The sequence below is a fragment of the Calidris pugnax genome, unplaced genomic scaffold (assembly GCF_001431845.1).
Source record: "Calidris pugnax isolate Ruff unplaced genomic scaffold, ASM143184v1 scaffold31, whole genome shotgun sequence".
In the NCBI taxonomy this organism is placed as follows: Eukaryota; Metazoa; Chordata; class Aves; order Charadriiformes; family Scolopacidae; genus Calidris; species Calidris pugnax.
Window position 1 is genome coordinate 825,636 of NW_015090786.1, and position 72,089 is coordinate 897,724.

Genomic DNA, 72,089 nt, shown 5'->3' on the forward strand with positions numbered 1-72,089 from the left:
AGCTAATGCCTTACAACTACAAGTGTTTGCTTGTGCTCAGGCAGCAAAGTTAGACTGCCCAGACAAATCTCAGGATGACAAGTAACACTTTGTGATCTTTAAGTGGGTCAGGGATAAGGTGACTTCAAATGACTGTGTTTTCCAGATGGATTTTTTTTTTTTGTACTTATGAATCATAACTTCATCCAAATTTTATTTTAAGTGAAAGAAAGTGCCCTGAATATCACTTCTCATTTGTCTTAAGGTATGTCCTTGTGCTTTTCCATACACCTGGCTATTCACTTATTCACTTGGGTTTGTCTTCTCAGCTCTTGCATCACTGTAGTCTGGTTGCAAATAAATCAAGCCACAAAATTCTTATCTTAGCAATAACATGGACATTTTGGTGTTTTGCTCAGGACAACTTAATCTTAAATAAATTTAAGGTGCCATTTTATTCTTAATCATGTCATAGGAGAACAGTTCAACTTAAAATATTTTATTGAATGAAATCTTTGTATTTGCTTACTTCAGGGGCTATATTCTTTATTCTGAAAGAAATACTGGCAAGCTGTGGGATCTACCACAGGCGAAGAAATGAGTGTCTGATACTGATAACAAACGACAAATTCCTTTTTGTTTTTCAACACTGTTTAATTCTCCAAAATGCTCTCCACATGCAGACAAAAGATAAACAAAATGACTCCAGACAAAATGCTCTCCGCATGCAGACAAAAGATAAACAAAATGACTCCTACAGAAGGCTAAAATGGAAGGCTGCTAATCTCGGTGCCATATTGACTGACACACATGTTGGTTGCGCTGAGCAAGCCCATGGCATGGGGCTACTTTTGGCTGATGGCCAGACCACAGACCCCAGGGCACACTCAAACACCTGGGTTACAATTATGGGGCTGGCATGTGAGCAGAAGACTGTCTTAAACTGACAGTGGAAGAAAAAAAACCAAAGAAAACCAAAAACCGAAAACCAAAACAGAACCCCAGGGCTTGAACAGGTTCCCTCTTGCATTAAGAGAGAAGGATAACTGCATCATGATGGATCAGGGCTGATGACTCTTTTTCCTTTCCCCTAAGGGAAAGGAAACTGCACCCTTGGGTGCTCCTGTTTTAACTGCAGCCAAGCACTGTCAGTTGCTCATCCTCTCCCCAGGGTCCCCTTGGGAACCAGTTTGTGGCACACCACTCACTGTTCTTGAGCTATGTCTCCACTAACCCCAGCATCCTTGGCTTCTCTGGTCCAGTGGTTGCTGCAGCTGCCATGGAAACCGCAGTAAAGCCCTAAATTGGCATGCTCTGGCATGGAAACTGTTTGCATTTTGGAGTCCAGCTGTCCTTACTGAACTGTCTGCTGCCTGTCATCCTCTGATCCTATACTACCACTGTGTTTTTGATGTATGATGAGGGGAAAATGAGAGTTAATTGCCAACTACAGGCAGAAAGGGGGAGTTCACTTAGCCAGCTAATGGATAAAAGCAAACAGTGTTATGTACTGAACCTTGAATATTATATCTGAGTGGAAACTCTTTCTCTAAAAATAGTTTTATAGTCCTGTGCTGACTGTGAATAAAGTATGTATTTCATCCAGATGTCTTACTGCAAGATCTGTGCTTGATTCAACTCTCTTTTTCCCAAAGGGTAAGACATAAACCAGAGGCTTGAGGTGTCAGGAAGGGTCTATTTAAGAAATTGAGAAAGACGAAGAAGTTCTTCAGAGGGTACTCTTCAATCTCATCAATTAAACTGTAAAATTGTGGAAAGATTATGTAGAAAACTAGAAATTTTGAACCAGATCTTTCATTTATCTTTAGAAAAGGTAAAAGAACATGGCTTCAGCATATGGGATTTGTATGTGGAAATCTGATTTCAGATGTCTGTTCCTGCCTACTCGGTGCCATCTGTAACTTCCTAGTGGAGGAGGAAAGAGAAAGAAATGGTATCAGGGGTTCCTGGGTTAGAAGTGGGAAAATCCCAAGAGAGATTAATTACACACAGCCAGAAGGCTCTAAGAATTCTTGTCTCCTTTCTTAAAACCTGTTAACTCTCAAGTACATGTGGTGGCTCCTGTATCATGTGCATTTTTTTATTGCTCATACAGTAAGGAAGAGCTAGGAGGACAGCTAAATGCAATGAGAGTCATGCTGAAGAGAAAGACATCCTCAGTGAATATTCTGTAAAGCCTGATGATGCTCCATTGTCATCATACTTTGCTGTTCACCAATATAGTGACTCGCTCTCTCAGGTTTCAGTACACAGCAAATGAGGAGTGGGAGAATGAGGAGATGAATGGAGTCGGGGAAAAGCCAGAGGTGTCCACTTTTGATCCCACGGAGGAGACTGCAGGTAGATTATGGTGCAACAGCAGCAAACACAGGAATCATGGATATTTCCCCCTTTGTTACCCATATGTGTGTGTGATGTTGTAGTCTCCAGATTTATTAATTTTCCTGTTGGAAACTTGTAAACCTAATTAATACTATTTCTCCCTTCTTAGTGCAGTGCCAGAAGCATCACTAGAGTTAGTGGGCAAAAATGTGGATGGCAGTTGTTTGAATCATTTCCATAAAACAATTTGATTCCGGTTTCAGCAGTTCAGTGATTCCCAGACAGGTTTCCTGCAGTACATCTGCTTTCCTGGCAGGAAAGTGGCTTCTGCTCTTGCTGGTCCTTGCTTGGGGCCCTAATTCCAGAGCCATCTTCTGAGCAGGCAGCAGGCATGCTGTGGGCTTCAGGACTGTCACGCTACTGCTGGTAGCTCTGCTTGCTTTCATGCAAAGTTTGAAATTTGGGATTTTTTTTTCTGCTGAATTTAAATGGAATCAAATTTCTGTATGTTTTGAGCAGTGAGTGGAACTATCTTTCTCGTGTCGCTTTCAACTGCAATTATGCTCATTTTTTCTTTGTTTCCCTTACTCTTTTCCCCCCCCCTTTTTTTTTTAAAAATATATGTTTTCTTCTTTTTATAGCTCTATTGTTTCCCTTACTCTTTTTCCCCCCCTTTTTTTTTAAAATATATGTTTTCTTCTTTTTATAGCTCTAATGATTTAGGCCTTGTCCTCAGTGAGCATGTTCCAAAGGCTCTGAATTCTCCCCTCAGTAGGCAGTACTGGGAAGGATCCAATTAAGGTCTTTTTAAGTCCTCCCAGGAACACTCCTTGCCTTCAGTGATTATGATTGCCTCTGTAAATTTACCCATTTAATACAGTCCTAGTTTTGATGATATGATCTTTGTTCCCAAAGTTTTAAAAGATTTATCAGTCTTTCTTTTTGTAGTAACTAATGTGATTGTAAGAAATATTCCGGTGTCTTAGAAGTGCCTGTTAAGGTAATCTCTTCTTCCTTTGAAAGTGAAGCAGTTAATCCCACCAGTAAAAGAAGGTTAAAAAGAGTATTGAAGTCTATAAAGCAACATGGGGCCTGTGCACAATTTCTTATTTCTAATTTACAGTTCTTGTGCATGTAACTTTCTTTTCTGTTCACAATAGCCTTGCATATAGGTATCCTAGTGAAACATAGAACTTTCATGGAAACTACCTGGGAAATATAATGAATATTCTATGAGGAAATAGTTGATACAGAGTTTAGAACACTTAGAAATTATCATATTGAGTACCATTAGTACAAATGAATCATCCTGGCTCAGAAACATCCTTAGAAAATATTCTGTAATCTATCAGATTTAATTAAATACACAGGGAACAGAAACTGTGGATACAGCTGAATTTCTTGTTATTCAGGAGACAGAAATGATATTCTCAGCTTTCCCATAAAGAGCACCTCTAACAGGGTAGCAGTCTAAAAATTGCCAGGGCATCAAGGACCCCGAAAAGCAAGGTGTTCAGATAGTAAGGGCTGATTTAGGTGGTGATTACTGCTGGGTCTTATTTCTAATCAGGATGCTAAAGGAGTGGAGAGTTTCTTTGTTAGATGGAACTATTGTTGATGAAGGAGGTTCAATGGACAGCGACATAAAAGCTGCAGATGACTCGAGATGGGGGTATTAGCTGTCGTGCTCCAATCACTCGACTTCCACCAGTACAATGTCTTTGACAAGACTTGAGTTTTTATGATGGATGTGCCCATGCCAACAGGAGTTAGAAATGTGTGGTAAACCTTTTATTCTGCTATCTCCGTATTATGAATTTACATTTCTAATATTCAAGAAAAGTACATAGTGGGAGTAACTATGCAAATAAAATGTGGGTGTTCAACAGTGAACTGAATGCTGAAAGGTTACTATTGTAATATTATCTAATTCAAGTTTATGTGTGTTAAAATGCAATATAGAGATGTCTCACTTTTTGCAAACTTTAGAGTTTTTTTCCTGACAAAAATAACAATGCTTTTGACTTGCTAATTGGGCAGAGAATCTCATTCAAAAACCTATTACTTTAAGCACTGTAGTGTTGTCCTGTTCATATATTTACATATACTTTGGGTTTTCTTGATACCTTGTGCTTTAAATTTTGAATATTCCTTATGAGACTTGATTATTTTTTTAGCATAAGTGACTTATAAGTAGCTAGTCTATGAATCTACTTAACTCAAGAATTAGATTACATGTAGACTAAAGTAATAAAGTAATTTAGTTTTCTGGTTTTGATAATTTTCCTATTTTCATATGTTGATTGATTAGAAGACCAAGATGTAAATGAACTATGGCTCGCATACGAATAAAATCAGTGTTGTTTAGCCACTGATGTGGGGATTAAAGACCATGCTTAAAATTCATTGCGCCAGGGGAGCAAAGATGCAGCTGAGCCCAAAATAGACAGGAGGACTTATAAATAGGGGTCTGAGCTAGCAAAATAGAGGCAATAGACAAAAAAAAAAAAAAAAAAGAGGAATGAATGAGAGATATATAGGCTGCATCTTTAGACTTTGAGTATTTTCTGTATGGCATTTTGAATTAAAACTATCTTAAGATTTTTGGAAACCCTTGGTGCTGAGCGTGCAAATCCACAATACTGTATATATTGAGAAAACTGAATTCTATATACAAGTCAGGATTCAGTGCCCAAGTGGTGATGGTACGCTCCGTACTTGAATCATCAGTCTGAAGTCACAACTACAAGCACCAGTAATTGTTCCCAACGCTGCCTTTCAAACAAGGCTTTGTGGAGGCAGTATGTAAGATGACAGAATTTCAAGTAAAGGATGATACGTTTTCCATCCTCTTGTTCCTCCTTGAAAAGAAACGTTGAGGTAGTGCTTTGTTAGAAAGAACCTTCCCAGAGGAGGGCACATGAGACCAATGACTAGACGATCTCTTTTGCTGTGAGAATCTGAAATGTCATGGGCAGACATACAGATTGGTTTTGAGAATGGACTTGAAAATATACACTGTTCAATGATATAAGGTATTTACTGTAGCATTTTCTTTAAATTTCTGCATACTCAAAATGAGACGCTACTGTTGGTGGTGAGGTGCTTGCAGACAGCTGTGTCTTCCTCTGTCTCAGACTGGAGAAGTCCTCTATAAGGGTAAAAAGACATGGGAAGGGAGAAATAGTAAAGCAGTGACCTTCTGTAAGATAGCCACAAAACGAGGCCAGTGGTGGAAGCTGCTCTGTGCAGGTGCCTGTGATCTCTCACTCTTCTGGGGAAAAAGACAGCTTTGGCTGCTGACTAGTAGCAAATGGAGGACAGGACTGAAGAGGTGCTATCTAGTACAACAGTGCAAGGGGAAGTGTGTTAAAGCTGTTGAGGTGCAGAGGTAATACCCTCTCACTGTAAGAACATTGCTGTCTTTAAATCGCTTGGGAGGCTCAGCACAGACAGTTCAACACCACCTAACTTTTGTATCCATGCCACCAGCAACATGCTTCTACGAAACAGGATCTCCTCCTGTCCCTGTCCTGGCCCTGACCTGGAGTCTGTGTTTGTAAGAAACAACTTTCAAGGTGTGATGATGGTGGAGTTGAAATCTCATCTCTGTCACAGTAAGGATTTTCATTCAAGCTGCAAGAAGTATCTTGGTGTGTGAGTTTCTGTGGTGATCTTCATACTAACACCTACAGAATAATTTGGATAGAAATTTATTTCTTTTATAAAGAGCATAGAAAAAACTCTGTGGCTGAAGGTTATGAGAGATCATGTTTCTTAGGCATCTGGCTGGATCATGAGCCAGAGGTGGTGATAAACCCAGCACCTCTCTGGAACGTCACTTCACGGTGTTTGCAAAGTATAACTGGGATTCATGGACAGGGTAAAAAAAAGAGAGAAGGAAGAAAATTATTTCAAAAATTCAGTTCTATTTGCTCGAGAACCTGTACAACACAGAAAAACTGAGGCAAAGGCTGTAGCCTCTACATTTAGAATATATGTCTAGAATACTACTCTAAGGGTGTCTAAGGGAAAGGATAACCTTTCCCAGATATCTATGTGGGAGCATAATCCTGTTGCAGGGGACGTAAGGAGGATGACGATGACTTTTGTTCTGCAACCTTGTATAGGCCTAGATCTTGAACTCACCTGGAGACAATGTGTCAGTTGCTGTTTTGACCAGATCAACCCTGGTGTTGCAGTTCAGAAACCTGGGTTTAGGTTCAGTAAAAACGTTGTAGCTGAAACTTTTCATCTGTCCTTGAATGTGAGGTTCTTCCCCAACAAGCAGCAAAGAGCTGTCACCAGCTCTGGCCTAGCCAATTTCTCCTGTTCAGAAACTGAGTTGAAATGCCATAAAAGCTGTCACTGGGGTTTTCCCAGGCTCTGTTCCAGGTAAAAGCTTTTATGTCTTGTTCTATCAGTCCACATTATAGTAGGAAAATCAGGTTATATTCCTCTCTTGTGGAGAAGACAATGACAGTTCAGTTTTTCTGAATGCCAGCCAGATGGCTCAAGCAACACATAAAACATGAGAATATAAAAAGCTGTCCCTCTCCTAAGGTCAGTTTTAATATTAGAAAAGTAAGAAAACTTTTTACATTATTCACGTTGGGCTTTTTTTTTTTCCTGCAAACTATCTGTTGCAGACTATTTAGCACTATTTTCTTAAACTTGTCTCAGTAGAAATGGCAATAATTGTCCTACCTATCAGATTTAATGTATTACATCCATACTACACTGTAAATCCCACACATATGTTATACAGTAAGCAGATACCCATTGTGGATCCCTACTCATTGTATAGGGGGTATTTTGGACCTTTCAACCTGAGTATCTGCGGGTGATAGCTAAAGGAAACTTAAGGCTACTAGAAGTAAGTTCTATTCAACATTTACCTATTCTCCCCATCTTATATAGCTGCGAGAGAAAAAAAGAGTACAGGCACAAGAGCATGTTAAGTGAATATTACACTTCTAGATGGAAAGGTCCATGGTCAGGATTGCTCAATGATTTTAGATCCCAAAACAAGCTTGTTATGCAGTGGTATTTTCTGAGACTGAAGTGGAGCTTAGGCTGTTGTCCTATACATCCTGGTCTATTTTTCTCACTGAAAGAAACACAGACACAGTACTAATTCACTGCTGTTTAATCCTTGGAGATTCTGTGACACTTTCTTCATCAGAGTCAATTTATATAGCACTTTGCAGTTTTAGTTAAGTAACTGATGAATGACTGTGAATGTTTTTGATAAGGCAGAGTTACAGACTATTAGACCCAGAGCTTATCCTTTGCCTAGTTAAGAACAGACTAGGAAACAAGGAAAGAGTTGAATTACTGGCATGTGATAGAAACTACCTGAGGTGCATTTGGATGCTACTTTACTTAGAGCTTCTGAACTCTTTGTACCCCTTTCTGAAGGGAATGAAACAGCCTGAGAAGGGAATAAAAGGTGCATTTTACTTTTAAGTTGGACAGTTAGACTTTGTGCTTGGCTTGAGCACACGAACTTTTGCTGTATGGTATTATTGCAAGATGCTTTTTGCCATGATTCTGCTTTTAGAGTTCTCAGACTGTATTAGTCTGTGGTGAGCTAGGAAGAAATCAGGGGAAAAAAAATCACTTTCCTCCGTTTTCTTTCTTTTTGTGTTGTTTTACTTCTCCTGCCCACTAAAAGCCTCGACTGTCATTTGAAGTACAGATGATGACAGAAATTAAATTGTTCTTGGCCAGTTTGCTACACAGCAATTCCTGTTTCCAGCTCCAGATATGGTTGGTTTTTTTGAACTGAATTCTTCTAGAAAAAAAGCAATATTAAAATTAAGTGCTATACAAATAATATGTAATTACGTAATGCCTAGTCCTCAGCTGTGGGGATTTTCTACCACTTGCACATACCATGGGGGGAGAATAGTCCACAGAGTTGCATGTGGAAAATGAGAGATGGGGAGCAACATCCATGTAAGAAAGCAATGGTAAGGAAAATATTTAAGCTTGCTTGATTTAAAGCAGAAATTGGACTGTGCAACACAATTAAAAAAAAAAAAAATTAAAAAATGCAGATGGGGTCTTTGTCAAGTAAGGATTTGTGGAGGAGAGTAAAAAAGTTTTCTCTTTGCACCCTCTTATAACACAATAACATGGAAGCATTCATCGAAACTGACAAGCATTACATTTAAAAAGAACTAATTTAACCCAGTGCATAATTAAACCATAAAACTTACTGTAGTAACATCATTACAGATACATTTTTATGCAGCTGTGAATGTCGTTATCTATATAAAATATTTTTTAAAAAGTCTCTCTCTTTTTTCAATAGGAAGATAAGCCCTCATGCTTCAGGGCACAAGTCAAATCCTAACGAATGGGACTTAGAAGATCTGGTCCTCTACTAGTTATGTCAGATAACTTTACTCCTGGGTTTCTGCATTTACTGCTGTTTCTGATATGGTGATTCTAGTGCATTTTTGATGGGAACTCCACTAACTCTTCTAATGGCCACACTTCATTCTTACAATGCAAGAAATGTCTGGGCAGAGCAGAGTAAGTTAACCTGTGGAGTCTTAGCCAGTTCTGAATATTTGATGGGTTCAGGGATCAATATGCACTTGGAATCTTACACTGAAGGCCACAAAACTGTGTTGAATGGGAAAGAAGTACAATAATGGTGTAATGTCATTTATTATTTGCAATTTCCTAGCCTCTTTCTCTGGGCAGAAACAAACCAAAACCAAACCCTAATCAAAACCCAGTGCAGAGACCAGAAGCAATCACTCTTCCACTGTATTCAACAGACTAACTAAAAAAAAAAGTATCATGATTTCTGAAGTAGTGATGACCCACATCATTTGGTCCAGAGTGCACAGTGAAATGACATGGAGAAATAGCAGCTGTGATGTGAAAGAAAAAAACAAACGGTTGCTGTATGAGTACCAGTGCAATACAGTTATAACAGGGATGCTGCTACTGAATCTGCCTCATTCTTTTAGGGTTAACATACAGTGAACAAATTTGAGATGTCTTTTCAGCCATAGCCTAAGAAATAAAAGTGACATGCAGGGAGCACTGAAACCTCTATTGTCTAGTAGCTGCAGCTATTTCAGCTGTATGACTGTGGCTGAGACCAGGTAAAAAGCTTTTCATGCTCTTTTCATCTTTGTCACTTCATAAAGGGGATGGAAGTTTTATTCACAAACTGATTTAGAGATTTGGGATCAGGTAGGTCCCACACTAATCTGATCTAGTAATTGTAGTGTCTTTTAGCAGAGAATGGTCCCCAGAGCTTCACACACATTTTTGAAAATGAACAATAGATCTTATATTACCGTATCTCAGAGTAACTCTTCCAAGTCCCATTTCAGTGAGCAAGACAACAACCTGTGTTTCTTCACAGGACAAGTTTAAAGGCATTGAGAAGGTACTCAGGTAGTATGATGATATTTAAATAGATGAAGATAACATATTAGGGCCAGTAAATTGGCAATGGAGATTTAAGTATTCAGAATGTAATTATCAGAGCTGGAATTTAGCCAGCACATTAAATGAGTTAATGCTTTTCTTTCATGAAAGTACAGTGAGATTTCTGATGGTCTGAAACAGTTCATGTCTCTTATGATAAACGTTGCGTGTGGTATTGAGGAGTTTACTTGCAGGTCAATAGTTGTACTAGTTCTTTCTTAAAACCCGTATCCCCTTCTTATCTCCCTGATGTTAGAAGATGGTGTGGTGAAGACTTGGAGGGAAGCTATGTGGTGTCTAACCTAGTTCTCAATTTTATCAGTAAAGCACAGTCCTTCTTGAATTTCAGTAGGTGTTTAGGTTTGCCCTGGAGAGTTACTGAAGAAATGTGTTAATATAACTTGCGCAGGTGTTTGAAAAAAAGCTTCCAAAGAACAATCAGATGTTTTCATTTATCTGGGGACTCTCACTTTTTTAAAGATGATAAAACTGCATTAACTACAGTTAGGAAGTTTAGCATGTGTAAGTTTCCACTTACCCAGGGAGTTTTTCCAATTGTGAACAAAAGACAATGTGCAGTACATTAATATTGATAGACTCTCTAACTCTATTTGAACAGGCGTTGCTCCACTTTTTATTTCCTACTCCCTTCACCCACACTCATTTCACGCTCTTGCATCTGTTTCTGTTTCTCCTGTGCTCTCTACACATAGCGAAGAACAAAACTGTAACAACTCATAATGGGCTTGCACCCATAATGGAGCTTCTCTCCACCTTCTGTTTACTTTTTTGTGAGACATGTTGGTGGTGCCTTCAAGCATAGTGTGATTTCCTGTGATATGTAAACATCAGTATAGCTTAACTCAGAACTATTTTCTCTGATTTCTTGACAAAACACTTGGGAAAGGAAATGAATAAACGAATTAATATAGAGAATCTACAGTTCCACCTGTAGGTCTTAGCTTCATCAAGTCTCTTAAGGTTCATGCCCTGAGGTGCTTCACGCCCCCAGGAGCCAGATGCAACCAATTTGGTGTGATTGAATATGTCAGACACCTGGAGGTGAGTTGTGCTGCTCTTTGCAGCCTGTGTGTTTTGAAGAAACCTCATAATTCAGGGAGCATGCTGTAAGGATTTTGGTATGCAGTCATGCTTGCAGTCTTCTGATGGATCTCTTTCATGTGAAACAGCATGTAAGTACTGTGCTACCAGTTAAGTGATTTGGTCTATCTCTCGTTGGAATAGATGTAAGTGCAGAGGTTTGGCTTTGTTTTCATGTCTGTAGCTATAAAAACTAGTTCACCATTTCAATTTTTAAGGTTTTTTGTTCTTTTTTTTCTTATTATTACTTGTTTCCTTCCTCAACTTTTTTTTCTTGATCATATTCCTCTTCATAGTGAAGAACAATTCTTCTTACCTTCATCTGCACCTGCTACTTCTGCTTTCAGATACCTTTTCAAGCAGGCTTAAGTGTTTCCATCTTCAAAACACTCTGTTCTCTGAATGGCTGCGCTGCACTTTTGTTCTGCAGAACTCACTGTTCCAGAGGGTACAGTAATATCATGTAAATGTTAGAACAAAAAGTGTGTTTTATGAGTCTGGATTCCAATGACAATTGGAACTTGGGGGGGTACCCTTGTATTCAATGTAAAATGACATCAGCAGGCATTGGGCTATATTTGATTGGGGAAAAAAAAAAGAAAAAAACCCCAAGAAAACGAAAGAGCATACGATGTAGTTATTGATTTGAGGACATTTACCTCTAAAACTTATTATTATGTCTTAAATTAAAGAACTAGCCCTTCCTAAAAGGGGAAAAATCAGTGGATATATGTTGAAGTCTGTGAACTTTAGCATGTTTCACCACCTGTCCGTTGAGCTATTTATTTCAGATTGGATGGCAGTGGTAAAGGTCAAAATAACTTGATAACAAACTTCTATGATTTAAATCTTTGGTTTGATCTAGAGGAGTGAAGAAAAAAAAATCCTTTCTTATTCTTCTTTGCTCAAAGCAGAACTGCATCTTAAAAGTACAGATTGGTTTATGTGATTGTTCCCTATCTTATTCGCTACTCAGCTGGGTACAAAACCTTTTTCTTTGATGCAGTGAAATGTAGAAATAAGCCTGACAACTGGCACTGTACATCTACAGATTTAATGCTCATCTCCTGTTGAGCCACTTCCAATATTCTCCCCACAGCATCCTTCTCTTCTCTGTTATATGCCAGTAGCTTGTGGTCTTTCAACATTTCCTATTCTAAACCCTTTTTGGTCCTCAGCTGGAGGCTGGCCTTGTGAAATCTTCCACCTATGAGGAGAGGGGGTGGGATCTAGACGTAAACTGTCTGACTAATTCCAAATTACAGGTTGTAATGTATAATAATAAAAAAAAAATTATTAATTTTTTTCTTAAACTCTAACAACTAATCTAATCTGAAAAGGTAACTTCTTTTTAGATATTTTTCTTTCTAATGACAAATTATTTGTTTTTATATTTCTGCAGTAGTTTGTATGTGCCAGATGTATAGTATGCCACCTAATAATTGAAAGAGATATTGCTTAGTGTATCTATGGATTGTTTTCTGGCTTCAAAAAAGAACCGTCTACACCCTCTCACGCACACCCTCTTCCTGAAATGACCTCAGGCTTTGAAAGAACATGTAGAACTCACATTAAAGTGCTGTAGTGTAAAAATTTTGAGTGATGGAGCAAAAAGTGAAGATAAATGGTGACTACTATACAAAAACGAATGCTTAAATAGTGCCTCTGTGGTATAGCGTCCCTTTTCTCTTGGTTTCCTCTTGCCCGCAAAGTAGCGAGCAAACGATGAGTGATTGCTGGTGGTGATGTTGTTGTGCATCAGTTAATCTAATTTCTTGCCATTTTTCTGTTTTTAGAACTTAATAACCAGAAGTCCCACCAGGGAATTTGTGTTTCGAACTTGTGAGCTCCGATATGTGGATCATATTCCTTATATGGAATGGTGGGAGCTTGTTACCTCTTGTTTCCATGATTTCAACTCTGTATTTCGTAGTCATCCTCATTTACCATTTAAAAAAAAAAAAGTGGAGGGACATGAACTTACATTCACTGAGAAGTCACTCTTGTTAAATTTTCATGAATATCTACATATTTTCAAAAGACCCTGGCATTCAGTTCTAATCCTTTTCCAGGCTAAATTGGAGAGCTTAGTCTAGACTAGACTGTTCTGGAATGCTAGTTTATCACCATGTAGGCTTTCCAGGTTTACTAAAAGTATTTGAAACTCACAACTAATAAAAAGTTTTATTAAATGTCTGCTTGGAATTTCGCCAGACTGGCAACACAATACATTATAATGCAAATACAGCCACTAATTGTCTTCCACATTCCTGTTAGAATAGGTGATATAGAACCAGGTTTAATTGCTGAATGTAATTGACAGCTCTTTCCTGAAGTTAAAGAGAGAATTAATTGTCTGTCATTTGTTACTTCTTGCTGTTTTCTTGTATTTTCAGGATTGCAAACAGATAAAAGCAGCTGTTCTATTGTGCCTGAGCCACTTCCAACATTCTCCCCACAGCATCTTTCTCTTCTCTGTTATATGCCAGTAGCTTGTGGTCTTTCAACATTTCCTATTCTAAACCCTTTTTGGTCCTCAGCTGGAGGCTGGCCTTGTGAAATCTTCACCTATGAGGAGAGGGGGTGGGATCTAGACGTAAACTGTCTGACTAATTCCAAATTACAGGTTGTAATGTATAATAATAAAAAAAAAATTATTAATTTTTTTCTTAAACTCTAACAACTAATCTAATCTGAAAAGGTAACTTCTTTTTAGATATTTTTCTTTCTAATGAAAAATTATTTGTTTTTATATTTCTGCAGTAGTTTGTATGTGCCAGATGTATAGTATGCCACCTAATAATTGAAAGAGATATTGCTTAGTGTATCTATGGATTGTTTTCTGGCTTCAAAAAAGAACCGTCTACACCCTCTCACGCACACCCTCTTCCTGAAATGACCTCAGGCTTTGAAAGAACATGTAGAACTCACATTAAAATGCTGTAGTGTAAAAATTTTGAGTGATGGAGCAAAAAGTGAAGATAAATGGTGACTACTATACAAAAACGAATGCTTAAATAGTGCCTCTGTGGTATAGCGTCCCTTTTCTCTTGGTTTCCTCTTGCCCGCAAAGTAGGGAGCAAACGATGAGTGATTGCTGGTGGTGATGTTGTTGTGCATCAGTTAATCTAATTTCTTGCCATTTTTCTGTTTTTAGAACTTAATAACCAGAAGTCCCACCAGGGAATTTGTGTTTCGAACTTGTGAGCTCCGATATGTGGATCATATTCCTTGTATGGAATGGTGGGAGCTTGTTACCTCTTGTTTCCATGATTTCAACTCTGTATTTCGTAGTCATCCTCATTTACCATTTAAAAAAAAAAAAGTGGAGGGACATGAACTTACATTCACTGAGAAGTCACTCTTGTTAAATTTTCATGAATATCTACATATTTTCAAAAGACCGTGGCATTCAGTTCTAATCCTTTTCCAGGCTAAATTGGAGAGCTTAGTCTAGACTAGACTGTTCTGGAATGCTAGTTTATCACCATGTAGGCTTTCCAGGTTTACTAAAAGTATTTGAAACTCACAACTAATAAAAAGTTTTATTAAATGTCTGCTTGGAATTTTGCCAGACTGGCAACACAATACATTATAATGCAAATACAGCCACTAATTGTCTTCCACATTCCTGTTAGAATAGGTGATATAGAACCAGGTTTAATTGCTGAATGTAATTGACAGCTCTTTCCTGAAGTTAAAGAGAGAATTAATTGTCTGTCATTTGTTACTTCTTGCTGTTTTCTTGTATTTTCAGGATTGCAAACAGATAAAAGCAGCTGTTCTATTGTGCCTGTGCTTTTCTCTTCTGATTTAGTTCCTGTCTAACTTCTTGTTGCTACTTCTGGTCCCTGAGATACTGAACGTTCTTGCGATGATAAACACATTTCTCAACTCTGTATTTCTCTTGAGTGAGTGGGTCTTTTGCTGTACTGATGTAAAGTTTGTTAAGTATCTGTGGGGGAAAAGCAGCTCCATTTTTCTCTTGAAAGCAATTCATTGACTCGCCTCTAAGAAACAGGCCTGGAAGAATGCTGAGAAGGAGCACAAGTGCATCAAACAGTAGCTATTAGGTGTGAATATGGAGAAATACTTCTTTGGTATTTCCTCCCAGTAGAAGAGTTTTGAAATGGAAGTTTTATCTGCATCATTATGTTTAACGGGTTTGGGGGGATTTATTTATTTTTTTTTAAATTCAACACTTCATCAATTGACTCTTAATCACATTTAATATTTTCTACCTCAATAATATGTTATGTTTGCTATTTAATCTGTCTACAGTTGTACCTTTTACTAGAGAACTAACATGGCTATAGAAACAATAGTTATTAGTCTCAAAATCATTTAAGTATGCAAACACAGGCTGTTTAGTATTCCAAGACTTGATGATACCAGTGAACAGCATTCCTCAATATAAAGTTATTGCAATCTCATTGTTCCTTTTTGATCAGGGTGCTATATCAGGTTATGTTTAAGAATACCTTACCATTTGCAGCTAAATAGGCCAAGCTTCTTCTACATTCTCAGGATAGTGACCATCTAGTGCATACTCAAAGTGACTTTGTGGAAGACTGTTTTATGACAATTAATGTTAATTAAAGTTAACTATTTGCCGAATTGGGAAGACTTGAACTTATTAGTAATTAATTATAAACACATCAGAATCTACTCTCTTGATGTCATTAAAGGTAAGCTAGGTGGTACTCTCCCTTGTGGGTTACTCTTTTTTTGGTATTCTTCCTACTAGTTAACTTGTTGTCAGGCCAAAAAAAAAAAGTTAGTATTAGACAGGAAAATGGACGGTGTGTTTAAATGGAGATCTCAATTCAAGTGCCTTACACAAGATATTTGAAATACTCCCAACATGTGGGTGTTATTTGTGTCTCGTTGGGTGTGGCTAGCAAATTTTCATTGGCTTCAGGTGGTGATGTAGCGAATGCTCTTGTGTTAAGTATTTTCAATGGGAGCAAGTCCTGAGAGAGGAGGTAAAACCTGAGGAGACACCGGAGACCTCTCCCCAGAGAGCCAGGGTCAAGGAGGGGGATACAGAAGCCTGCTGTAGCGAAGAACATATGAGAGTATATGTTAAAGCAGTTATGTCTTATTTTAGGAGACTATTTCACGATACAGCTCTGCTCCAGGTTTCTTAAATGAACGTCAGTCTTAGGAAATTAATTACCTAGTTTCTTGGATGGCCAGTGAAGATGGTTTTTGTGTGTGTGTATTTTCAGTTCTGGAGTGAGGTGGGTCGCAGCAAGAGAAAGAATATGAAAGTATGGACCTGAATGCCCTCTCATGTTAGTGCAAAGTGGATATAAATAATATTAAACTCAGCTGAGTTTACATTTAATATACAGCTGTAAAGTGAGGTCTTGCATCTATTTTCTTTATTTATGTTGAAATCAAGTAATTAAAAACTTGAGTGTGAAGACATAGAAGCTTTTAATACAAAATGCTGATTGGCATAGATAATTCAGTATTTATAAACTAGTGTTATGTATACATATTAAATGAGTTGGAAATGCAAGAAATGTAAAATTTCCAACAGCAGTTACAGCTTCTTTCTCAGGTCATTATCTATTTATGAAGTGTGGTTTGATTGCTTGACTATTATTTGACTTCAAAATTAAACTCCCTTTACTGCAACTAACTATGGATCAGTGGCAATTTTTGTACTTCTGTGAGGGGAGGAGCAATGATTTTTATTGATACATATTTTCAGATAAAATTGTAAACTTAGTTTTGTGTCTTATACTATACCCAGAAACTATTAGGTGAAAGAAACAGAGACGAAGCAGGACAGGTAAAGAGTTTAGACAGACTAAAGGTTCTGTAACTTCAGTGTTAAAAATATATTTTGGAATACTTTGTCTCTTATACGGTGAGAAATAAATGTTGTATGCAAAAATGAGACCGAGTTAATTATTGATCTATGATCTTAAGGTAAATAAGGTGTGCTAGGCAGGATATGTGGCAACTGAAATCCAAGAAAAGATTTATGTTGGAGTCTCACTTATGGCAAATTAAATACTATTTTTGACACACTTGAAGTACTGTCCACGGGTCTCAGTTGGAAGCAGAAGTATGAAAACAAAGAGCTGAAGGAAAACAAAGATGGCCTTTGGAAAAAAAATTATGAAAAGAGCCCCCCATGGGTTCTTTTTTTACTTCACCTAGAAATTCAGTCCAATCCTTTGGATAAGACCCAGGTCTGTTGGCTGGGAATTGCTGGGAAAGGTAGATATGAATTTTTCTCCAGTGTTAAATTGATAGATGTGTTCTGGTTGCCGACAAGTACTTGTAAGAATTATACATGTTCCATTTGGGAAGGGCAGAAAGCCAGAAGGATGGGAGAATTACATAAAATTCCCAGAACTGAGAGGTTTATAGCACTTTGATGTTTTTTTCTCCAGACTTCAATATGGCTTGCTCATGTGTTAGAAGGTATGGTGGTCTAAAGGGTCTAGTAAAAATAAATTTGTATAATTTAAAAATGATATACAGCTGAAAGATCAACTGTCAAGAGGAAAAAAAAAATAAATCCTGAGGAAGGAAACTGGAGCGGGCAGAAAATCGAAATGAACCGTGAGTCAGTATGACTGAAAAAACACTACCAAAAATCAGGGTTAGTTTTTGGTGTGGGTAAATGCAGAAGAAAGGATTGTTGAGCTTTTTTGTTTGTGGTTTGGTTTTTTTTTTCCCTTCTATTTTGAGAGACTGACATCTTAGTTTTTTCATTAATATGTATTTTAATTTAAAAATAGTATTTTAGTTTTAGCTATCTGCAAACGTGATATCTAGCTAAATGTGTTGTTTAGACCTCATTTCCAAAGGAAAGAAGACTTATTATGATCATTCCTTCTCAATTCTCTCCTCTGTAATTCCAAAGAAATGTGTATTGAGCCCTTAGACATCAGAGAATTCCTCAGTTGCCTCCATAGGATTCAAAGACTCGTACCTTATTGGGTGTCATACCATGAGACAAAGCCATGCTCAGTGAGGATTTTTAATTCTGCAGATTACAGAACTGCTTGTGTAACTTCTCCAGAAGTTTGTGGCAGACTGCTGCCAGAGGTAGATTCCCCAACCCATTCCAAACTTAAGTCCCTGTGTCAAATATACATAATTAAATGCATATTGGTTTGACATTTGAATTCTTGTAGGCAGAGGCTTTTCCAAAAATCAGTTTTCACTTCTTGGAAACATACTTCTGAGATAAAACATCGAGATCTATTCAGTGTCCCTTTTTTTTATTATTATTTATTTATTATATTTTATCTCTCGTTGAATAGCTTGCTGTCTTTTTTTCCTTCATGATTATAACCAGACTAACCTTTGGGGAAAGGGTTTGAAAGTCCAGGAAACTCCCATAAAGAATAGTGAAAAGGTCACCTTTTGTGTAAGGCAGAATGGTGTAATTCAAAGGATGCAGTTCATAGAATGGCGTTCAAGTTACCTCATCATAACAAGAACTGTTTCTCCATAACTAATGAAAAAATAGTTCTCTCTAAGGTATTTTTTGTCTTTTCTCTTCCTTTCTTCTTTTACCTTGTTCATATACATATTGGTTTGGCATGCACAGCCATGTAATGCGTAGGGCAGCCTTATGCTTGAACAGTGGAATAGATTCATTTATGGGGTATAAACTCTGTCCTATTACTATGAGCTAGAATCAGGCATTCAGTTATAAGCAGGTCACAGACAGTCAGTATAATAGCTAGTGTACCCATTAAGTTAGATTCTTATATCGGCTAAAATATATTTTTGTGATCTACGGGATTGTTCAATTGGACAAAATTTCTACAAAAAGCAGATGGAAAAGTTTCAGAAGTTCTACAGTTGGCATTATGGTTTGTTTTCTTCAGACCTCCTGAAAAGGGAATGATGATAGAGAGAACCTGGGTTTGAACTGTTGGGTCAGGCTTTTTGGTGTGCTGCCGATGTAGGGTGGAGGGGGGGAGTGTTTGTGTTTCCAGGAACATTAACATGTGAATCTCAGAGGGTTTGAGAATTCATTTGAGCTTTTATATTACAATCTCTTTGATCAAGAAATCTGACTAAAAATTCTCAGAATAAAATGTTTTCTCTTGAGATTTCTATGATCTTCAGAGGCTATGAAAGGAGCTGCACTTTCTGTTTTTTGATGATTTGGGAGCTCTAAAGAAGGCAGAAGTGCATTGTTGAGGTGGGGGAAAACACAGGGTAGTAGTTAGACCATTCTCTTCAGTGAATTCCAAAATATTCTGCAGTTGAACTTTGGGGAAAATTCTGGTTCTTGGTTTAGTAAATAATTGTAGTCCATCTTTCTTAGGCTTAGCAAATCAGAGCTGACATGGAAAGCAATCAACTCTATTGATTCTAAAGTGTCTGGTGTATTACAAAGGTAAAAAGTGAAGAGTATTTCCTTTTACATATGATATTATTGAACATCACTCTTGTCATGGCTGTTATTAAAGTTTCTAGCCTTGGAACAGCCAGGGTCTTAGCTATAAAATATAGAGATGACAGCTTTGTCCTGAGACTAGGTGTTAGGAGTAACTTGACTGAAGGATGGGGCTGGAATCAAAGTCTAGCTGGCTGTTGGAGACCATCTATTGAAAGGAGAAATAAATGGGTAAACATTGGTGCTGGGAGTCCACTGGTAAGTGATTTTTTCCAACCACCTATGTGCATATGGAGGGGAGCTTTCAGTGTGACTCTGAAATCCAGTGGTAAGTGATTTTTCCAACCACCTATGTGTGTATGGAGGGGAGCTTTCAGTGTGACTCTGAATGTTTTTAGACTTCAGAAGCCTTTCACAGCTCCTCCAAATTCAGCTATTGCTAAGCGGTCATTAATCTCCCCTTTAAGTCTGCTTTTCTCAAAGGAACAATGCCATTTCCATACAAACTTTAACCAAAAAAAAAAAACCCACACCAAAAAAACCACGAAACCAACCAAACAAAAACACCCAAACTCAAAGGATCAGTGATCTTTTCTGCTCAGGTGGCTGGTAGAGAACCAATGAGCAAGGAAAGAAAGAGTTTCCTTTTCAAGAGTCAACATTCTTGTTTACCTTCTCTCCTTACAGCACTGAATTTGTGCACATCTGAATCAAACAATTCTAATCCTAGATTTAAAGCAATGTCTGCTTCCAAACTTCATGTAATTGGTTTCTATTTTATGTTTCTTATTCTGGTGAGAGCCTTGCTAACTACTTTAGGTATTCTTGGTGTTAGTAATGAGGTGATTTATATTTTAATTAAACAGAGCTGCTACAAAATATTACAATGGATGCCAGGAGCATTTATCTCTTGACTCTTGTCTCCTTGAATTTTCAGCTGCATGGCACTCTGAAAAGTGGCTTTTGCTGTCCAAATCCCACAGTGTGTCCAAGCAACGCTCTTCCTTTCATCAGACTATAATGCTGTTTTAACCTTTCTGTACTTAATGACTCTTGCTCTTTGTCTGAAATACATAACTAGGTATGCGGTGAAACAGTGCATCTGCTTTTCAAGCACAGTCTTAAAAAACAAGATTACAGAACAGGTTGTTGTTTTTATTTTTTTTATCTTATTTTATTTTCCCTTGTCAATATTGTGCACAGTAATGGTGGTCACTTTATGACCTTTCAGCAGGAAAAAACCCTAACTTGGCAGTCGTATCTTTGTACCTTAGAAAAGAGAACATTTAAAGTGGGAAATACAAGAGACTGGAAAACTGGTAAAAATTAAAACTCCAAAATTTGTTGTGGGAGTATGTAGCAGGGAAATGGGGAATAGCAATAATAGCAAGGGAGTGAACGATTTAGTTTTGAAGCTGCAATGTATGCTGCTAGATTCCCCTGCTGAATTGCTCCATTTTTAGTACATTGCTAATTTTTATATCCAGTCACATTGTTGTCTGATTCAATGTATGACATTAAAGAACTTCTGCTGTGTGCAAGCATTTTGTGTTAAAGCTTCAAGTTCTCCCACCGTGCACCTTTTTAGTAACTCAGATTATTTCTACATAATTTACCATGCAAATCATTGTGCATTTGTGGATGACATTGTCAAGTTGTATGTTCACCATTGTAAATATTTTTGTGATTAAAGCTAAAAAAAAATTTTCTAAATTTTATTATTTGAACAGATAATAAGTCCAGATTCTTGTCTTAGAAACACGTTTATTTTTAAAATTTCCTTTTAAATTGTAAAATATTTTTTAAGTGGGTCAATGAAATAGACTCTGCAATTTCTTGGCTCATTTAAGAATCTGTTCAATTCCAAATTAATGGGCATGTGTCTCAGGATAATGGTGTCCAGTGCTGACTTGCTTCCCTCTATCTCCCCTATAAGTGTGAGTCCTCTAAAAATAATGATTTTTCCCCACTACTTGCTATATAAAAACAATAAATTTTATTGCTGTAGCATCCAGCAATGGAGATCAGTGGAGAGTGGGTAAAATGTAAACAAAGGAAAAAGTATGTGCAGTGACTTGCTATTGTTTTGCCAAAAAAAAAGTACATAGACACAGTACTTAGCAGCCTTTATCTTCTTAATTTGAAGGTGGAATGTCCTAAAAACGGTTAATTTCACTCGTGTTTGCTTTCAACTGAACATACATTAATTGAACAATCTGTTGTTTTCGGAGTTAAAGCCTTTGGTAACTTCAGTTAACATGATCATCTCTGGTGGCAGGCACAGGTGAAGTCAGGAAGAACAGCCATCTTAGCAAAGTCAGATTTGAGGTACGCTCAATAGCAGTGCTGAATCCCTCCGTAGGATGATCAAATGCTAAATTCAAAAGATGACTGGAAGTGTGTGATAATAATGGCTTCTTTGACATTCTCAGATCCTTAAGAAGGAGAGATACAAAAAAGCTTAGTACATTGGGCACTCGTTCTTGTCTCTGTCTATTAAAAAAAGAGAGCATACCATATCTAATTGTTAGATGTCTGTGTTAAAATAGAAGGCAGAATTTTTTTGGTTGAAGGCTAGGCATACTTTAACCAGATGACTGACACACATTTGGTCCATCTGCAGAAGAAGAAAGTGTTTATTAATGTTTAGGTTTAAAGGGAAATTAATTGCTTCTAGAGGATGAAGTTGAGGTAGTACCCTCAGCACAAGAAATCTGCTCCTTCTGTCTTAGAATATGGAGTTTTGCAGAAGACTATCCAGCTTTATTCATAAAGTTATCATATCTCAGCTCATGTTTACTCTTGACAGAATGTCTATGTTGTTCAGCTGGTGGTAGTCTGGCAAGGAAGGGGGGAAACACAGTAAGTATACGATACACTGTCCACTTTGCATTCCTCTGCTTTTCTTCAGCTAATGTGTAAGTAAAGGCAATTTCCATTATTTAATCACCTTCTCCTTCTGCCCAGTCCTCCTGTTAGGTCAATGCATGTTTGTGACGTTCATCTGCTACAGTAGAAAATAATGTGATCGTTATGATTTCAGCACAAGGTTCAATAAGAAGGTGGGCTGGGAGTTTTCAGATGCCAACCCACCACTTTTAATACAAGGCTATGTCAGGAATAATTACAGAGAATGAGTTAGAAATAGATTTGTCTGAAACATTTAAAACTTTCCTGAAGCAACAGGATAAAGTACTGGTTTTCTCAGTTGTTTAGCACTGTCACTGATTCACACTGCTGTCGCCTGAATAAAGTAGACAAAGAAAATGATCTTTATTCTCCTCAAATTACTCTCTTTCTCTTATTTTCGTACACCAATTTAAAATGTAATTCCTATCCTCAACCTAAATCTGTTGGCTCCGTTCAGTTGCTTCCTCTTTCACAAAAATGCCTGTACTGCACAGTATTTGGTCCTGGCAGAAGCAGCAGTTGGCAGGATAGTTCTAGGCACTTTGGGCACAACCAGTTGCCCAAGCACTGGTGAAGGGGAAATGCAGGAGAGGATTTCTGCAAGCCTGGAGAAGTGAAGTATCCTGGCAGAGGTTCTCCATGTGCTTGTGGGGAAGGGGTTGGTTTAATGGACCAAAACTCTTGGCAGCTCTCTCTCGATGTCATCTCAGTTTCCAAACACTGTTGACAATGAAAGGTTTGGTTAGCCAGTCTCTGGCTTGCCTGCCATAGTTCCAGGGGTGCATATGATTGTGCAGCTGGTACTGCTCATTAACACTTCTGCCCTCCTTGGAAGATGGTTGGTGACAAGAAGCCAAAATTATATGAACGGGTTTGGAAAATCAACTGACACATACAAGGATATTGTTTACCTAATTAATTTGACATAAATGGAGATACTTCTTTGAATGTTGATGCAAAAATAAAGTACAGCTGGTGTAGTGCAAATAGGCTTGAATTGCTTTATGTTTTCAAGGTTATCTTCACAAAGTTCAGATTTTTTGTTTGTTTTGAGATGACAAAGCCTTTTTTACTGCTTAAAGGTCATCTGTGGACAAAAGTTCTCTAATAAGCAACCTCTGGCTTCTCCTCCCAAAGGATGCCTACTGGTAGGAATGTTAAACAGGTAAAAAACCTTTGTATTTCCCATAATCAGGTAGACTTGAAAGCTTCTTCAGAGGAAAATATTCTAACTACCAATCTAATGTGACTTATTTAATGCCAGATGATTTATGTGTTACTATTTTCTGGTAGTATTTAATTTTATTTTTTATTAAAAATTGGTGGCAACCCAATTGTGGGCTACAGACAGCTGTCTAACTTGCTTTGATGTACAAAAGTGTTTTCTATCACTGTTTTGCAGACATATGAATTATAAGTAACCTGGACATTTTGTCTATTTTTCTATGTAGATAGAAATCGAGCTATGGAGGCAACAGGGGTGATAAGATAGTTCATAGTGGATGTGGATTACTGCTTCCTTGAATTTTTTATTTTGCTTATTTGAAGAAAATAAGCAAAGCATGAGCTATGGAGACAACAGGGGTGATAAGACTAGTTCATAGTGGACGTGGATTACTGCTTCCTTGAATTTTTTCTTTTGCTTATTTGAAGAAAATAAGCAAAGCACACAATATCTTGTTTGCATTTCACTGAATATTTAGTATTGTTTAACAATAACAAAAATTTTCCACAGCAGATGTGCATTTATGCATTTCAAGGACATAATTCCTCACAATGCTTACCCCATCAACAGTTGCTGGGCATTAATAGTATTGTCTCGAGGGAAAAGTCTGTTATCTCTTTGATGTGAGCAAATCTTTTATCAGTGATGATTACTAATCTAGTTGAGGGAGACCAGAGAGATTGTTAATTATTCTGTTCAGGTGTGCTTTACTGAAGTTATTAGAAAAGTACATCTGTGAACTTTCTTTCACAAAATAAAGCTTGCAACAAACCTGGAATTGGATTTTAGGGGAAGAAATTCTGGCATCTACCTGCAGGGTGGATTGCAACATTTGTGTGCATGGGCATATTCATTAGCTTACCAATAATCTTTCCTAATGTAATGCGTGCAAGATAATTTCTACTTTAGTAATAACCTTTACTTATGCTGCTAGCTGCTTTTCCTGATAAGTAATGGCTTTTAGCCCTGCTGAGTTTTTTTGGTCTGGGCATTTTTTTGATTGTTGTACCTTTCCTCAAGACATTGTCAGTATCCAAACAGACCTGCTCAGACAGGGTTCAGTGTGGATCCTGCAGTAACAAATGCTGTTGATCCAAATCCTAATTCTGGGATGACCCCGCTGCCTGTAGTTGTTTTTAGCAGGCAATGCTTGCACATCCGTGGCTGGTGAACCTGAACTGAAAATCCAGCTGCAGAAAAGGGAACGGGACAGTAATAGCTATGTTCTCTCTGCGTGGGACAACAGGGCAGTAATAGCTCTGTGGGAGATATTTCTTCACAGAAATACAATTTTCTTAGAAGGCTGGAGTTTGGGGGTTTTGTGTTTCTGTTTGCTGCAATTGCCTATGTGTAGGTAAAGAGATGGGTAATACCATATAATTCCTCCGTTCTTATTGATTACGTTCTTCCCATGAGTTGGTGCCAATCAGTGGGACAGTCCCAGTATCCTGGCATAACCAGGTGTTTCAACCACAATTGTTGTCAATTGCTTTACTACTTTTTTTAAGACAGTGGTTTACCAGTACTATTCTAGCTTTTCTACTATACCATGTGGCATTCAGAGCCTCATTTTTTACAACTGTGGGAGCAAAGGCTAAATAGATAAGTGTCTACTGACTGACAGTTCTCCTGCCCTCTCCTACCCCCAATTTCTTTCTATTGTTGGTAGTTTCAGCAAAAATCTTTCTGCACCACTTCCTAAAGAATTATTTCTTCATTGCTGTTCAGCAAAGTCTCTAAACTAATGTTTTTAGGTCAGATAATTACAGTGTCTCCCAAGGCTCATATTTCATACACCCAGAACATATTCTTGCATATTTTCATAAGTAAGAGCATTTGGTAATTTTGAGTAAGTGAAAGTAATACTCCCTCCAGACATATGTTAAAGAACAAAAGTCTTGTGGTGAGACAAGTTTTTACCAGAACAAATGGTAAACGACAGGGTAGAGCCAGCGGGAAAGAGAGGTGCACGTGAGGGTGGGTTAACAGTTTCTCAACAGGCTTGGATTCCCAATAGGGAAAAAAAAGATTGGCTGACTAACCCTTAAAGAATACACACAAACATGCACAGCTTCTGCAGCTGCAGTTATTGTACACCTTCTAATGTTTGAGGGCAAATGTGAACTTCAGCTAACAAGGCTTGTGTTTTCTCTTGTGGTCAGTTCAAAAAAAAAAAAAAAAAAAAAAAAAAGGGGGGGGGAAAAAAAAAAGGGTGTGGGGACAACCTCAGAAAGAAAACGATTTTGAAGATATTAAGGGCAAATGTTAGCTTTGGTCCAGCCAAAATGTTTTATCAGTATGATCAATTATTTACAGTATTAAAACACGAGGGTTTGTTTTTTTTTTTTGTTCAATTTAAAAAAAAAAAAAAAAAAAAGAAAAGGAGGGGGGAAAAAAAAAAGGTTGTAGGGACACACTCAGAAAGTAAAAGCTGGTTTTAACAAAGACCTGGTTGCATTACCCCTCAAGTTTCCAGGATGCTCTGCTTGCTTTCCATGCATTCTTACTGCCATGTCAGAGTTAATGCAACATTTCATTTCTCCTCCTGTGCGATGTTTTTAGTTATAGATGGCATTGGACACCAGAAGGCACAATCTCTTCCTGCGTCTCTTTTCCTGTACTAAAATCTTTCTCTAGATGAATTTTATAATAGGAAAATAACTCTGTTCAACATTAGGGATGGTGCTTAATTTTACGTAGCTACACAATCCTGTTGGTTTAAATCCCTCTTTGTAGTATATCATTGCAAAATTTCGACCTGGGATTGCACCAGCCAATGCTGAGCCGTTCCTTCTGTGCAACTGGGGTGGTTGTTACACCTTGGGGTTTAAAATCGTGGTTCACCAGTAAATCAATTGCAAGATTACAGGTTAGAAAGCTGGTGGTCAGTATGCAAAAGCCTTGTATTGAAAGCTACTCTGTTATGCAGTAGAGAACCTGGGTTACAGTAATGTTAATATTGTTTAGTAATGTGATGGGTCAAATCATTGAATTACATATGAAAAAATAGTGGGTAGGGTGTTCAGACAAAAATGAGATCTCACTGATTAGTGTGTCAGAATTCTCTTTGATTTCTTCAAAAGCGGAATTGAATTACCAAAGGCAAAGTCTGTTTTGTTATATAAGGGGGAAAAATGTGGCTCTAACACTATTTAATGAAAAGTATGTTACCATATGGCCTCTCAAAATACAAAAGTAGAAAGAAAAGCAGCAACAACGACAAAAAAAAAATCTCAAGCCCTACAACATTGCAGATACTGGTGAGCTGAAATTGTTTAATTAGCAACTAACAAAATGTTATTGGAAATATTTTGTCTCTTACAATTTACATGAGAAATGGAGTCTTCTGGACTTCTGGTGAGAGTTTATCATTCAGATACTAAGGTTCTAGACTTATGAAAAGCGCACTTATCAAAAGGTTGCACTTGACTTTGACACCTCACTAATTATTTGGGTTTTGCTTGTTGATCATGTTGAAACAAAGAGATCCCACTACTTGCTTAGATCTTGATCTCCTTAACCCTTAACAAACTATTTAACTTGTAAGTGTATTTCTACTGGCTTTTTTCAGGCTGTAGAATTATGTTTAATTCATAAAACATTCCTGCTTCCTTTCAACCCAGCAAAATTCAAATAATTTTCTCCCACTGAGAGTCTTTTCCTTACTTTTTTCTCCCTCATTTATAAACTTTATGAGACAGGAGAAATATTAGTGTCATTTTTAATGCTTTTCTAGTGTGCAGTTTCTGAAAAGATTGTGCAATCCCAGTATTACATTTTAATACATAGTCTGTTTTCAGAGACTCATGCTAACTTGAGCAGTAATTTCCTTTATAAATTTCTGCATGTCATGTTTGTATTTAACCTAGAAAAACTATTCACTGGATGAAACAGCAAGCAAGAAGTCTGCATCAAATGTAAACCTGGTGGTTCTCTTTTGGTTCTCAATCCATCAGCAAATTATCTCTCAAAATTCTCCTTCAATGGCAAGAATTGTGTATTTATCTATAATTTATATGATATGGGTAAAACAGGAAAAAGGCTCACTGCATGTGCTTGATATCATACACTCTGTATATTACAGTGTAGCACTTCATTCTTAATGTTGCTGCACTAACATAACTTTAAATAAAAGAATGCATGCTAATGTTCTGCTTTAAATTTCACTTGAGAAAGAAAGAAGCAAAAGGATGATATATCGCAAAATTACATTCCGTAGTTTTGTATGCTTATTGTGAAAATTTAATTTTCATGCACAGCAAACACGTGGGGTTTTTTTATGTGCAATTTAAAGGCATAATTGTTTTCATAAGCCACAACTGAAAATGTTGTGCTACAGATTAACTTAGGTGAGTAACTTTTTAACTACATTATTGATAGCTTAATGTACTTAGTGGTGTTATGATAAGTAAAAGGATATTTATATAGATGTATGGTATGTAAAATATTGAGAATATGTGGTGCACCATACAGGTGGCATCTGGCAGGGCTTCTGCAGTGGCTGGGACAACCTGCACTACCTCAGCAAATGCGGGCACAAAGGAATCGTTTGCAGGGTTGTTGCTGCAGGCACTGTTAAATCACAGGCCTGCACTCTGCAAGCCTTGTGAACCCCACATTTCCAGCGTGACAGCAAACCTCTCCTGCCAGGACTGTCCTCATAATTCATTTTTTGTCCTCATAGAGCCATTCTCTCTCTGCCTCATCCTTTGAGTCCATGCCCATGCTCACGTACAGGCTCCAGGTTCATCTACCACCAGAGCTTCATCTTTGCTTATAGCCTCTAATTGTACCCTGCATTCTCTACCAGGCCCACAAACAGCTCTTAAATTTAGCAAAATATTAAATTTCTGTGTGTTAAATTGTTGATACTCCTGTCAGGTATTTCAAATCTCATGTTTAGGCCACTGAGTAAAGCTGATGGAAAAAGATGTACTTACCATGCAGATCTTGGGACAAATTGAGATACTTCACTCATCCAATATGTAAAGCAACCTAAGAAAGGCTCAGTCATAGCCAGGGGCCTCTTTCCCACTGATGTCGCTCTCTTCCTTTAACTCCTCCGTACTCCTAGGCTGGGAGTCCCCACAGCAAAGCCAGTCTTTTTGTTTGCTTGTGCCATCTTTAAAGAAATAGTGCACAAACCCTTCTGCGGGCTCCTGTGATACCACCACGTAAGAGCAGCCACAATAACCCTTGGCATTTTTGCAGGGTCTATTGTGAGCCAGGGCTGTTCCTCAGGGGACAAAAATTAGCTCATAAAGAGAGAAATGGGTCTGATTGATAAGTGCTATACGTTTTCTTCGTCTTGCCAATGGGGAACGTTTTGCAGAAGCTATTTCACAGACTTGTGAAAAGTTTCTAAGCTCTTCTGTCCTGCCTTGTATCATTCCACTGTGCTTTGACTTTTCTGAAAATTTAATTCAAGATCAGATGGGACTATTGTATCCTCCACACTAATCTCTGTATCGCAAGCCTTTAAACTTTTTCATATTGGGCCCAATTAGCTTTGGGTTGACTAAGTATATGGTAGATATGACTAAAGCACACTTATCAGAAAAGCACCCAGCCTGTGTGCAGATACAGAACGACATGGAGCTCACTGCTCTCCTGGCATCTTCTCATGGAAGCCACCCTTGCAGCCCCCTTGCTACCAAAACTTTGCCACATAAACCCATTGCAACCAACACTGCAGACAGCAATGGAATTGCCTCCCTACTCCAATTTGCTATCTTTGTTTCTGTTTATGCATCCAAAAAATTCTTGCCCCCCTAACCATAAAACTGGGCTGGGACTTCCGTTGTGCTGCACGGTTCAAATCTTTGTGGGTCTCCCTGCGTGGCACAGTGGTCCTTTTGATTGTATAATTGGGGTGCACTTTAAAAGTTTGTCAGTAATAAAATCCCCTTTTAACATACTGGAACTACTTAAAACAAAGGTTATATATATATACACACACACACATATATATATATAGCTACTGCTGCTTCTGGCTGAGGTCACGGTATGCAATTTTAGTTGCATTAGCATGTGCCAAGCAAGAATTACAGAAGCCTAATGAGAGACAGAGTGTACAGGTCTGGGCTCCCACCTGACCCACAAAGTACCATGTCATACTAGGAGACTATGATTGCATATTGTGGCTGACCTTTCATCATAATTATTTACTGTTTCACCACTTCTTGTGCTTCACAAATTTTTTTAGTGGCTTTCTGGTTCTCTACAGATCACTCATTAAAATATGAAATGTTAATGGGCTTATTAGCATCTCCTGTGGGTACTACCCTATAATCAGCAGTTCCCCGTGGGCAGTTGCTTTTTGGAGGGAGGACCCAAACGTCTCAGACATGAATGTTTTTTTATAAGCTCTTAGATGTATAGCCGTATGATTGTCTTTTTATTAATAGTAGATGAGGATCCAGTTGGTTTATAGTTAAAAGGTGGCTGAGGAAGAGTTCTTAACTTTGTTATGCTAAAGATCCTTAAGTATTTCAAACTTCAAAAGGTTCTGCTTTTTTCTTTACCAAAAAAAAAAGCCATCTTCCATTTTTAAATGTTTAACATAGATACAAGAAGAAATTTCAATTAAGAAATTAAAACAAAGCATTTTTGGGATGAAGTACATTGTTTCAGTGGTACAAAATATAACCTCTGAGGGCAGGTTTATTTCAGTCCCTGCTGTAATCCTGCTTTGAGTGTGAACCAGCCAAGACTTTGTCAAACTCTATCTTCTCCCTGCCAAGATTGCAATTTGGATACTAAGCTTCATTAAAAATTGCCCACTTGTACCTGAAGAAGTCCAGTACTCTAATTAGACAGGTGTCATTTGCTATTCTTTTCACTGTCCATTTTTACTTCAGATGTCAATAAAGAGGCCTTTATGCAACCTTTGCCACTAACCTCCTCTTAATTCCTCACCTCTTAGTCTTGTTCTTCCCTGCAGCTGAATTTTTTTTTTTTTCTGCCAAAAATTGAATTTTATTAATCTTTTCACTGTGCCTTTATTCTTCAGCTCTGCTCTGTAGCTCTGGATTATATTTTGCAATTTCAGATGCCTCAGGGAGCCGCATGCAGATTAAGTTGATAGGAGAGAAAGAAAACAGTGAGTTGACAATATATAATTTCTAACTTTAAGTTAGCCAGATTTCCCCAGGTTGTGAAGCATGAGGGAGGAGTAGGCTGCATCTTCAGTTCTGAGCTAGGCTGGAAGGGAAAGTTGGGGCTGACATCTGTGCCCTGGTATCCCTGTCTTTTTCAGTGCAGTTAAGTCATTCTAACGCTCATGTTGTAGACTTTTATATTTGTTAAAAGCAGGTGACTATTTTCATTTTAGTGCATCTAGTAATTCTGCATAGATGCTTGTCCTAAAAGTAGTTGTCATGTCAAATGTACCCTGAAAAGTTCTTCCATCTGCTTGATTTTCAACTTCCATATGCACTACAGGTAACATAAATTAACAGAACATCTATATCACAAATACAGAAACACCTGACTATCATCCAGAAGACCCTCCTTCTCTTTATTTTTTTAAGGCAAACTTGTAGGTTGATTTTTTTATATGGAAATTTACTTTGTGCGCTAAATTCTGAAGGGCTGACTTCAAGTTTTTGGTATCCTATAAACTCAAGCTTGTGATATACACTATGTACTTATTACTAAGGTATGCTTCCCTGGCTTAGGCACTGTTTGCAAAGCACTTTTACTTGGTTTTGTGTTTCACGCAAATGTAGGGATCCATTTAAAAAAACCTGAAAGATACATAAATTCCCTACCCTCTTCTTCCTGCAGTACAAACACGCCAGAGACCCTTTTATATCAAATGTTCCATTTTAAAATATGGGGTACTTATTAATAGTAATAAGCTGAGAGAAAGGAGATTTATTCTACACTGAGTACAGAGACAAACTGCAAGAGTTGAGGAAAAAGAGTATTTGCAGAACTTAAATTGAAATGAGATTTTCTTGGATGTGATGGGTTTAGCTGTGTATTTAATTTCTTTGTCAAATTATTCAGCACTTAGACAAAATATCAGATGAAATGGATGGAGGAGATAAAAGTTTGTCTTGTGAAATTATTGTCCCACCATCTCCTGTTTGCACAGCATTTGAGCAGTGGGGAAAAAAGTCTACCTAGCCCCAAACCTGGTAGCCATTTATAAGATTTTTTTTTTTTTTTTTTCCAATGTCAATGCCAGAAATGTATATTCTCTCAGCATGAATTTAAGGAACCTAGGAGTAACATGACTCAGTGGCATTAAATAATTCTGCCACCTGCACTAGAATGGAATTTCTGATGTCTTGATTTTCATCTCTGCTACTAGTGTCTCAATACAGTATTTTGTCAGACCATAATGAATATGATAATGTGATCTTGGTTTATTTATGGGGTACACTGCTGTGTGGTGAAGAAAGACACTTTTTTTGTATTATTAATCAAATTCCAGGCTGATGCCAGCGCAGCACTCAACCCTCTACACATCCCATTTCTACAGAATTGAGATGCTTTTATAGCTCTAAACACTTTTTTTCCAAGATTGCAAAGACATATAAAAATATGTGGGGTTTTTCCTCTGGAAGTTGTTAGCAATATCATGGAACCAAAACTATAGCCAAGAGATGCTGGGTCAATGCAAAATGGTTGGTAATGGAATTATCCCAAAGGTACTTGTATCAGAGAGGGAATAGTTGAACCATACACCATGATCATGAGTGTCTCCAGCTGAAAGCATATACAAAATGGAGAAGCTTGTTTTCAGCTGAGAATGGCATTATTTTTTATTTTTCTAGGTATTTTCTTTCTATTCTGTACTATGCTTTTAGAGATGGGTGTTCTTGCTATAATTACTTCTGGGAAAGCACCTGTACAAAAATATGTACCAGAGTTTTCAGGGTTGGGCAAAGGAAAAGAAGGCAAGAATTGTGTGTTCTTTTAAAACAACGTTATACATCACATAATAAAACCCCACAGTGCGCAGTGGTGCCTCAACAGTCTTGTTCTTAAGATGTGGACTTGGCAATGAGTCACCAGTCTTCACAAAAATGTATCAAAACAAGAATCATGATTAATGCTTTGAGATGATGGATACCTAAACGATGAACTCTGTTACATGTTGTGGTGCTGATTAGGAATTCACTAGGAATGACACATGACTGTGCAAAGGCTGGTGAGAGGAAGATAGTCAGCTGCTTCTTTCAGAGTGGATATTTCAAAAAACTAACCACTATATTCTAAAGAGAGGCTGAGAATAGCACATACAAGGGACATGAATAGTTCTGTGGTGATCCACGATACTTCAGCTGGACTGGAAAGCAGCCTGGCAGAAAAGAACAAGCTGGGTTCTGGTGTTGACCATGAGCTAGCAGTGTGTCCTCACAGAAAAGGCAGCCAACAGCCTCCAAGGCAGCATTAGGAAAAGCATTGTCAGCAGGTTGAGGGCAGTGATCTTTTCTCTTGTGTCAGCACTGGTGAGATACATCTGGCGTGCAGGGTCCAGTTCTGGGCTCCCCAGTACAAGAGAGACACAGATGTGCTGGAGTGAACCCAGCAAAGCACCATGAGGACTACTAAGGGCTTGGGTCATCTGATGTACGAGGAGAGGCTGAGAGCACTGACGTTATTTAGCCTGGAGAAGGGAAGATTCAGGGTGATCTAATCAGTGTGTGTAAAATACCTGATGGGGGTGGCAAAAAGGATAAAGACAGTTTCTACCCAGCAGCACCCAAAGGGCAAGAACAATAGGTTTAGATTGAAATCTAAGAAAATCCATTTTTATAAAGAAAAAACTTTTTTACAGTGGTCAGGGTGATCAAACACTGGAATAGCTTGCCAAGAAAGGTTAAGGAGTCTCCATCCCTGGAGATATTCAAAGCCTGACTGAGCAGTTGCACAGTGGCACTCTAAGTGACATTGCTCTGAGCAGGGATTAGCACTAGGTGATCTGCAGAGGTCTCTTGCAACCTCAAGAATTCTGTAATTCAGGTGACAAAAATATTGGTTTTGGTTATGTAACCTTAAGCCTTTTAAAGGCACAGTTAAGGGTGTGGGTTTTTTTAACTGTGAGTAGTTGAATGTTTCTGCATTCAACTTCAGATTTACTAATATGACTTTTGTTGTTGCAGACTTGAACATTTTAAGATAAATAGCCAAGTGGTTCAATTTGACTGTTACACCAATCTTACCCTACAGGCAGCATAAACCCCCTTCTCTTTAGACATTGTAAGAGCTTTTTTTCAGCACGTCATTGTCTTCTGAGGTCTGAACTAGGCTTCCTCTTCTGTTCTCTACCAATGGGATCCCAGGTAGAGAATTCTGTATCTTTTACTGTCAATAAAGCAGCATGTGCAGTTAATTAACCTTGCATTTATTAGCAGGACTTCTGTAAGGAGAGGCAGGCAAGAGAATAGATAACATGTAAAGAATGGAAAATGTCTCACTTGTTTCCAGTTTAGAAGAAAGCAATTCTCTTTAGTTTCCCTCCCAACTTGTAACAGAAATATGTTCTCCATGGGAACCATGAGAACCAGCTCTATCTTTTTCCCACTCTAAAGAGAAATCTAGTTGTTTGTAAAAGACAGAGCTATCCTGGGACTATGAAATAGAACTAGAGGTCTGGTTACCTGGGAGGCATGTCAAAGCCAGCAACATGCTGGCCAACACTGGTCCTAAGTGTGGCCTACTAGAGTAGGCAATGCTGTTATACACTTTTCTGCAAGACACTGTGTGGCTATTGTGTGGACAAACCCAAAGGAACAGCAGCCAACTTCCAACATCCCTCTCCTGAGTGCAACGGGTGCTTTGTCTCATCTTCCCTATATAGTAGAACAAGTTTGTGTTTTGCCAAAACAGTGCAATGAGCGGATGGTTGTCTTCAGAGGGAAGGGTGACAGAGAGATTCATATGGCTGATGTTAGTAGCCTTGCTTAATGTGCTGTTGAAAATTACACAAATACGAAGGTAGTGCAATTAAGACCTAATATGAAATAGACTACTATAATCTTAGGATGGCAGCTCTTTCTAGGGCCTACTGCCTAAGCCTACTTGCAAACAAAGCACAGCAAAACTTCAACCATTTACTTGGAAACCTAGAGTCTTGAAGGTTAGATGTAATAATTAAAATAATGAGAGAAAGATGAAGAAAATACTATGTATCTTGCTGTAGTGTACTTTGGAGACAGCTTGAAGTAGTTTGTTGCAGCAAAGAGAGGCTTGACAATCAACTTTGTATTTTTTGTAGTTCGGATAGAGATCGTTTGAGACCCACTTTCAAAGAGCACAAAAGCAGAAGCTGTTGTCAGTCTCAAGCTTTCTCTTTCCTGTGGCTTAGCTGCTGAGGAAGCAGGTTGGAGGTCTGTGTGACAGAGGAAGGTCCTTCGAGAACCTTGATGCATGTTAAAAGCTACTTATTAATGGAGGGGCTCCTGCACAAAATAAGCAGAAATACCAGAGAAAGCAGCTCACATCTGCAATGTAGGCCTGGTGTTTCCCTTGCTTATAGAAAAGGTTCTGAGTTGACATTGCTGCTATTATTATTTAACTACAGGCAACTTGATATCTTTTTGATTCAATTCTGTCAGTTTGTGTCAAGAGCTGAATGAGGTATATACCCAACATTTTTATGGCTGAGAGGAAGATACTTCAATTTAGTCTACAGGGAAGATATCTAAAAGTTTTCCCTGCAGTTCAATGGTTTTTAGTGCAGTTGCTTTGAAGTTTCATCAGCTATTTAAATCTTGGTTCATTTCTAGGTGAAGGCGTAATTAAAATCATTTGATACACAACCCTTTTGAGTAGTGCAGTCTTTCTGTCACTGAGGTTAAACACTTCCTCTAAAAGCATATATTTTTCTAAGACAGTGCAATAAAATTACAGAATATGTTTTGAAATAACTTTCTTTTGTCCAGAGGACTTTACTAGCATCTAGATCATTTTCTTTCTCTTAAAATAGTAATGATGAAATCCCAAACTAGAACATTTCATTGAACTAGGTATGGTCCGTACTAAGGCTGCGAAAGGGTTCCTTTCCTGAAAAACTCAGTCTAAATGGAGAAAATGGAAACAGAAAGATGGCATCAGCCATATTTTTAAGACAGAAAACTAAGTGACTTGGCTGAAGCCAACTTAATTTTTTCATATTCTGAAAAAGTACTATTTTTCTTCCTTTTCTTTTCTGCACTGAAACAAAATCAGGCTGATGAAGAAACTAAAAGTGATGGTGCTTTACAACATTACAAGCCCAGCTTTGTTCAAAGGCTTTCTTTATTATTATTTTTAATTTAAAATTAAATCTTTGGCTTTCAAGTTTTCCAAAATTATCAAAGAGTCTGCTGTTGAACTCTGGTATTCTTCTTTCTTATTCGTCTTGTTATCTAGTAGAATTTGTAGCTGGGATTCATGTTTGATGCTTGTGAAGTTGGAGAGCTAAAAATAGCATGTCAAAAGGTCCAGGAGAGAACACTGAGAAGTCCAGATTCCATTACTGATACCCATTTCTGATTTTGTCTTGTGGTCAAGCAACTTCAGTTTCTTTTCCACGGCTCCATCTGCAGAATACATGCACGGAATACCTGTTGAAGTGTTGGGATTTAATGTTTAGAGATACAGAAATGGACAGTTGACATTCACGTGGGTTTTGGATTATGTATTTTTCCTCCTTCCTCTACTACAAAAAAATCCCAAGGAATGCCATGAGACGAGAAAAATATTCTATTCAAGAGAACAACAGAATCACAGTCATGGAATGGTTTTGATTGGAAAAGACCTTTAACCAAAGCCTCTCACCATTAATCTAACACTGCCAAGTCCACCACTAAACCATGTCCCTCACCACCACATCTACACATCTTTTAAATACCTCCAGGGATGGTGACTCAACCGCTTCCCGGGACAGCTTGGTTCAGTGCTTGACAATCCTGTCAATGAAGAACTTTTTCATAATATCCAATCTAAACCTCCCCTCATGCAACTTGAGGCTGTTTGAATACCTCCATTTTATGTCAGCAACAATCATTATTTCTAAAAATCATTTTGTTATTTTCTTCTTGCCAGTCTAATGAACTCTGACTGTGAAACAGAGAAGAACACAACCTTCTGTGACCTTTTTGCCACTTGCACAACAGCAAATGCAAGCTTAGCTTCTTGACTTCTTTCAAGTTGAGAAAGAAGGTGAGATCATTCTGGCACTGAAATAAGAAGTGCACTAGCCCTTGGCACACAGAGTCATCACTTTTCTTTTTCCCTGCCTGTTCTTACATGCATTTCATGCCTCCCTCCAGCACACATGCAGCAGGACACTGGTATTCAGGTCCTATTATGTTATTGACACTCCTGTTCCTCAGGAACCTCCTGGGATCAGAGCAGTTGAGCTCAACAGTTGACTCTATCTAGAAACATACCTGCCCTTTTGCCCTTACAGTCAGTGTCGTGGCCATATGTGAATGCCAATAAAGAAGCCATGGACATTTTGACTGAAGGGATTTAAGAGTAGATTTAGGTCAAATATATGATTACATAATCTCAAAGCTATTTCTTATTAACTTCTGAAATTCAGAGGTATAATTCCTTTCCCACTTTCCTTTCACCAATACATGTTTATTTATACTTGAAAGACCTGTCCTTTTTTTGCAAAAGCAGATCATCAGCAGCATCAGTAGAATTTGTAATCTCATGGAAAATTTATCACTGTAACAAAACAAAACAAAACAAGTTGTGAAAATCAAGATGCTTCTGTCTTCCTGCATTACCCCCTCTCAGCTAGAGAAAGAAAATGAGTGTGCTGAGGGTGATGATAAGACTGAAATGAACACCTGCTCACAGTTCTGCTTAGTTCAGATGCTTCCTTCAGGTGAGCCTGCTTTCTGGATTGCAGCTGTTAGATTTTCTGAATTAAGTGGGAAAATTACAGTTGTATCAAGCAGGAAAGCACAGCGACAGATGCTGAACTGGATGAGAAAATGACAGAGGAAACAAGGAAGGAGAGTTCCCTGTCTATAAACTACACCACCTGCACAAGCAGTAGGGTGCAGAATTGAAGCTTGTGCTGTATAGAGTAACACCTGTATCAAACCAGTGGATTTGCACAGAGTGCCTGCTGTTATCGACGGGAGCCAGCAAACAAAACAGCTTTAGTGTTTTCTGTTTCATTTGCTGAAGCTTAGTCAACTTTGCCCTAGGAGCCTATGAGGACCCACTTACACATTTCCATCCCACACTATTTTGTGATTTATTGCTTCCAGTTTTAAATAATACATAGGTAAAATCAAATTTTCTTGTGTTGCTGGTGTGGTGAAGATTTTCCTGGCAAAATGGAAAATAGTATCAAAAGAAATTAATGTGATCACCTTGCTGGCCTCCATTCTCTTCTTGTGTTATAAGCGTGATATGTGGGGAGGGGAGGAGAAGGCAAAGATTTCATTAGAAGTTATAGGAAAAGAAGGGTACGGTAAACAATGAACTAATGAAAATGGAATAGTTCAACTAATGCATCACATAGTAACTCAGACAAAAAAATCCACTGAAATATTCATGACAACGAGAAATCTCCGAAAAGAATACACTGGGAGGAATTAAGGGAGCAGAAAGAGATGTGTGAGAGGAATTTAGAGGATGTGCATGGGCTGGTACCGAACACAGAAAAGACTTCATTAGAAGGAAGCAAGTAAGAAAAGGGAAATGAAGGGTGAGCAAAGAGAGCCTTTTCATGAAAAGGTGATGTAAATCCTTACCAGCTAATGGGAGTTGATCTTTATGGGAGCCCTTTACAGTGGCTGATGAAACTTGTGTATGTATGCCAGTTCTTGGAGACTAGGGGTAAAGGTGAGGGAGGTCAGGGAGAAATCTACTTTCAAGATGGGAAAAGCTCATTAATGATGAATAGAAATTCACCATTCTCTGTGTCCCACGGAGACTTAATTTTGGCTGGAGATAAGTGTTGGTGTCTGTGAAGGTTTTCAGTGATAAGTCAGCCTTGTTTTTAGGCTACTTGTGGTACAAAATTCTAAACCAGTTAGAATTTAATGGCTTCTGTCATATAGTCCTCTGTGAAAAGCTGCATTACGAGGGAATCTTCAGTTTGGAGTTAATGAATAAGGAATTTACTTTGATGATGTATCATTTTCCTCATGCTAAGAGAGAAGCTTCTGAAAGAACACAGTAATGTTTAGCTTGCCAGGAAAAGCTATTTCGCTAATTGAGAAATCTCATTTGAGAGGTAACTTCGTGCCAGACCACTGCTGCAATATTATACACAGAGCACGTATGGAAGTGATTATATTTTAATCTTTGGCCTTGATGGGGGTCTGCTTCCTACAGCCTTTCAGTTTAAATTCTAGCTTGGAAAACATACAGGCTCCCTGTAGAGTGACATTTATGCTCTTGTTTAACTTCTTGTCCTTGATGCTGGCAGCTTGGGTAACACTGCTTCTGGAAACCTGACATCACACAGAGAAAAATCTGACTCTTGCCCTAGGAGCAGAGAGGAAGCACGATGCTCTGTACACAGTAGTGTTCTGACTATGGATGCACTTGCCAACGAGAGGAGCAGCAAACCCTGCATTATCTATGCTTTAGTGCTTTGTTTGATTATTTTTTTTCTCCTGTGTGGTCATGTTAGCTATATCTGGTTTTGTAATTTGTAAGTATTGTGGCTAGGGTGGTTTGTTTGATTATTTTTTTTTCCCCTGTGTGGTCATGTTAGTTATACGTGGTTTTGTAATTTGTAAGTATTGTGGCTAGCACATAGTCATAGGGTCTTTAAGCTGCGCCTTGGGGACATAGACCCCAGGATTTAGGGATAGGTTTGGCAAATGAAGACTGAGGCACAGTTCTCATTAATTGTGAGATTACAGCACTTTCTCCTATGTATGGATGCTGTGGTACAGAATGGTTAAATGACCTGTCCAAGATAATCCTTGTGTTTTCAAACACACGGACAGAAATCACTTCTAAAAATAGCACTGTACAAGTGATACTGTCCACAGCACTGAGAATGGCAAGCCCCTCAGAAGAGAAAAGCCCAGAGGATGTCACTGGCACATCATTATGAGAAAACAGAATAAAAGACAAGAATGCAGGTGTGCTACGTTTTGGGCTTATGACGGTATTTAATACTAAACTCTAAGTTTTCACCTGAAATAGAATAGATAGTGCTGGATGCAGAGACAGGATATACATAAGCCATCCAAAGGACAGCAGCAGGAAAAGCATGAATAAGTCAGTTGTTGATTTACTGGGAGGCAATTAATGGTGGAAACAAGAAGAGACTTTTTATTTTAGTTCCAGTGTCCTTTGTCCTGGACCATACTTTCTTTTCCTTTTGTAGGAAAGGAAATACGGTTGTTCTGTTCCTTTTGCAGCCGAAGATATCTGGACTACACAGACTTCATAATTTGGACTAGATAGTCATTGTAGGTCCCTTCCAATGGAACTATTCTATTCCATTCCATGTCTAATTGTTCAGTGTCACACTTTAAACAAGTGGCAAATAGGCACGTTCAGCAACTCCTCACATTTATCCTGTCACTGGATACTGGATATCTTGATTCAAAATCTGAAGAGGAACATGCAAACCTTACCTCACAGATACAGTTTTTTAAGATTTTTTTTTCCTTCCAGCTGCTTGTGCATATCTGTAAATAATGAAACGCTACTGAGGTATTCACTAAATCATTTTCTGTGAATTATGACTGAAAGCCCAGAGAGTAACCCATCTCCAGAGGGAGGGACATGTAAAGCCAGAAACATGCAGTTTTGAGCAGAAATGATCTTTCTTCCTCACTGGGCAACAGTGTGCATAATCCTAAATTGTGGAAAAAGAACAGGCAGCTCCTGCCATGTTGGGAGCCAAGTGGTGAATAGTTAATGACAACTTGTAAAGGCAGGGTTGGTTTGAAGTTTTAGGCAGCTTAACTTTTTTTTCAGTGGTTTTCTTGGGAAAAGGAAGTTGTTCAATTTAAGTAATGCAAATACAGAAAATAGAGAAAAGGAATAGGCAGAGGAAAAAAAAAAAAAGAGAAACAATACCTAAGGTATTGTATCACAATACAATACCTAGTGTGTACCTAAGGTACTAGGTATCACAAAGGTACTAGTTACCTTTGTGATACTGAAATACTCCAAATGGAAAGTGAGGAAAGGTATAGAAATATAATATTCTTATGCCTGTTTGAGGACTTTAATTTCATTCTTCATTTCTTTTTTCCTATAGGAAACTAACGTCTGTTATTATTTGAAAATCTAGCAAACAATATATAAGCCTGTTAAGAAACAGAAATTCAGGCTTGCATTAGATTGGAGATTGATCAGGAGCCATCTATTTTTTTCCTTCTTTTCCAGTAGGTCCAGCTTCAGGAAATCCTTAGCAGAGATATTTCTGCTGTTCATAAAACACTGAAGAAAGCTTGACTGAGGCGTGCTTTGTCTTTGATTCTGTCTGCTCTAGTTTCCAAAATTTCGAGGGTGCCTCATTAAATATTATTTTGTTTACTAATGTTTGGAAAAGTGGCAGAGGAGCTGTTAGATTAGCACAGAAATGCTGGGGTTGGGAGAAGGAGGAAGCCTGGTGCTCCAGCTGGAGTGAGGCAGTGAAAGGGAAGCTCAGCCTGTGGGACTAATCTGGAGAGTTTTCTGTCTGAGCAACAGCTGGGTGGCAGGGAAAGGGAAAGCTTGTCTAATGTTATCCTGCAGAAATCATAATATTAACCGGTTCTTGGGGGTAAGAAGGGGTTAGGAGAAGCAAATCTTTTGATGTCATCATGAAGAATCATCATTGATGCTTTCTTGCTTGCTTATTTCCATGGTGAAGACTAATTACTAAGAACCGTGGTAATGTCCAAGCCTGTTGGACTTTGTTTCTTGCACCATCGCTGTGAAGCTCTGAGGGCTCTGTGCAGGAGGCTTCCTCTGAAAGAAACGATTTAACTTCTTCCACGAACAAAAAGAAAAGTTGGTGGCAAATCTATTGTTTAATGTTATTTCAATATTAATAGCATTTAGCACCTTTCACCATAGTTCTTCGGGTCCTTTACAAAATCTATTATTCTTTGCTTACTGATGGAGAAATATAATTGTAGAAGTAGGATTGTCCAACTGTATTGGCAATTTCAGTGGCTATGAATTGAGAACTGAGTTCCTGATGCCTTTTAAGGACTTTTATTGATCCTCTTTTTTTCTGATGTTATTTTAACCAGAGCTTATGTAAGAACAATAGTGGAAATAATGAAAAAGAATATTCAGTTTTACTTTTAATGAACACTGGGAGAAAAACAAATTTGCTGAATATTCAGGCAGAACAGGTTTACGTTTTTTAAAGAAATCTGATTCTGTTTTTCTGACACTCTCAAAGATATTAGTGAATTTCACTTTAAAGGTCAGAAACTTTTCATGGACATTTTAAGGAAGCACTTCAGCATGGAAAAGTGGAGTGATCAGACATACCAAGTTGTCCTGTTTAAGCACTAGCTTTAATTGGAGACTCCAACTGAGACAAAATTCCTTGTTTTGTACAGGTAAACAATTGCTGACATTGTTTATGCTCTCTATAATTTCAGTAGCTATTAATAAAGAATATGTTATGGGATAAAGAACAATATAAAGAGTATATTGTGGGAAGGAATGGGTAGTAGAGAGATGAAGAGATTTTAAAATGAAACTGCAATAGGCTTTTTATAGATAACTTCAAGTTGCATTTAAGAAAAAGTCTGTTGTGTTGTAGGTGACGTTTTCACCTATTCAGTGACTATTGTCTTTTATATGACTCTTAAATGAGTCTTTTATAGGGAATTGCAGATTCCTATTGTTCATACTTGTTCTTATGTAAAAGACAGGATTAAAGTAAATTGGAGTATTTCATGTGAGAGCAAGAGAGGAAGTAAATGCAAATATAGGTAAATGTGTTTGTGTATGCAGAGCACAGCTTAGTGGAAATGACATGCCTCATTTCTTCCCTGCACTACGGTTTAGATATAACTCCTTCGTTTGTTTTTAAATAGCACTCAGTTTATTTGAATTCCTTCTGGTTGAGGAAAACTAGGCTGCCTTAAAATCTATCGGAAGATTGGGTGTTATTCTTTTCAAAGGTGTTGGGTGTATCATTACTGTTTTTTTCGAATCGCAGTGTTTGTCCTCCTGGTTAGATTGCCAGGAAGAAAACTTTCATCTTCAGAGACAGAAAAGAATACATGGATGTGCTCAGTTTTTGAGAAGTCCCTGTCCCTCTCATAAATTACAGACATTAAAAGTGGTGAGCAAATGCGTATGTGGTAAGGATTGAAATTATTTGTTTATATTAACGTTCCATTGACAATGAAGTTTCCAAGAAGAATCCTTCCCCTCTTTTCTGATTACTCAGTCTGTAAAGGGGAAGATATTCTTCCTTTGGTAAAGCATGACGCTCTTTGCAGTTCTCCTTTTCATTCCCAGTGGTGGTCAGTGTGCAAGATGTAAAACGCTGGCCTCACTGAAGTCAGTCAGAACACCCATTTACTTGAGAAAGGTCATAGATTTCTAAAGTGTCTGTGCTGCCCTTGCCACCTTCCAGTGAAATAATTTGCCCTCCCTTTGCCTCAGGTTGTTGTCCAACATTTTTGAAAGCTGAATGCATGAGACTGATGCTGGCTTTGGTTTAAATATGCAACCGCATGTTGGTTTCATTATCTTTGGCTTACATTATAGAGTTTTTACCTGATTTATGTCAGCTTTATACTCGGCCTTTTCCTGGGCTGTGGGGTGACATTTCTGAGGCATGTGCACTCTCTTGGACAGGGATGCTCTGATCCTGCCAGCGCTGAGATGGCCCTGGCCCGGCCGTGGTGGTGACATGTGTAGGGTGCTGTGATTCTGGGCAGCCAGAAGAGATGATGCAGTCGAAGGGCTAGAACTGGGCTGGCTCAGAGCGTGGAGGGGCAGGCACACAACTGTGTCTGGCCATGTGCACATTGTCTCTGCTACATGTTTCCTTAGATGTAGTGGGCCGTGATTTCTAGTGATGACAGTTGGTTCTGACTGAAAGGTGATGAGGATCTCTCTTACGTCCCTAATTCAGAGGGAACCCAGGTGAGATTCAGTATTAACTTCAGTAACTGATTCAAACCTTGCTGAGTGCGGGGTGCCGCTTTAGGCATTTCCATGCAGCTGAAATTTGAATAGAAAAACGAAGGTGAATAAAATATACATAGCTGGGGGAGGAAAGTAAGACAAGGACTTTATTTCATTGAAATAACACCTGGGACCTCACATACTAGTCCTTTACATTAGCTTTTCTCTATTTTACTGATTTGCTGTGATTCACAGACAAGTGTATTTGATTGTTCTGACATGTATATATGCAGCTTTGACTTATCATGAACTAAAGAGAACAACATGATGGGAAATGCTTATGCAACCCAAACCACAGAAAGTTGCTAATGTGGGTCTAAAATAGCCTCAAACTACTACAGTTAAGATGAAGTGCCCTAGAAACTTTCTGACTTCAGTTGAGTGACCAGCCTGAAGGAAGGTCACATCATGCTGGGAGGTGATCTGGTCTGACATAGTGGAGCCCTTTTCAGACTGAAAAATAAAACTGTACTAAGCAACTGAAAATAGAATATAGTTTATGCTAATTTTCTTTGTTTTGCCTTTGGTGCTGTGCTTGCTTTCCTGTAACAATCTGCCCTTGATCCAAAACCTGAGAACTCCCTGTCCTTGGTGAGGACATGCAGTCAGTTACCAGTCTAATGGCATTTCTTCTAAAGGCACTTACCTTTCTTTTATATGAAGACACATATATGTGTATGTTATACATGCATATGTGCCTCTTCTTTCTTACTTACCTTTCTTTTATATGAAGATACATATATGTGTATGTTATACATGCATATGTATATTTGAATGTGTGTACGTGTATACACATTTGTGTGTGTGTGTGCATTTCCAGAAATAATATTTTTTATGTATACACAATACAGATTGCTCCAGTATCTAGCTTAGATGCTAAGTCTGCCCAGTAGCTTCCCCTGGATCCCAGGGCTCCCCCATTGCTTGTACCAGGGCACCGGAGCCCCTGATCCCCACAGGTACACTACAGTTGCTGGTACAAACACCCTTACACACATCAACAGACACACACGTGTGCATGTGTGCACACACACATTCACTGGATCCCTTCAGTAATTGCCCTCAGATATGAGTCCGTCCAGGAGCTGCCTGGCTCTTTGCACCCCCAGGTCCCTTCTTTTTCTATTTAGTTCTGCCCATAAAAGTCTCATAATCAGCTTTGTGCCATCCCCAACTGCTCTTCCCCCATAATGAGCCCATATGCTGCAGCAGTGGCCCCTCAGTCTATAGGTGACCTCAGGGCAGGGTCTCCTGCTGACTCACACAGGTGGGTGTCACCTCCAGCCAGCTGGGCTGATGCCCTCCTGGGATGCCCAAGATGGGTCAGGGCAGGGACTTACATCCCTGACTGGGTAAACGGGGTTCCCCCTTCTGCACTGGGATGCTCTGCTCCCTCACGCCTGGAGAAACCAACTTCTCATCACACATCCAAAGAGGGCTGCTGCTCAGGTGCTGATTCACTGCCTACTAGCAAGGTTAAGAAGTTTCCTGAGCAGTTTCCAGTTAAAATTATATTCTGGCTCTTCATAGTTTCCCATTTTATAATTTTAATTCAACAACTTTTAATGACTAAGCTTTGCTTCCTCCAAGATGTGGCTACATATCCATGGTAGCATAGTAATTTACATGTGCTTGTAAAAAATTTTGGAACCCTAAAAGTGCTGTATAACTCACCACTACACCATTTCTTCTTCAGATGTTCAAAGTCCACTACTTAAGCTTAAGAAAAAATGAACAATGGCTATTTTGTGTTCAAATTCAGTGAGGAAGATGAGGGATTTCATGTTCACAGTCTTCAGGTCAAGTGCTTATACACTTCAACAACAGCATTATGGAAATAAAACAAGACTGGAGTCATTAGCACTGAAGGAAATCTTCTTTCCCTAACTCCTAGCTTTCAGGTTTTTTCCACACTCATTGCTGTAATATAGCAACCTCTCTTAAATGACTTCAAGAATTTTCCTTTTTCTAGTTGTATTCTGACAAGCATATAATTGCACTCAAAAAAAAAGCAAAAGACTGTGATTTCCATTTGAAATTTAATTGTGTTAACTTCATAATCAGTGCCAGTGTAAATTAGGCACAGGTGCAAAGCAGAGAGAAGGTTTCTTTTAACTAAAATGGTTTCCTTTCACTTTACTATATTGAACAGGTGCATTTCAGGGCTTCAGACTTTGAGAAGATCTTACCTTATGACTGGAGAGTGCATGTGCATATTTGTAATTGATATGAGCTATGATTTATTGCCATTTTTCTTTGAAATGCCTAGTAAAATGGCCCTTTGCTGGAAATGCCCATCTTGTGCTGCTGATTCTGCAGCTCATCTATAGAATCCTGGAACTCAAGGTTTTGGTTTTAATCAGGTTTGCTCTTTAAAATTAAGGCAGCACATAAATAATCTTGCGGCATTAATTCAAAGTAGTTGTCATACTTGTCAAATGTCTGTAGTCTGCACAATTAAAGGCCCTTAGGGGGAAGCAGGAGTACTGTTTGAAAGAGAATTTACAATGAAAAAGACTTTTCTCTTAAACAATCGACAGGATGCTAATGAGGTCAGGATAAGCAGAAAAGAGTGGATATTTTTGCTTGGTAGTTAATGCAAGAATGCCTCGATTTTATCAAGAAGAAAAGGGGAAGCTTAAAAATCTGCTTGCTTCATACACACAGAAATCTTCAGTATTCTGTCATACTTTCCCCAGGGTGGCTGTTAGAAAGCAGCCCTTCCCTAGAGTTCTTCATTAAACTTCATATCCTTAATCTGAAATCTAAATTTATATTCCTTAGAGCTCTTGAGGGGAGGAAGAAGGGTGGCATTTTTGCTTTGAAATGACCTGATTTTTTAAAAATCTAAATCCAGGCCTACATTTCAGAAATCATTGCAAATAAAAATTTGTTTGATTTTATTGATGAAAAGCAGGAGAAATGAAAGCCTTCCTAGTTTGTCTTGAAAACTAGTGTATCTACTGGAAAAAAGACCGCTTTCTTAACGTGGCGACCCATTTTTCAATATACAGAATGAGCAATGAATATTTGTTCTTCTCATTTTTCTTGCCTCAGGGATGCTGGTTGATAATGCATAGAGGAGCTGTTTTATGATCATTTAAGGTGTTCGGGGACAAGTACACACTTAATCATTCAGTTGTCTGACTAGACATGGCAGAATAAAATACATTCATGAAAGATATGCCTTCAAATATTTACTGAGTGTTAGATAGGATATGCTGATGGTCATCTCATTAAATAACATCTTAAGAGGTTCATCCCCCTTTCATAGGATTGATTTTTATCATGATGGCTGTGTGTTTCATGTTCTTTTGCCCCCTCCCCTGGTGTTCTGGCTCTCTTCAAAACAGCAAAAAAGTAAAGCTGTGTCTTCCATTCAGAGTTTATTCTGTTGCTAATCTGTTCCTTTAAAAGTTCTTTTATTCTTGAGATTTCATGAGGCAGGCATTTCAAAGTACTTCATGAATGAGACAGATGAAGAGAAACACAGTATCTGTGGAAGAAAATGGATCGAGTAAATACAGAATAATAGGTTGCATGTACAGCTTTCAATGTTAGCTTTTAGGTTTTTCAAAGCACTGCGTGAGGTTGTTGCCACACAGGTTCTGAAAGCAAAGCTCTGCATGACTGATAGAAAATGCCAGGCTGCTACAGAATAAGGAAAGGTATACTGATTAGGTCTAGTATTTTTTTTATTTATTTTTTTTTTTTTTTTTACTTTGTTTTCTCAAGAGGTCATATTTCATCTAAGCATCCAGAAGATGTAGAAAAAGGAACATCGAGTCTGAAGTTCCCCACTTGGCTTCCTAAAGTATAACTAGGTTTCTGAAAACTGGTCCATGCATTTTCAATTCCCTAGTGACTTATATTAACTGTGTAAACATTAACACTGTCATTTTCTAGAGATATTACGTTGCTGTATACCAGATAGTAAGGCCAAGTCTTGCCTGCAGCAAGGTTTTGTTCAGCATGCTTGGACCCACGAGTCTATCAAAAATTTGCATGAATAAATCTGCTTACAGATGGAGCGAGTGTGCTCACTCGTACTAGCTCAGTTTACTCCACTGCGTGGTAAGACAATTCTTATTGCAACCCTAACTGATCTGATCAAACATAACATAGAAATTTCATTATTTTTTCTGTCTGATCAGCCATGAAGAAAAAGTGATTCAAGTCTGTGCTGCTCTTTGAGAATCCAAACCCTTTTTTTCAAAACCCAAAGACCTGTAATGCCTCCAGACCATTTTAGCGATAAATGGTGTAATCTACCAAAAGATTTTTTAGAGACATCACTCTACTACTTCCCATGACAATAAATGTCACTCCTACTTCATTTGGAATGAACAAATTTGATTTAATCGATCTTAATCCTGAACCAAACTGAAAAAAGAAATTGGATTTTCAAGCAGTACTGGACTGAAAAGAAGCCATACCAGAAGCATCGTTTTATAGGCTTCACTGTCATCAGCCTGTTATCTTATAGTTCTTCCAAGTGACTTGAAAAGAAAGTTGAAATATTAGACCTCTTTGGGACTCCTGTCTGTAAGACAAACATTTGTTCAAACCCTTCTCAGCAGTCCTTTGAAAAAAGGGAGTGAGACCATACAGGAATTAATTTTAGCTCTGTTTCTGCTGTAAAATGATTGCATAGTCCCCCACAATGTGGGATAAAATAGTTGGAAGTATAGTTCCTTTGACTTAGCATTAGTCCTTCAGTCCTTAGAGATCTTGAAGATGTTTAGTTTGGTAACATGTTCTTCATTAACTGGTGAATTCTTGTAATTGTCTTCCAAAATTTCTTAGCTTCAGAACAATACAGTTCATTGCAGAAGAGCACCCTTGACAATAATATATTATAAATGCAAACAAATGTTTTTTCAGCCATAAAACAGAGTAACAAAGTTTATATTGAGAAACAGCTGGTTATGTTTAAGGCTAACTTTAGCCTAATGTATTAAACAGCCCAGACTGCATGCATTTGGACTGAATGACTGTTTTGTGTGAGATTCATGCATTTTTAGGACACTGGTTGACTGCAGTCAAGTCCAGGCAAACATGTATAGTTGCACTTGTCTTCTTGTTCAAACTCTGAAAGAGCTTTCTTGATTACTGTCTCCCTAGCTGCAGGCTGAATAGCTTTTGCATGTTCACTGTTAAAAATATTTTAAATTTTTATTTACATGCTTCATGACTTCTTCAAAGAATAAAATGCCAAGTTCAAAGCAGTTTGGTCATTTAGTTAGTTTTTCCTGAGTGGTAATGAACTGTCTCTTCCAAAAGTGTTCTCTGTTGTATTAGAAATCAGGTTTTTATCGTTATTTGCTTGTTTTCACACACATATGAAGATGTGTTAATTCCTGAGCGGTAATGAACTATCTCTTCCAAAAGTGTTCTCTGTTAGATTAGAAATCAGTTTTTTGTCATTTGCTTGTTTTCACACACATATGAAGATGTGTTAAGTTTACGGTATGGTAGGATGCAATGCTCCATCTGTGAATGTTGCAGTAAGAAAAGGTTTTCAAATAATTTAATGGAAATAAAGTAGTGTGTTTTGATTCACGGAATGGTATAACTCATTACTATAGCTGTTAATTAAAGCAACACCGAAATATGTTTTGTAAAAGTTGAATTCTGGTTAGGTGATAAAGGCAAAGTTCTGAGGGACATGGCATCTTGCTTTTTTTCCTTTGCTAATTTAAAATCTCTTTTCTTCATCATTTGCTGTTCATTTGGTGTTCATTTGGTTTTACTCCTTAATATATAGTATAATTTAATAATATAATTATATCTTCTTTGGTAGAAAAGAGAAGTGGCAGTTTAGTGATGTGTGGCCAGAACAGAAAAGATCATTTTTCCAAGAAACTCACCTGTGAGCTTCTTTCAATAGAGAAGACAGATATAAATTCTTATTTAAAACAAAAATAAATTAAAAATTATCAAAAAATCCCAGTTTATAAAACCTCCTTTATGGTAGCATCTATTTGATAGTTATTGAAAGAATTTGGCTTTTTGACTGTTAGCAGTGTTTTATATTCCGGGAGGAGATGCCAAGTGGTTGTTTGGTGATGTTTCAGTGCACAAATAAGTATGATTTTGCTCTTCTGCTTTTTAGTTTGGGCTCTACTGTGATCTTCTGTCAAAACTGATTGTAATGGAAAATGAGGTTTTGACTAAATGAATGATTTCATGCCTATTCTTTTCTGTCTGTGGAAATCACCAGAATTTTTACTGGAACAACTAAAGTGATGAAAATTGTTTTAATCTCCCTATGATATATTTCACCACATTGAATCTTGTTACCAAATAATGCATCTTGAGATATCTAATTGAGCTTAGAGGGAGAATAGAAGCATACGAATCACAGCATTCATTCAGGATCAATGCTTCTATTTTGATTACTTTTCTTTTTAAAATTCATCTTTCCAAAAGAAAATGCTCTTTCCCTATGGTCAAAATGCAAATGCAATTTTTAGAAAAAAAGGGCAGCTATTTTGGAAACATTTACTGTTTCAAGCATATGAAATGACTTCTGGTCATCTGTCTAAAATAACATAAGACAGAAAGCCTTCACAAGTTAAATTTATGAATTATTGGCAGTTTGAACTCATAGGTCTTCTTTCTCAGACAGCTCCTCTGATCCGTTTGTATCTTGCTGTTTCCTCTTCAACATTCTCTCTTGCCCTTGGCTTCATTTTTTTATTTTTTTATTTTTTTTATTTTTTTTATTTTTTTATTTTTTATTTTCTTTTCATAAGTTATTTGAAGAGATCATCTTTTTACTTATCTTCAAGGGCTGGTATTTTTAAAGGGCACAATTGTTCTCTGAAGCTAGGGATTACATCTTGAAAATATGGTTCTAGGAGGAATTCTAGAGGCTGCTGGTGGTGGTGGTGTTTGTCTGATTTCAGCTAGGCTTGTCGGCATGTTTAAGTGCTATTGTGAACACTCAAATTAGTGATCGATGGTCTTGATATATGGATAGCTGGCACGGACAAGCATAATTTTGTGTCAGACAAATTGAGCATTCATGTTATTAATTAATGCATTTTTTTGGAGGTGGGAGAAGCCCATTGAGGATATTCAACAGCATGAGATCTGTAATCTTAATTTCTGATCTTGACCGCATTCCTCCCTGTTCTATGACAGGTGGAAAAGTGAGCAGGTGCATAGAAGCAAAAATAGATTATATGCTCTGTGTTCATAAATGAGTGGATGTGTTTCATCCTTGTTTTGATTGATGAAAGCTCTACTCCAGGAAAGGTTATTCTCAATTTATTATTCATACCTTGTAGATAATCAGAGTAGCCTAGAAAATGCCTTCCCAAATGAGCTTACTCTACTAGCAGAGCCTGTATGAATGAACTTGCAGGCTTTAAAAGAAGAAAAGGGAAAGAGAAAGTGTCCAACATACAAGATGTTCTCATCAGAGTATATTTAACTAGGAACAAACATCTTCTGCCTGAACACACCTTCACAGGACACAGATGAACTGCAGGTTTTCTGCCCTGTGTTTCAGACCTTGAGTTAAGTTCTGAATGCATCTATGACTGCAGCCTGTGCACAGATTCAGAGGTTTAGAGCTCCCCACCTGTCAGCTTTGCAGGGTTGAGAAAGTTATTAAAACACAAAACAGAAGTAGGCCCATTGTGTATGTTAATGTATAGAAGTAAATAAGAGGACTCTTAAAAATTCGGTTTTATTTTTTTCTGAAGCTGAGGAGGTCTTTTTTTATCATTATTCGTTATTTCTGTAATTGGGTTTTTTGTTTCCTTATGAATACTAAGTCAGCGACTGCAGTAAAAACAATGAATTTTGAAACTGTAAGACTATATGACTTTAAAATTTGAGACTGTAGTAGAATTACATTTTAGGGACTTTATGAGAGGAAACTGCTACTATTTTCATAGACCAAAAAGCAAACTTGATCGAAGTATTGCCAGCTTTTTTTGCAGCCATTTTGATCTTGCCTGAGCAAAACATATCGTCTCTTCTCAGGTATTGCCAGCTTTTTTTGCGGCCATTTTGCCTGAGCAAAACATATCGTCTCTTCTCAGCTTCAGGCATTGGTTGTCAAAAGGTGTGCTACGGTTAGGTTTCCTCATCAGTCATTTCGGATGTTTCCTCTCATCTCTGCTTCATCTGTTTCTTTCTTTTTTAGAACCTGGAGTGATCCAGGCTATATCCAGTATTTTTCAGGGAGCAGTGGAAGGGGTGGTCTCTAGTACCAGGCAGACTCGGCAGCATTTGGGGCAGGCAGCAACACCCACTGCACGCCAGGACATGGTGTTAGCTCAAACACACCTAAGAAAGGGCAGTAGCCACTGGGTGATGCAAACCAAATAAAATATAGCTAGAGATGCGCCCTTGGAAGGAGATGCTTTGTGCTGGGGAGAGCATGTCTCTGAGGGTCTGCAGCCGTGGGCAGGCCATGCCAGGGCTGGGGCACCCCTGAAGGACTGCAGCCTCTTTCCTGGTTTGCTTCTGACTCTGTAGCACTACTTATTTATTTTTGCTTGTAAAATTTTGAATTCTAGATCTCTCCAACAGGTATGAACTCTGAAAAGACTTTTCAGTTAACTGTTTAATTTGCCTTGAGCATAGTCCCCATCTTATTCGGGTCACAAGAATTTTTTAAAAAGTCAAGAATAGCACATTTTCAGAAAATTACTCATGGCAAATGAGCATTCATACAATCAGATCAGTCTTTGCAGAATGTTGTGAAAGGTTATTTTAGTACACTTCTTAACTTTAGTGTAAGTAAAGAAAGAAATAGAGCCATATATTCCCATATTTCCTATTAGAAGTCCCATGCGAACTTAGACATTTTTATAGTGATCAGGATGTCATAGATTTTTCTAAACCTCCTGCTAAACAGTGGAGATTCGTTCTTCCCTCACTCCTCCTCTGCCAACTCTGCATGAGTAGCAAACCTACTATCTCATACCAGAAACTGTCTCTGCAAATATGGGGCAATAATTGTGTGCACTTACTCCAGGTAACGAAGGAGGACATTTGAAAAATTCACTTATACCACAACGGATTTGTTTTAGGGGGATTTCTCCCCTTCACATCTGCCTATGGCACTTTCCTGGTTGATCTTGTGTCAATTCACACAGATCTCTTCCTCTCTCATCATTCATTCTCAAAACTTACAAGCAAAACTTACAATTCAACTCTTTAGAGTGCTGCAGGTGGGGATTTGAGGTGCTGACCTTATCACCATCAAATCTACAGTGTGAGTGTGTATTGTGTGGAGAGGTATTCCCTTGAGAAGAGTCTAAATGACTCCTTGAGGATTGCACTAACTTTTTCCCTGGTTTTATACAACTAGGAAAGGTAGAAAGGGCAAATACATCAGTCTTAAGTACGCAGATTTTAATTATGAACATCTTAATTGAATCTACATTAATTTGTTTCTGTCCTCACCATCTCATTCTCATAGTTAGAGTCTCCTGGCATATGTAAAATATGCAAGGTAAAAAAAATTCTGCAGACATTTGCAGATATATCAGGAGGCAACTCTGGCGAAAAGGTTGTATTAAGCTTTTCAATTAAAACAGACATAAATTTCTCTATTTCACACTTTAACGATCAAATGTAATCTTCAAAGTTTCTAATAACCATTAAATTTTTCTAGGACTTTTATAAGCTAAAACAAACTGTTCCATTAGAAGCAGAAGTAATGAAACTTGCTTTCCTATTGTCATCTGTCCTTGCGCACCAGCCCACATTTGTATATTTTGTCATGCAACCACCACAGCAGTCAGTGTAGTTTGTCTGGAGCTGTGCACCTGATTAATGGATAAATGATTTTTTTTCTTTTTTTACTTTTTTTCCCCTGTATGTTGGCTGCTGCCTCTTGGCACAGATTTGAACTGAGCTCTTTCTGATTTTTCCATTACTGTGGGGATAAATAGCATCTTTTTTTTCTCCCTAGAAGAAAATTTCTACCAGGAATAAAAACCAAACAAACAACTTTCATATCCTTAAAATGTTGTCCACTTTCAGATACGGATGAAATCAAACTGTTGAGGGGACAGTGACAGTATAATCACTTGAGTTTTATTTTTTTGGAAAGCTCACTGAAATGTTATATGCTCTATAAAGTAAACAAATAGAGAAGACACCTGGTTTTGAAACCCAGTTTTAAGGGCATCACTTTAAATACAGGTTAAGAATTTCTAAGGTAAAATCCTACCTGTATGGAACTCTGTGTAAGTTTCTGTTCATTATCAAGTGGAGAGAATTGGGTGATTTAGGAGGAAGTTCAATTCAGCTTTTTTTAACGTTGCTGAACATTTTCTTTGGGATGGAATTAAGTCTGACGAGCTCTCCTCCTCAGGGTCTATGTTGAACAATTCAGGTACGGACATTTAGTCAAACAAATCCATTCACAGCCATCTATCATCTGTTGTTTCTTTTTAAAAAAGAAAAAAATATTCCCACCCAACCTCATCTCTTTAGGCTTGATCCAGAAAATTTTGTGTAACCAACGTCTTGCAGTTAAAGCCAAAGCCGAGTTCTGATTTTGGGAGATATAGTTGGGGCATTGTTTGAGAATGGATCTGGAAGTTTTGGCCCTGTTTAAGCCGATGGGGTTTTACTGGAGATATTTTTGTAGGGAGGAATTCATGTGGAATGGGTAGTGCAGCTGTGAGCACTTTGATTGTGTTAGGGTTGCATGATGCTTGGCAGTCCTTTACAGCTCAAGTTGGTGAGGCAGCATTGGTGGTTAGTCTGCCTTTCCCATCCTTAGGTAGAAAGTTTAAAATCTTTTTACCGTGCATGGCACTTCTCTAATCGTCTAATTCTGTTTTCTGTCTTAGGCTTTCAAAACACTCTGAAAGGTGAGAAGGGACTTTACAGTGTCTTGTTCCATATTTCCTGCTGCTTAGAGAGCCCACACTTAACTATCAAGATTAAGGAATGTGTCATTGTGAAATTTCTACTTGACTGTTTAGATCTGTGGTTTTATAAAACCAAATTATATGATAAAACCATTTATTAAATATATATATATATATAAAATCCTGTTTTCTGTGACATTTGAGGCAAACTAGAGATGTCTTTGACCTGAAGGAGTTTCTTTTCATTCCCAGTTCAGTCCGAGTTTCTTGATTTGAAAATGCAGGATTTTAAATTAAACAGGTTATAAAATTACGGTGGTATTTCACTTTTTATGGCGATAATTATTAATTTGCAGTGATAACATTATTAGCAGAAGAAAAATGCTAACACTCTGCCTTCCTGTTAATCTGTGTGGTCTCCCACAATATTAACTTGAGGGCTTGTGTTGTTTTTTTGGTTTTGCTGTGTATCAGTGTTCTGTCTGTCCCCTGTCATGTCATGTCTGTCATGTTAGAAGAGGCCTAGCTAAGAAGTAAAACTACTGAACGAAAGGTTTGTTCTATTTTACCTCAAACCAGGACAATGTCTCACCTCCCCTTAGTTGCTAGTAGAAACCACAGCTGAGAGGGGTTATCATCTGAACCAAGAAGCCAAGCCACAGCTGCGCGGCTGCTGTTGCACATTTGGTCTCCCCAAGAAATGTGTTTCTGCCTGAAGCAGTGACTTATAATTCAGAGAGCAGTTTGTGCTGCAGTAGCTACTTAAAAGCAACAGTCACTACATGCGAAGTAAACTGATAAGAAAACCAAAGATCCAAAAGCCAGAAAGATGAAAGCTTTTTTTTTTCTTTTTTTTTTTCTTCCTGAAGCCTCTGCACTGTGAAATAGGAGTGCTGGAACAACTGTCTCAAGCTTGTTGCAATTAGCTTCCAACCATTTCTAGATATGCAGTGTTATGTAGGCAGTTGCTATTTTTTGTGTGAGTTTTTGTTTCTTGAAACAATACAGCAATTAACACTGGTATTGCTGGGGGGTTGTGTTTCTGTTTAACATAAAAACATCTTTATTACTCTGACAGGTGCATGAGCCCTTTTGACAAAAAGATTTCTTTGAAAAGGAATCAGTGTGTTCTGTTGCTTTGGAAAAAACAACTATGAATTAAAAGATAAAAGCAGTTACAAACAAAAGGCCTTCTTTTACATTCAGACAGCATTGCTCGCAGAAGTATATGAAAGAGATCCACTTTTTAATATGTATTTCAAAACTGAGGGAAGAAAAACAATCCTACCCGTGTGCTCTTGTTAGTGTTGAAGAAGGGATTAACTTAAAATGATGTTGAAGTTTTAAACTCTGTTAAACTTCATTTGTTGGTGCAATCTCTGATGACAGTCCTCAGGTGGGAAATTGAGATTTTAAAACTGCAAGGCGGCTGGAGCATGAAACCTTGTGCTTCTGACAGACTCCTGTCAGTGCCAAGGGATCCAGCTGAGATTGGAAATTTAGATCTTGGGACTAATGAAATGCTTGAGCAGGAGAGATTCCAGCCTCTGGAAGGAGATAGTAATAGGAAGTGATTTTGACTTAGATACCACTCAGACAAAAATACACAATGTGATTTTGAGATTTAGGACTGTGTGCAACTAAAGAATAGGAACTGTATTTTCTTTCAGCATTTGCTAGAGGGCAAAGGTTTTAAACTTAAGAGATGGTTGGTTTTTGTTTTGGTGCAGTGACAGTGTTCTGATGTGGCAGTGAATTTTAATAGCCTGGTTTTTTCCTTGTCAGAAACCTTAAGAGGGAAGGAAGGATCTGTGACACAACTGGTGATTATGATACCACTCCAGTTGTTGACAGATTGGAAAAGGTGCCTATTTCCTTTTAATTTCTGGGAGGATAAAACACTTTCATCCATTTTTCTCCTTTAGTTGTAGACTTTGAAGACACTGTGGTTTAAGTAGTCTTTCCTACACTGCTGTCTTGAAATGGGACGTTAAAAATACTGCAATGACTGGGAAGAGACCATATTCTTATGAAAAGAAGCAGAGTTTCAACCCCCTTGATTGTTTCTTAATTCCTGGGATTTCGGTTTGAACTTGTTACTGCCACTATACACTGACTTGCAACTCAAGGATCCTTTTAGGCTTCTTAATTTTCCATGTGCGTATCCTCTGTTTCAATGATAATTCTATGCCTAATTGCAAAATGAGTTGTTATTTTTCATCTTTTCCTTGAAGTCAATGTGAATTTTGATATTTGCCTTTGGGGTAATTGTTATCAGGTCATGTGTGAGGAAAGCTGCAGTACTACCCTCACAATATTAACAGGTGGCTGGATCTTTTTAATTTTTCTTTTTAAGGAAACCTAAGAAGTCTAACTTATGCAAAAAAAAAAAAAAAAAAAAAAAAAAAAAACATATAATGCCATACTAAAGACCTGAGCTAACAATTAAAATTAACAGGGAAGGAAAGACTATCCTAGAACTTTTTTTTTTTTTTTTTTTTTTTTTTTTTAAAAACAAAAAAAAAAAATTTAAAAAAAAAAAAAAAAAAAAAAAAACAACAACCCAAACCCTGTGTTTATAAAGCTAACTTTTTAATCATAGTTTCCTCTTCCTATTTTTGAGGAATACAATGCGTCTCATAACAAATCTCTGTAACATCTAAAAATGTAGTTAATGAAATGAACTAGTGAATGTACTGGCTTTAAAATGCGTAAGCATTGGTATTTGGTGAATTTTTTAGAAATTGTTTGCAATTCTTAATCCATTTCTACTGAAGCCATGGAAAAAGAGTGTATCTCCCAAGGGGTAATCTAATATCTGTTAGCTCTCATAACTCGTATTTAACCGATGGGTAAATACCCTCTTGGCTAATGTAACATGGCTGTATGTTTATGAGGATGTGAGTTCAAATTTTACTGTGATTGTCTTAATTCAAAATAAGTAAATTATTATTTTGTCACATATTTTGCAACCAGTCTATATGTGTAAAATACTTTTCATGTTAAGGGTGTTTGCATCGTAAGCATTGCAATAATTCATAATGCTACAGAATCAACTCTCTCTATTTTATTTTTGATTGAAAATATACTTCCTAGCCACAATAAGATTAAACAGTGTTTGTCCCTTCAAAAAAGGCAGAAAGGGAAATTTTCTGAAGTGGCCTCTTCATTGGCTAGAATGGAACTGTGCTTTTGAGCTTCTTCGTTTATAGTGCTCTAAGTGGAAGCTGTATTGTTAGCTCGTTAGGTGTAAATTAATATTATTTGTCTGCTTTAAAGACATTTCAAAAGTCTTGTGCTGTATATGAATGTGGTACTCTTTATTTGTAGTGTGAAAACAAGACAAAAATCTGAACAGTTTTAAACTTCTGCATGTTGTAATTAAAGGAACACGTTTAGCCAGAATTTCTGTTATGATATCTAATAGACTAGATACACTGAAATTCCAGTTTTCCATCCCGTATTTAAAACAATTCAATTTTGCAGTTGAAACAGATACACAATCTCTCTGTGCTTTTATTTCTGTACAAAACTACAGAGTGTCATCTCCAAATATATAATTCTTTTGAGCCGCTGTATAATAATTCACAAGCTTGTGTATATTCTTGGCCTGTGTTCAAATTGATTAAAAGTTGCATCCTTGAAGAAATTTGGTACCTGCAGCCAACTTTTCTCCATTCCAGAAACTCTTAACAGAATAACAAATATGTGCAAAGCTTTTTATCTCGAAAAATATTAACAGAAGGATTTCAGGCTGTGTTTGAAAAATGAACTTTTGAAATTCTCTTCCAGTCTTATTTAGTATGATCTTACAGAATACATTGTAGTTGACTAAAATATTTAATGACTTCTACTTAATCACTCTGAGTATGTAGTTCTACACAGACTCAAGGCAATGGCATAGGACTATTTCAATTGAAAAGCTACTGTAACATAGGGTAAGAAAGCTGATCACCAGCATCACTAGAGGCTAGGTTTAAATGACTGAACCAGGTCTAATATATCAAGAGTTCCCATTCAGAAATTGACAATCACAACTTAGGCACCTGACGAGTTCTTATTACCAAGCATGTTGCCTTCAGCTGAAACAAGACCAGGGTTTAGTTTTATGTTCTTTCCAATCAACGTATAAAAAACAAGATCAGTTGAATACTTTCATGACTTCTGTAAGTGAAAGGATCCCTTCTATGTGTAAACTTAGTTTTGATGCAATTTGCAAATGTGTGTCTAAGTGGTTGGAATCTTTCTTAAATCTGTAATTTGTCACTGAGAGATTCTCTCTAACTCCTGATACTTCTTTCCCGCCTTACATCTGGAGTATACAGAGCACACATCTCTGTTTCAGCATTTATTTAAGGTGCCATCCTGTTAGGAAACAACAGATGTTAGAAATTCTCCTCAGTCAAAGGTAAAAAAGGCAAACGCATTCAAATTACAGAAACGGTCAGAAAAGTGATACAGCAGTACATCCTTTCATGTAAGCATATGGCAGCTAGAATATGTAATTCTCGGTATTTATAGCATGGCAACATTTTTCCATACATATTTAACTTGTTGACCTCCTCAATGGGTAGCCAAGTAGTAGAAAATGTCAGTTAAATTTAACCATTATTGCATCTTTCATCCGTTACCAGTAGGACAGAGTAATCAAGACTATTTTTATATGCCACAGCTGAAAAAAAACACTGCTTCTGAGTGCATTTAACAATAAACAAGTGTCTGAAGCATACAATAAACTTCCTGGCATGCTCATTCTGTTTGTATTGCATGTTCATTAATCTTACTGCTTTTGCATTGTCAGTTCTGGGTGCTGCTTAGATTAACTTTGAGAATGTAAATGCAACAAAATGTATGAGAGAGAAAATACAGAAATGTACCTAACAGATAAAGCAAATAACACAGTGTATTTTGACATTTATAAAGCAAATATTGGTAAGTATGGTGTTTGTATATTCTATTTGTTAATACTAAAAATAATTTTTAACATGTTGTACAAGAGTACACTTCCGACCTATGAGTAACCTGTTCTAAGCAGAGATAGTGTGTTATATGACTTGTGACTACAGTGTTGTTTTGAGGAACAATTCTAGAACACATACATAGTGTGTCTTTTAAAATAGCCATGACAAAAAATGATGAAGTGGACTTGGTACACAAGTTCCTTTACTGGAAATCTCTATAGAAGAAAAATGTGGTTTCACTAGTCTATTGGTTTAGGCAACCAGAAATTGCCTCTGCGGAGATACAGACTATTAGCTATGCAGATAAATCTTTTCCATAGCTATTTGGATTTTTTTCTTATTCAGTTCTCAGTAGTGACAAACCGTTTTAAGTATCTTGAAACACATGACACGCCCAGTTGTTTGTAAGAGAGAGGCATCTTTATGTACAACTATATCTCTAAAACATTGAAGACTCTTTCTTATCTCAAGAACTAAGCGGCACAGCTGATACTACAGGGCAGAATGTTTCTCTCCTCTCTTCTCTTTTCAGCATCCCCCCCTTGCTGTAAGAGGGTTTGGATCAAGCTGCTGGAATCATCACTCTTTTCAAACGTTTCTGTTACTGTAAACTTAATTTTGTTCAGACTGGAAGCGTATGTTTGCTCTTTGAAGATGTGGAAACTAATTCACTTTTGAAAGTGAGTACTGCAACTCTAATGTCTGTCAAATGAGCCGTGTTCCGTTGACTGAAAGCTGCTGTCACATATTCACGAAAGTTAAGAGCTGTGTCTCTACCTTCATCAAATAGTTTGTAACGTTTAGCAGGTGCTGAAGTTAAGTGAAGTTCAGAAGTGTGGGTGACAAGCACATGCTACAGATGTAAAGCACAGAGGATTTAGAGAATTGCACAGGTAAAAGTAGTTTTTCACAACCTTTTGAATCTGTGCGTGAAAGCATATAACTTCATTTATAACTAGGGAAGGGCTGCACAGAACAAGACAGTGACAGGAGGTCTGAGATTAGGTCCTTGGCCAAATCTGAAGAGCTTCAGCTGATTGGAACATCTATTATTTTTTTCCTTTCTAAAGTGTTTTACTAGACAAGGACAGAACAGCCATATAAAAATGAAAATGTCTATGTGCTCTAGGGGACTTTCAGTAATTTCATAAACTACCAAATACCCTATAGAAAACCGTGTCGCCATTATGATAGATAAGGCTTTCAGTGAAGCTGAGGCTTTGTAAAATTTAATTTAAGAAATGCAAACTTTTGCCACTTTATCTTAATATCTGGAGTAGATCAAATCAAACAGTGCTTTTAAAAAAGCTCACCAGGAAATAGTAACATCTATTGAATGTTACAGACTAGTATAATGTGAATCTAAACCACTGAATATGAAAAGCTCTATTCTCCAAATTATAATGTGCTTGAATTTAAGCAAGTATAGCATCTTGCTCCCAGAAGACTTTCTTTCTCGTTTTAAATCTCTACTTTTTTCTAATCTTCAGTGTTTTACTCTTAACAATGAAAAGTAATTTAGACTTTCAGAAAGGGTAACTGAATACAGTTGATATTTTTATGTACACAGAAAAAGATTCAAGCATGGACCCTGAAGCCTTAAACACATTTTTTTTAGACATGTAAAGTTAGAACTTCAAACATAAGTGATAATGAGATTCAAGGTGTGCAACATCAGACGACAGGATCCTGTCTGTTCATTCATGTATGACAGGTCACCGACTGACAGAAATTCACTAAGCTCAGTAACCAGTATCTGATAGGCCTGTCTGATCAAGAAGGTATAAATTATTGATGTGAAGATGTTAAGAAATCAACATTTACCCCTTCTTTGGTTAGCTTATTTCTGGAACCACCCATCTTGTGATTTAAAATAGGCTTGCTTTTTAATTGGAATACTTTGGTAAGTTCTTGTAGACTACAACTACATTGAATGGTCAGAGCACAGAGGAAGTAAAGGGTGATCCTTCTTGAAGTCATCACTAGGAAAGAGAGAATAGGATATTTGGATGGAGATAGGAAATTTTGAGAGATGGGTCTGTATAGCTGTAGCATATCTTTATAGTAGAAGGCGGCAGTGGGTATTCCTGCCTCTGCTCACCTTGTTTTTTTTGTGACCCTAGGCTAATCATTTTACCTCTCTGTCACTGCATCCATGCTTAGAATGAGAGTAATATATGACATACTTGCTCTCTTAATACTGTTGCTTGGAGAAATAATATCCAGAGTGTACAGAGTTCTGAAAATGTAAAATTCTGTATAAATCCACAGATGGCATTTCATTCCTAATGTAGAGAGATAGCTGTGCTTCTTAGTATGAGAGTTTGTTAGTTATTATCAACAATTTCACCACACGAGTAATATATTAGAAAATGTTTAAATTATACCAAATAACAAAAAAAAGACAAAAATGACTGGTAGGTCACTGGTTGGAAAGGACTTGATAACTTATCACAAATAATATAAAAGGTAAATCTAAAATTTACAAAATTTAAGGTACTTACTATTGCTCAGGTGCACTACATTTTTTAACTTATCCTACTTCAGTGACAGGTTTTTGAGTCAGAGATCTACATCTCTTGCTTTTACTATTTCTGTTAAGAAACAGAGCATTCTTCTCATGTAGTCAGGCAATAAACTTGCCCTTTGTATAGTGTAGGTTAAGCAGTTTCATGGGTTTGAGGGTTCCATAAATCTTATAAGCCAAGGTGCTGATTGTTTTAAAGTGACTGCCTATTGCTAGCTGTAGTTCTTCCATTACACTGGGAATTAAAGATTAAGGAAGCTTGTTTAAAGAATGCTTACTGCTGTCTTTTAGCAGAGAGAGTACTAATTTGCCATTGTTAAAGGATTCACCGTCTTGGGGTCTGCAGTGAAATTAACACTTGTGAGAAGAGAAAGAGATTTGGGGACACTTCTGAAAGAGGCATAGCACGTGTAGCATCAGGAGTTACTAGTAATGAAATAGTGCTCCTCAACGATGCATCAGTGAAAGAAAATAGCTGGAAAAGAAACCTGAGATATCTCGTTAGCTGAAGGTCTAAGAGCAATTCTCTTCTAAGGAGATCTGTTTTTTCACAAGCCAAGTAATCTCAGACAAAGGAGAAATGTGTGCCCTTGCACCAGTTTCCCTGGCCAGCTACAGCTTCTTTGCTGACAGGTTACAGAAGGGCCCTTATCAGCTTTTTGTCCAGACTGCTTTTCCTGTCTCTACCTTCTTTCCTCTGTCTCCCTCTTGACAGAGGCTTAGAGCTGAGAAGGTGTCTATTTTCAGGTTCTGCAGTTCTCATATACCATTTCAGGAGGTAGTTTAATGTTTTATATTCCTCATCCAAATAAGACAAGTAAAAACTTCATCTGCACTTGTGATGATTATAGTTTTCAAAGTTAAAATCAAAGGCAGCAAGTGAGATGTCTTAGAACCATTTCAGAAATTTTTTAATTTTACTCTTGCATTTCCGATCCTTGAGCCTTTACTGACAACTTGATTTGGTCTTCCAGCAGCCTTCAACAAAAAAGCTCGTCAAGCAATACAGGAAGTTGTCATGTTACTCGGTGTCATGTTCTCAAACCAGGACACTCAAATAACTGATTACTTAGATTACAGCAGCTGAACTGCAGGAATTTTTAGCTTTTTTTTTTTTTTTTTGCTGGAATTTTCTGTTTGTGTGGGTTTTTTGGGGTTTTTTTTGTTTGTTTGTTTTTTCTCCTCTGGAATAGCTTAGTTTCCATTAAGTTAAGCATAAGTCTAATGCTTCCTTTTGTCTCTACTTTGTTTCTCTTAATGTTCATCAGTTTAACTAGGTGAAAAGGTGTTCTGAGAAACTTCTGCTTCTTTTTAAGGTTTCCTGAGCCACTTGCAAATTAATTAAGCAGTGTGATTTCTCCTGGTGTATCCCTGATTCTTATTACGACAATTTTTAGAGAACCTATGTTGTTCTTCAAATACGTTTGAAAAAAAGCATAGAATAATTTTATAGTTTGACGTATCAGGACAGGCTCTCTAAAACAGAAGAAACAGGGCTTATGGACATCTTGCATGTCTTTTTCTCCCAGTAGGCTTCTCTTTGTGATTTAGCCCTAAGATGTAATTTAAGTTGGACAGCTGAAAGAGTTTAAATCAACTGCCTCATCTAAATGCCATACTCTTGAAGTTCTGACAACGTCCAAAAGACAGAGTCTTTTTGGTCTGAAAGCTAGCGCATAATAATTTATTTGTTGGCCCAGTAAAAGGTATTGCATTATCTACCTTGTCAGTAGATCCTGACATTCATAGTGCTTGGCCCTTACCCTGGGACACATAAAAACCTCTTGATAAATTACTTATGAAAAGGCTGGGCAGACAAGAGGCACAGCGGCAGTAGCTTATCTCTCTTCTCTACTTCATTTGAACAGGAGAGACGGCGTGTTTTGTTTTTCCAGTATGGGATGTTTCAGAATGATTATAGTAATTGAAGCTGGCAGTAGACATGTTTGTGGCTTTGCAGAACTATAGCAATGTTGTAAAATAGCATTCATTGTTTTCTGTCTTTAGTCTCCTGCAATGGCTCCCTCCTCTTTCCACCAAGAATAATACCAGCTGAGGTAATAGCTTTTGTATCTATTACAGAGTCAGCCCTTAGAGTGCACATCAGATCAGGTTTTTTTATGTCCGTATTGGCTTTCCACAGAATACCAAGACTAAGTCAAGGATTCAGTGTCATCCAGACTGTGTTTGCAAAGCCATTCCTTGACACCTGGAGTTTCAAGATGGAAACCTTGTTCTAAAAGTTGGCTCAGTCAAATAGCGGTTTCTATGGGTGAGTAGAGTTTGGCCACGAGGAAGTCAGAGCTCGCTGACTGCTGGGCCAAGGCAGGACAGGGACATTCTGAACTGGCCATGGGCAGGGCTCAATGTTCAGCACCATTCAGTAAGGAAAACCCAAATCCAGGCCCCACTAAAATAAAACATTGTGCAGCCATTCCTCTGGAGAGTGGGTGAAAGAGTGGACACTGTTTGTGCAGCTGATGGTCTATAAATTCAGGGACTGTAAAAAACACTTGGATGCTGCAGTCAAGTGTATTTCTACAGGTCCATGGAGGAGATTTGGTTCAGCACAGACTTAAGAATCTATGCAGATTCAAACTGATATATGGAACTTTTCCATTCCCGTCCCTGAAGATTTACATTCTAACCAGCAAAGTCTGAGGGTATAGAATGATATGAAAGAAATTTCATTAGCTGCTGAGAAACGATGCATTTCAGTAGGTTACAGAGAATAGATCTCCTAGGGAAAAAAGTTCTAACTTCTTAAATCTCTCAGGTTTTTAAGAATAGGTATGAAAAACTTTCAGAACTCACTAATATTCTGGGTGAAATGTTTATGACCTGTCTTGTGGCTTGTTCTTTTTTCTAAAGAGTTTTTCGTTCATTTTTCCCCTCTTTACAAATTTTGTTAAACAAGTCAAAATTGTGTAGAACAACTTTAAGACTATTATTGTGTCCAGAGATTGGCTGAATAGAAATGGTGTGGGCTTTCTTGGGTTAGAAATGCAAAAAAGAGATTATTCCTTTAGCCTTATTTTACCCTTATCCAATAACTACGCAATGATGCAGAATGAATCTGAACATAGTCATTTATATTTCATTTGAATGCTGGTGGTGTGTTTTGTGCTAGAGCCTTGGACTTACCTCTCACAGCTGAAGATAATTTTGGGACTACTGTGCAGAAAGTACAAGCCTGTAATAAGTAAAGATTATAAAGTACTCTCATGCTTGCCTCTTATTTCTTCAGTCCAACTAGCTGTCTATCTATTCTCCACCTCTTGTAAATGGAGGGGAAGGTCTCAGCTGATCTTTAAGAGTGAAGTAAAATATTAGCTATTACTCCTCTTTCCTTGGTGCAAGAAATATTCTAGGGAGAATTCCTGTATGTTCTTTAATAGACCAAAGTATTAGGGGAGAATGTTTCTTGCGGAAAGTTTTATCATAAGAAAAGTCCTTGACTGCACTACATAAAACGCCTCTTTCTGGTAAGCTGCTGGGAAATACTTATTATTTACACAAAAAAAAAGAAAAAGAATATGCTGTCATCTGCAATGTCAGATAACAAGAATGGTTCTTTCTTTTTTTTTCCTCTAAGTTTTCTAATACATATTTTCTTTCTGCGCCCCCCCCCCCCCCCCCCATACACTTATATAAGTGGTTGACCCTTGTCATTATTATTTTTAATAGTTTCATACCTAATATTTTAACCATTTTTTCCCGCAGCCTTTAATTTTTTAATTCATTTTTTTTTTCTGCCCCCCCCCCCCCCCCCAGGAAATAATACCTTTGCACTTATCTGAAGGGTCTTAACATTAATTTAGCCTCATAACTCTCTTACAAGACAGGAAAGTATTAGCCTTCTGTCATAGATATGAGAAGTGGGATACAATGTGTTTTAAGTAACTTCTATCAGGTCATACATGGAGTCACTGCAGAGTCACCATGATGCAAGATTGCTGAACATATTCTTTTCTCTAAAAAAAGAAGGGAATGTGGTTTGGGCAATGATTTCCATTTATGCTAATGCTTTTAACAGTTGCATGTTGAAGCTCTCCTCTTGCAAGTTCATGCATCTGTAAATATATTTTAAAAATACAGGTCACACCTGCAAAATGCTTCCTGGGACAAGAATGAGCAGGGTCACTGGAACTAGTGGTTCCCTGTTGTGCTAGAACGGGAATGGTCCATGGATGCAAGAGCAGGAATCAACCAATGAAGACAGTGAGATATCCACAATTGAGCACATTGATACAGAACAAATAGAAGTTATTGGTTGGGTGAGGTGTGTGGCCTATGTTAGAGAGAAAGTCAGTACTTCATCATTAATTATTTGTTCAGCCTGAAGATTTGTGACTTTTCTGTAACAGTAGTTTTCTTATTAGTGCTTTAATCCACATTTCCAAGGAAAACAGCTCTTCCCTTTAATCCTCAGTTAACCTGTATGTAGCTTTATTCAGAGCACTAATGTTGTCCTTTTTGGAATGCTCCCGATTGAACACTTAACATCCCAATTCCCTCAAAATCATGCATCCATCTCATTAGCACTTTTGAAGGTAGGACTGTATTCTGTGTATCACTAGATGGATTTGGTATGGAGTGGGGATCAAGTTGCATGGCTCTCTGACTATGCAGCAGTTTGCATTTTGGGGCAGAGATGAGAAAGGACCCCCACAGAGCAGTAAAGAGACAAGTAAACTGTTGCCTGAATGTCCAGAACCAGTGTATCTTCCCTGACCAGATATCTGCTGTCAGGGTATTGATGTCACAGCTCTTAATTTGATTTTGGGTAGTAGTAAGCAGATCTTTTCTTACTTTGCATATTAACTTTTATTGGCCAGGTGTGAAAGTACTTGGGTAGCACTAAGGTCTTTTCTTACTTTGCATATTAACTTTTATTGGCCAGGTGTGAAAGTAACTGTATCACAGTCCAGCTCTTTGCTATCACCATGGAACAGAATGGGAACATTGTGGATGTTCCATCACTATGAGAGTGTATGGACTGACAAGCAATGCTGACACAGGAGCTGTTGTCCTCTACTCCACATTTTGTCCATACAGATACAGTTATGCTCCAGTGCTGAAACAGGACAAGACCATATCCTTTGATCAATGTATTTATTGTTCAACTGCAACAATAAGAATGGAGACCAGGTGACTGCAGGCAGAAAGTTTTCTGTTAAAGTGGGGTTTGTGTCATACCCAGTATCTAGAGTTTCATCTTAGCAAGGACTTTGCTGCATTACTATATGCAGCTGGTATGTGTCTGTCCATCAATGGAGTCAGTGGGGGCCTTGCAGTTCACAGACTAAGTGACAGCTGAAAGACATGGTCTCCATCATCATTTAACTTAACTTCAGATTGATGAGATTCAGCCAGTTTTCCTTTCATTCCAAGATGAAAATCTTTTAACTGCACTTCAAATAGAAGAGAGCTATTCACTTTGTTTCTGACAGAAAACTCACCAGGGAAGAATAATTTTTGAAGTGGTGAGAACAAAACAGTCTGTGCCATTTTTACTCACCCTAGTAAGATTAACTTCTTGCAGATCTATGTGTTACACATCCAGAGGCTGAGCAGCATTTCCAAGGAAATCAGAAGCACTAAGTCAGCTTAATTTCTTTACAATGTTATCATCATTTGGGTCTATAGTGCCCTTGTTAGCTAAATCGGAAATGCCACGTAAATCTAAAGTTACAACATCTCTTCCCCTAAAACCAGGAGGAAATCACTTACTTTTATAATGAAACATTAGTTGCCACATGGACTGTGCTTTCTAGATGTGGCTTGAAACAATTTTCACAGTGGTTAAAATTTCTTGTATTTATTGTCTGTAGGGGAACTAAAGGCTAAACGCACTACTTCTTTTCAGCTGAATTCAATTTGTGATTCTAGAATGGAGACTAGGCATTTACTACTAAAACTTGTAGTGGGGTTGAGAACAGAAAAGATAAGCCCTTTGCTCTTTTTGTGACTCATTTCTGGGACTGAAATGGGAAGTTTGAACTTTTGCAAAGGTGCAGAACTGCACTTTAGGGTTTCTTGAATGGCCTGTTCTTCTTAATGGGCTTTTAAAAATCCTGTTCTGAGTGTTTTTCAAATTGTAGCCTATTTCAGCTTTTATCTAGCACTTCTACCTTTACTCCACACTAGCTCTTGTTGTGATAACCAGAGACTGTCTGCATTATATATCTGTGTTTCAGAGGAAGGCAGATGGAAATTTTTTTTCGCTTTGTTTTTTGTCTTACTAAGGCTTCACATCTTTTATTAGAATAGCAAGGTTTTTACTTGCTGGAGTATACTACATTGTTTATTTCTAAAATCAGTGTTCATGTTTAATCATTAATGAGGTTCTAGGAGCCAATCCTTGTAGGGGTTAATTTCAGTAGTTGCCAGAAATTTTGACAAAGCACTGGCCACTTTAAGTCAACAGACCATTGTCTCTGCTCAGATGTAACATTCCATCCATCTTGCCAGGAGTTTTCTCAACTCTTCTTCACGGAAAAATGGAGTTATAAGAAAGAGACAATATCCTCTGTAACTGTAAATCATTGTAGGATTGATTTTGGAGGGAGCAGGAGATGGGGAGACAAACGTATAATGGTTTATAAGAGTTGAGATATCTGGCCATAATAAACAGAAGAAATGGGAATTCATTGCAGTGCAGTACCATATATTCCTTATTTCAGGAAAGATTTTTCTCACACAAAGGTGGCATCTATAATAGCATGCAATGTGTCCAGCCTGCTTGTACAGCAGTGGATGAGGAAATTTTTTTTTGCTTTGTTTTTTGTCTTACTAAGACTTCACATCTTTTATTAGAATAGCAAGGCGTTTACTTGCTGGAGTATACTACATTGTTTATATTTTTTTTCGCTTTGTTTTTTGTCTTACTAAGGCTTCACATCTTTTATTAGAATAGCAAGGTTTTTACTTGCTGGAGTATACTACATTGTTTATTTCTAAAATCAGTGTTCATGTTTAATCATTAATGAGGTTCTAGGAGCCAATCCTTGTAGGGGTTAATTTCAGTAGTTGCCAGAAATTTTGACAAAGCACTGGCCACTTTAAGTCAACAGACCATTGTCTCTGCTCAGATGTAACATTCCATCCATCTTGCCAGGAGTTTTCTCAACTCTTCTTCACGGAAAAATGGAGTTATAAGAAAGAGACAATATCCTCTGTAACTGTAAATCATTGTAGGATTGATTTTGGAGGGAGCAGGAGATGGGGAGACAAACGTATAATGGTTTATAAGAGTTGAGATATCTGGCCATAATAAACAGAAGAAATGGGAATTCATTGCAGTGCAGTACCATATATTCCTTATTTCAGGAAAGATTTTTCTCACACAAAGGTGGCATCTATAATAGCATGCAATGTGTCCAGCCTGCTTGTACAGCAGTGGATGAGGAAACTCTGAGGAGCAATTGCAGTTAGCCCTCCCACCTGCTTGTATTCTGCCCACAAATTTGTCCCTGTGAGGACAGTGGGACCTCAATGCACCAGAAAATGCCAGTGAGCTGAATTAAAATCAGGAAAGGCTGATGATATCCTCATCAAAGTGTGCTAGCCTCAACAGAAAAGCATCAGTATTCAGTATGAGCTGGTAACAGATTTAAAGGATGTAGTATAACTACCACTGCCAGGAGACGGCATAGGCAAATCATTCCTTCTCCGCTGCTGTAGAATAGAAATTACATTGTCCCAAAAGGCTGTATTAAAATAGAACTCCATATCTGTGCTTTGTGCTTTATAAAAAGTTGTGATACTTGGAGAATGCTGAACCAAAAGTTTCTTTTTGTTTCTTTTTTTTTTTTTTTTCATACCTGAGTAAGTGGGAAAAGTTTTACTACAGTGATATTTGCTAACAGGAGTTGTTGAAGGTGTCAGCATACTGTAATGCCTAGAGCAAGAAGCAACAACTTAAACAGCTGCAGGGAAGGCTTTAAAATGGGCTCCAGGATACCCAATAGGCTCTGTTTTGGGGGTTGCTCATGATTTCACTGCAGAAAAGTATGAAAGGAAATATTTTCCCAGCAAAGGTCTTTCTGAGTTGACTCTATAAATGTCTTACTCTCCAGTCTCTGCTGAATAAGTAGCAAGGGAGTCAACATTGTCAGCTGTGATGCATGCAGAAATAAATAAAAAAGTATGAAAGAGAAACAGCTTTCTGTAGTTTAGTTGGGAATCATGAAAGTTAACAGAATTATGTGAGGCATGTAGAAATCTGCACAGTATCTTGGAAGGAGAAGCATAGGCCAGGAGGCTATTTTTTTAGGTCTGTTTTTACCTCTGACTAGCTTTTAAGAGTACAACAGCCTAACATTTGAAACCTCATAATGCTCTGCTACTGTAGAATATCACTTTTGCATGGGTGACGTAGACTGAGGTGAGCATTGCTCAAGCATTGCAAAAGTCAGGAAAGGTCTCAGCTATGAAATTTTGATCTTGAAATGGTGATTCATAAAGATTTTTAAATGTCTAGGAGTCTTTCTAGTATTTCATGGAATCAGCTCTTATAATGAGATAAACACAGAGCCATAATCTAGCTTCATTGTTACTACAAAAAAAAAATCAGAACTTATGTAACAATAATGGAAAAAGGCATGATTTCTTATTCTTCCTAAGATGCTAGAACTGTATAGAAATTTTCACTTTTAACTTCTGTTAGAATTGAGGAGGAGGGGAAATTTTTAAATTGTTGAGAATTTTATCTATGTATTTTAGAGGTTTCTGCATGCACTGATGATGTTCAGAATCATAACTTTTATTTACGGAAAAGCAATCTTTCTATATGTTTGGTAAAGACCAGTTTGATTCTGAGTGAGGGTAAGGAGGGTTGATCTAATGAGAGCCAGTTATGTTCACAGCAAATGGACAGCTTGTAAATGAAAGCTCCCTGGAGAGTGGCATCAGTTCTTAGACAGACTGGGAAAGCAATATGAACACTTCCTTATTTTCCTCATCTGTCTTTTTAGCTGTCTGTGTTAGTTTTGCAATACCAAATCAATTCATCAGCAGTGACATTTTGTAAGAAGAGTCTCATTGCCTATCAGTCATGCACTAAAGAAACTATTGTTCAAGACCACAGTGTCAGGCAAAATGGACATATTCTATTTTATTCCTATCTTAACGGCTGAACTTCTGATGATGACTGTTACTTCCTTAAAAGGGGTTGCGTTTCAAATATTCTAGAGACCACAGTATCATCTCAAGTACCTCAAAGAGGCTAAGGCACCAAGTCACTCTCTGTCAGTTGGAGAATGATCAATTCTTGTAATCAACAAGAACCAAATGTCAATTTTCCCTTACACACTGCACATCCAACATTGATTTATTGTTCATGAAGTCCCTCTTCTTTCTCACTGCTGCTATTAGATTACCAGACATCCTTAAAGAAGAGTAGACCGTTTTATTCCACATCGTGGTGTGTAGCAAACTGAGGAAGGATGACTTTTAAAAGCCTGGGATGGACTAACCATCTGGGACTTTGAAAAATTCAACCCCGGGAAGAGCTGACCTTGGTCTGGGTGCAGGTATGGCGTGCTGATGTCTCATTCAGAGTTTGATTCAGGATGAATTCAGGATTGAATTAGAATTAATCATTGCAGGCAGCATTGCCAGGCAGAGAGAACAAACAGCAACATTCAAATAAAGCTAAAGAAACTTGTGTTAAATAAGGAATAATTGAATGAGTGGCTCTTTTTGTACTATTTTTTAATGAAAAATTTGTTTTTGTTACTGACCTATTGCTAAAGCCAGTAGTGGTAAAGTGGACCTGGAATGTTAATAACCTAAGTATTTCTTTCTGATGATGCAGGCTTAATGCACCTTTAATTAAATTTGCTGGAACAAGTGCTTTGCTTTTCTTGGAAAGGTGAAAAAATGTTGATAATGATCCATTGTTAGTTTAGGGATTGCATTTTTGTAACAATCAAAGCAATTAGTGAAAGTTGCTTGGATAGTTTGAAGCGAAATATAATGTTAGAGCTTTGAAATGTTCTCTGTAATGTTTTTACATGTGTAACCTTTAACAGGCTTCTGAAATAGGAGAGTGATAACAGTAAGATGATTATTCTTTTTTGTTAATTTTCTCAGTACCTTCCCTACAGCAAGTACTGCCAGTTGAATGAAAGAAATTAAAAAAAAAAAAACCAACAAAAACAACCCACCAAAAAACGTTGACAAAGGGAAACCAAAAGCATCCACTTTATGGCTGAGCATGTGAATGCTATGCCACTAAATCTTACCTTCTACATACAAA